We start from the raw sequence: 72,089 nt of genomic DNA, 5'->3' as shown, positions 1-72,089 counted from the left end.
TTCAACAAAAACAAAAATGTTTTATATGATTTTTCGCAAATAATTCAAAAAGTATTTTATCGAAAAAACATTCTTAGCAAAAATATAAACTGTAAACAAGTGAAAAATATGGTGTATGCATAAGGATCTTTGGACCTAGTAAAACCTGAATTATAGCTAATGAAAAATACATAGCTTCATATTCGCCAAATTCCAAATAGAATATTTCAACGTAAAATAACCAAAAAATGAAGCACTTTTTGGAGAAAACTCATTACAACTTCTTTAAAGTGTAAAAAAACTTTATTTCTGTTTAAAAAAAATCTAGCATTGTAAGCAAGTTACACTCAAAATAAAGTTGGTTCCTTTTGTTCAGGCAAAAAAAAAATCAGGAAAATCACTCCCTAATTAGCAACTTAAGTGAAATTAATCGTTACCTCTTTACAAGTTGCTTTACTTAGGTCATTGATTAAAAACTGCCCAAAACTGTGTAGTAGTTATTAATCATGCTTAGGTTGTGTTTATATAATTTGTAAGTTTCATCATTTGTAAGTTTCATCTATTCAAAGTGCTTATTTTTGAAAAAAAATTGGTTTTAAAGTAGAATTTAAAGAAAAATTAATTTTGAAAAAAATGCTTTTTTGCATAGTTGGTATTTAAATTCTACCAACTTTAGGAAGTATTAGGTTCTTCAAGAGGCATTCCTCGATAGTCTACATTACATCCTCTAGTACTAATTAATTTAAAGAGAGCATTTTTATAACTGTAATTTTAATCTAAAAAACCAGTAAAATAAATGAAGGGATTTAACATTTCTTCATTTTTTCATGTCTTCATTTAGGAATACGGTGAGGTGCAACCACCCAGTATAAATATACAAAATGAGGGTGACTACCATCGCTCACCAAGTGAGGATTCTGGTTTAGGAATGGGGATAGCTGATAAAAATCTATCAAGGTAAATGCAGAAAGGCTTTGCACTTACACAAGACTTATTCCTTCTTCCATTATTCTTGAATTTTTCCTCTGTTCAGAAATAAAAAGAATCTGATTTCGATTGTTTTCCTGACTAGAAATAAGTCGTACATTTATTTAAAAATAAATATTTTTAAAACATTAAAAAACACAAGAAAATTTAAAATTATACATTTTATTGAAACTTAATAGAAATATTGTTCTCATAAACATTTAATATATTTGCTGAGACAATAATAAATTGTATTGGTTTATAACGTTCTACGTCGACATCCGATTCCCAGTGTCCACTATTTTCTGTTTTGGCACATGTCTACATTTTGCCTCTTTCTTCCATTTCACCGTCAATAACCTCTTTTTATCTTCTTTGTGGTCTACCTCTTCGAGTCTAGTAGCTGCTTTGGTAATCGTCTGCTTTGAAACCTTCCATTCTTTGAACGTGACTATATCAGTTCTGTTGCTGTATTTTATGTGATCAATCATTGTCTTCACAATGTTCATACATTTCCAGATATCCTCATTAGTAGGGATGACGTGGAAGACTAAGATAATAAGAAAACTTTGAATTTAAAACATTGAAAGTTTTTCTTTTCTGAAAACTATGAATGTAAGACAATAGAGGAGAAGAGCACAAGAGATATTTGAATTGAGGGAATAGCCAGATAAACAAAGATCCATCCAGGGTTATGATTTATGATGCCAAACTTCGCTGTGGTATCCAGTCTGGTATCTACTTTGGTTATCGATCTTCTTCCATTCTCTTGAACGTGACTGTACCAGTTCTGTTGCTGTATTTTATTGTTCGATCACTGTCTTTCCAATGTTCATAAATCTCCAGACATCCCCATTAGTAGGGATGACGTGTAAGATTAGGAAAGTGAGAAAAACTTTGAATTTAAGACACTGAAAGTTTTTCTTTTTTGGAAACTATGAATGTAAGACAATAGTGGGGAAGGGTACAGGAGAGCTCTGATTGGAGGGAATAGCTAGACAGGCAAAGATCCATTTAAGGCTATGATGTCAAAAGAAGAAAAAGATCTTCATTAATAACTCTTTTTCGACGTGATTTTTTAGCTGACTTCTTCTATAAGTCTATTTCCGTGGATAGAAGCGTTTTGTTTTTTTGATATTTAGTGCAAAACGTTAAAAATTTATCTCATTAATAAACTACTTCATATTTTCAAAATTTAAATTTAAAAGCAATGGCACCTTTTCTTAATTTTTTAAAAGAAAATCGAAATCGGACACTTATTTCTGAATAGGACACAGGTTGATAATACATACTTATATTGTTACTTAAATTTTTAAGTTCAGTAATGGATGTGTCAATACGATTATTTCTGGGGAATAACTAACATACATATAACTTTTTAATTCGCACAATTTGTAACTTTGTGATATGAATTATATAATAACGAAAGAGTTGAGAGGAGAAAAATAAAAAGGTGCATTGTGATATTTATCTTTAGTTTGAAATATCGTATCAGCCCCTGACATTTTTGAAAACAACAAGAGGCCTAATCTTACCTACATCTGGCGACTGTTCAAAAACTTACATCGGTCAAACTGGTAGGACCTTTAACAAAAGTGTAGCAGAACACAAAAGGGTTTTCAATAATAGAAAAACATATTCTATGTACACACTTCACCTTCTAGATTCAGTTCATAATCATTCTTTAATAAACGTAGACATATAATAGGGAACTTGCACTAAAAAATTTTTTTGCATAAAATTGTTAATTTATTAAAAATGTTATATTCAAAATATTACGTCCTAACAATGAATAGTGTACGTACAACATCTGATCAAAGTTCTGCGCCTAAAATTTCCGTTTCAAACAACTTCAAAAGCGCGAGCTTGGGTCTGACGTCACAGGCCACTCTTATCGTTTTTGCCCGTTCGGTGGGCTATTGATTTGAATACAGTTTGCCATTGCCAGTTGTGCGTGTCGAATAACTGTGACGTTTGCTCGGTATTTATGTTATTGTATTTAGTGTAGTTTAGTGTATTTATTGTGTAATATACTTTATCAAAATGGAAAACAAATCTGCACAATATAAGTACTGTATAATGCCGGGATGCAAAAGCACAACTGTCAGAACATCCAACAAACATTTTTTTACTCTACCAAAAGAACCAAAACGTCGATTAAAATGGCTAAAGGCATGCAGGCGAGATAAAAAGGATATTTCACAAAAAAGCATAGGCCTTTATGTCTGTGAGGATCATTTTGATGTAAGTATTTATCTAATTAGGTACCTATTTTCTACATAAAAAAATATTAGTTATCTTTTCATGAAAAGTGCCTACTTATACTTGTTTATCTGTTGCAGTTGGAACAAGATATGGATAACTATATAAAATTCAAGATTATTGATGGTCCCAAAATTATTAAGTCAGGTGTTGTCCCGCACATATTTGATTGTCAACCAGACAGAAAACGAGCTTTTTCTCAGCCTGTGAGGGAAGCAGCCCTTAAAAGGGTTAAACGACAGCTTCTTGAAGATGCCGCTTCTACATCTAAGTTTGTTTTAGAGGACAATGATGATAAGAGACAATGTGATCCTAGTTTCACAAACTTAGTACAATCAGGACCTGAATTAAACCAATCAGCTTTACCTCCAAAACTTAATAATGCATCAACACAGACTCACATCAAAATAAGAAGTAAAGGTATTCAGTGCAAATTTCAAAGGAGAGTTACAGTCGGGTTGTCGCCATTGAAAATACATAATAAGGATGCAGGAACTTCACCTATAAAAGACTTGCAAATATTTGAAGATACAAAAAGTGAATCAGGAAGTTCTGTATTTGAAGAGTATAGTGAATATAGTGGTAGTGACGACTGTTGGTACAATGAAAGTGATTCTTTATCTTGTGATGAAGATACGAAAGAAGAGGAAGCAAAACAATTTAAAAGTTTGTCTTTGAAGTGTACAGTGATGAAGTTACAATACAGACCTAGACTGTATATGGGGCTACCAGAATATGCATTTTACACGTTTCAATTAATGGAAAAATATTGTAAGACTCAAACAATGCATCTATTTTTAACTTTTAAAAAGATAAGAACAGGACAAACATTTATGTCTCTTGGAGATGATTTCGGCATAAGCGAAAGCAATGCATCGAGAATATTTGCAAAATCTGTTCCATTACTTAGTAAATATTTAAGATCTTGTATTTTTAATCCCCAAGTGAGTTCAGTTAAATTAAACTTACCCTTAGCATTTCGAGCTCGTCATAGTAAAGTATTTTGTATTATCGATTGCTTAGAAATTGAAATTGAAAAACCATCAGATTCTGTTAAACAGTCCTTAACATGGTCTGAATACAAAAAGTGCAATACTCTAAAATATTTAATTGCTTGCACTCCTGATGGGATTATTAATTTTATTTCTACTGCTTTCGGTGGAAGAATGTCGGATGCAGTTATTCTTGAACATAGTGGTTTTTTAAATGTTCTTTCACCGAAAGTGGCGGTAATGGCTGACAGGGGTTTTAAACACATAGATCATTTGTTAGTTAGCAGAGATTGCAAATTAATTAGACCACCAAGTGTATCTTCAAGTACAAAACTTACAAAAAGTGAAGTATTTGAAACAAAAAGAGTAGCTAGTTTAAGAATTCACATTGAACCAGTTATACGTAGATTAAGAGAATTTGCTTGCTTAGCCCCCCATGCCTGTATTGATAGCAAATTGATATCACATACAGATAATATAACAAAAATTGTTTGTGCACTCATAAATTTACAGTCAGGAGTAATATCGGGAAAGTAATTTTAAATTGATTTTTTTGTATATCTACTCAATGATTTTGTGATCGAAATACAAGGAAAATACGATCGAAATACTAGGAACTTTCACTTAAAGACGATTAAAATGTACTATTGTACTTAATCGCTTTCTTTTGAAAACCCCTCGTGAGTAATAGTACTTATACGTTATAAACACATTAGTAATTTCTAAAGATTTATAAATTTCATTTTAAAGTAAATAAACTGATTGTAGAACTATGCAAGAATACAAATAATAGCTGGTAATTTCCATTTAAATACGATTAAAATGTAATATACCCGTAATACCTAATCGCGTTGTTTCCGACTGCTAGCTAGCCCGGTTGACCGTGGCCTCTGACGTCAGAAGAATAGAAGGACGTTCAAGAGCCTCCTAAGATATTTGAATTTTATAGCATTTTCAAAACGTCGTAATTAGCGTACGGGTTAAAAATATTTGTTTTATTCGCATGCAAGCGTTTTAAGATCATGTTACCTTATGTTTTTTATTATTATTTTAATATTTAAAAATTTATGCAAGTTCCCTATTCTGAATGGCCAAAATTGTGGCTTCCCAACTAAAACAGTAAAATATAGGGTGTTGTTTCAATATCACAATTAATTAATTAATTAATTAATTCGAAGCTGGATTTTTCTTGTGATTACTAAGTGGGTCTTTTGGGTTCTAAATGAGACATGTGTGTACCAAAAATCAAAAAATATACATATATAGGATGGTCCTAAAGTTATACATTCAGAAAGAAATGAGTAAAATCTATTAAACACCCTGTAACTCCGTTATACACACAGTCATAAAACAGTGTTTCTATTTCCCAATAAAATACTCTGTATAAGGCTTTAACATAGCGGAATACATCTATAATTATACATCTATAATACGAATGATCCATAATTATCTAAATAACAAAATTGCTTTGGATCTAAAACGGCATTTGACTCTTTCTTCCTCTCACTTATTCACTCGTTTATTTTTGGAATTATTGTTTTTGAAAATAATAATGTGTACATCTCATGTCTTCATTGAGGTGGTCAGACGTAAAAGGGTTTAAGTGCAGTTTTGATCGTTCTGAGATAATCAGCTTTACAGTTATTTGAGTTTTATAAATTCTAGGAGTCATTAAACTAAAATATGTCTAGTGTACAATGTTCTATAAAATGATAAAGGTATACAGTCGAACCCGCTTATTAGAGTACCGGTTATAGGAATATCCCGGTTTATGGAATATAAATTCGAGGTCCCGAAACGTTTATATTTACCCTTTAATAAATTTATCCGTTTATTGGAATATGGTTTAGTAAACTAATACCGCATAATAGAATAATTTTTTCAGGTCAACGAATAAATTTTTACGTACGATTTCCTAAAAATTTAAAATTTGCCTGGTATAATGGTTTGTCGATAAGAGCTTCGAAAGCCTGCTGTTTTGTATATTATTACCGTTTGTCAGGTACCTAATAAACACTTTATTACAGTGTTATGAGTAAACGCTCCTTTCCCACAGAAAATTCAATCGTTCGCCGACAAGGTAATAAAATAATTTCATTTGTCTACAAATTTCTATAGGTACATATTGTTACCCACTTGGCTGTTTTTAGAAACAGCATTTTTCTATAAGATTATTTATTACCAATAGTTGATCGTTTGTTCGGAAGTCTTTTCTAAAACCCAATTCCAATTTATTTTCTAATCGTTTCGTAATTATCTTTGTAAATAGATTATAAATTTTTATTGACATAAAAGACCTAAAACCATATGCATATACATACTGACATAGTATGTACTATTATAACGTATAGTCGGTACACTTATTTCAGCTTGCCACAATGATCGGTTATTAGAATATCCCGCTTATAAGAATATTTTTGCTTGGCACGAAGGCTATTCCAATAAGCGGGTTCGACTGTATTCCATGTCAAATCACTCAGGCAAAAAATTTTGGATCTCCGACTTGTCTGAAAATTGGTATATAGCTTCTGCGGGACGTAAAAATAAGATATTTAAGGTCAAAACAGCTTCTTCTTCTTTTTTTCTCAAAATGTTATTTTATGCGATTTTACAGTGATTTGATGTTTATTTAAACAAATTTGCATTTTCTGTCGTAAAGTATCAATGAAAAACATAATATTTTAATAGAAAGGACTCAAAAATGTCATTATATGGCATTATAATAAGTTATTTTGAATCAAAACAAGTTTTTGATCAAATTTTATAGTGTAAATTTATTTTAAAATTAAGGTGTAATAGCATTTGACCGTGAATGCCGAGCTGCCCAAAATTTTATTTTTCTGATGTTTACGGGAGTCAATAGTAGCCTAAATTTAAAATCACGAATGAATTCCTCTGTTACGTTAGCAGCCATCTTGATTTTAAAGGAGAACCTGTTTTGCTCAATATCTCCGCCATTTTTAACTTTTCGACAAAAATGGTAGGAACTGAAATTGTTCCAAATAAATCGTGTTTACAATTATTACAATTTCTTTTTAACAATTTTTGTCGTGAGGTCGATATTTTCGAGTTAATTTTACTTACAGTAGACGCCTATATTTTTGACTATATTATTGCATGTAACTTTTTTGGTATTGTAATATAATTCAAATCCTTCTCACCATTTAAAGTCCTATGTTTTGTCTATCTGTGGGCAAATTTTCAGCCAAATCGATTATGATGTATTTTGGGAATGGAGAAAAATGTAAAAAACGGTATTTTAACGTTTTCTACACTATAAAATTTGATCAAAAGCTTGTTTTGAATCAAAGTAACTTGTTATAATGCCATATAATGACATTTTTGAGTCCCTTCTATTAAAATATTATGTTTTCCATTGATACTTTACGATAGAAAATGCAAATTTGTATAAATAAACACCAAATCACTGTAAAATCGCATAAAATAACATTTTGAGAAAAAAGAAGAAGAAGATTTTTTGACCTTAAATATCTTATTTTTACGTCCCGCAGAAGCTATATACCAATTTTCAGACAAATCGGAGGTCCAAAATTTTTTTTGCTACAAAATTGAGTGATTTGAAATGGAATGACCCTAAAAATATAAGGGTATATTATTACTTTTTCTATATCCTCCCTTTTTTCAATTATTAAAAAATCGGTACATGGTGTTGATACATGTTACTGGTAAAACGGTTTAAGTGCAGATATTACCTATTATTAATAAGTTTTATCCCAGCTGTTATCCACAGTGTTACTACAACTGGCAGGTTGCATAATACTTAATTTAGTCTTCAAAATTCGACACAAATCTAATATTTATTTACTTGAAATTAATCTTGTATTAACATGTGTTTTTACAGAATACTAAAAATAGTTTTGTGGTAAAATGGTTCAAGCGCACATAAACCTTTTTACTATTACTCTCTTTTACAGAATACTAAAAATAGTTTTGTGGTAAAACGGCTCAAGCGCACTTAAACTCGTTTACTACTAATGCAAACTGCAACTGTTTTCATTACAGTAAATGTAATGGCGATAGATGGCGACTGTAGTTGTGAGGAAATATGCTTGAATTTTTTACCACCAAGTTAAAAATACCATGAAGGTACACGAACCTGTACTTCGAGCATATTTTTAGAAAAGTGCACTTAAACCCTTTTACTTCTAACCCCCTCAATTATAACAATATTTTATATAAGTATTTAATTTGTAACAGTAAGATATATCTATTGGTGGTTGGTGCATACTGGAACTATTACAAAAGTAGCTCCAATATACATCTACTGATACTTACACTAGTACTAGTTATAGTTTTATAGTAGTTTTCTCTTACCTTAAACATTGCTCTTGAGTCGAAGAAATAACGTTATATTCAACGTTTTCTAGAATACGACCGGCAAGCGCTACAGGAAAATTAAATGATAACGAAGATCACCAAAACCAGGTGACTGCAGTATATTTTTCTCCTTATATTCTTCCTTTTTCTCTATCTTCGTAGGCTTGTAGAAACACAAAATAAGCACTAGACTAACTCTTCTTGAGGCTTATTTTGTTTTTAGAGCACTGGCACCGACATATTTCTATCATGTTTCACTTGCACTCCCTTTATACAGTCACTGAAGGTTTTCATCTCCGATTTCGTTAAACCTTCATCGATTTTAATGAAAATTGGTGAATGGTTAGAGGACACCTCAAAAAAGAAAATTGACATAGTGCCAACTTGCACTTTTACCCTGGGGGTGGATGATACCCCTTCTCAGGGGTAAAAATTATTTTATTAAAAATAACCCCAGAAATCGATATAGGGGCAAATATTGTTTTACCGAGTTATTAAAATAAATGAATATCTTTTGAGTTATTAACGATCAAAGATTGTAGTTTTTTAATATAAAAACAAATTCATGTTTTAAAGCGGTTTCTCGTAAATAACTCAAAAACTATAAATTTTTACAAAAAAGTTATCATTACCAAAATTGAATGTAATAAAAAATTATTGTTCTGAAGCTGTTTCTTTGTAGACCAGGAAAGATCTGTTTTTAGGTGGATATGAAAGGTGGCATACGTTTTTGCCAATAAAGTTAGGTGATAAATTTGTTAATAATAATTGACTTATGCTCCTTCTCAAATATGCCCGGAACATTATTTAAAAAAATAAAATATTTAAAAATTTCAAGAAATTTCGGTTTTTCCTACTTTCTTTGCTTATAACTTTAAAACGATTCATTTTGGAACAAAGTCGTAATGGAATAAAACAAAGATAGTTAAATTTTCTATCAGATACGATTGGTTAAAAATGTCTTTATTTAACACCCTTGCTGCAAAATAGCAATAAATATAAAATAAGTGGGCAAAACTAGCATGTCTTTATTCAATGTTTTTCCATCACTTAGGTTACACTTGGAACCCTCCTAATTCGCTTAGAAAATTTTTGTAATGTGCTGAAACCGTCCACCAAATTTCATTAAAATTGACTTACTAGATTTTGCATAATAATTTTGCAATCTAAACTTTTTTTAAAAACTTAAAATTTTTCTTGCACAATAAAAACTAGCACATACAAAGATTTGTCAATTTTTTCACATATAAAGAAGCACGCCACCTATCTAATGTACTTTACAGAATTATTATTTAAGCAGCCTCAGCAATGTTTTAAAGTTATAAACAATTTTTTGAATATAATTGACAGATGCAATAAATGACGTCAAAGCTAGAATAAATAAAATATGGAAAAAACAATGGAAAAATATTTCAAGCATATCAAAAAATTTATATTTTCTTTACATCAAGAACTTCCTCCGCCACCTGAATACATATTTAAGTATAACCTGCCAAAGCAAGATATTTCTACTATCGTCAGATTAAAAACTCGACACGGAAAATATGAGGCACATCTGCACAAATTAGGAATAGGTAATTCATCAATCTGTTTTTGTGATAATGTTTCGATTAGAGATTTGAACCATATTTCCTTTGAATGCAAAATTAACGAGAGATATATAAATCAATTATATTACAATTTACGACAAACACAAGTTTATTTTCCAATTAGTATAGAATATCTAATAAGTTGTCATAAAATGGAAATATTTAAATTACTCATTAACTACTTGACAGAAACAAATATAGTCATTTAAGTGAAATAGGTAACAAAACTAATAAATTGAGGTAAATATAAAATAAAAATCTGTGGCTAACGGACCCGCATCCAAGCCATTTTTTCTCACACACACACACACACAACAATTTTTTGGCTTATAAACAAATTAGTGCTGTGTCCACGAGGGTGTGCTACGGACTCCTTTATTTAGATGGATTTACCCAAGTTTTTTTATGTATTTTGACCCGTAGAACACGAATTTTTTGGGTAACAGTTGATCCGGATGTCGATAAGATAATTATAAACAAAGAACTTGAGGAATTACATAACATCGATTTTTCGCAAAATAAAACATTTTTTTTGTATTTCTTGGGTAATTCTAAGCAAAAAATGTTCTTATAAGTTTTTTCGTAGGATGCATAGTTTTCGAGATAAACGCGGTGGAACATTCAAAAAATCAAAAAATTGCAATTTTTTAACGAGAATAACTTTTGATTAAAAAATAAAATAGCAATTCTGCTGACAGCATTTGAAAGTTTAAGTCATATTGTACCGGTTTTAATTATTTGCATTGCTAAAAATAATTTTTTTTATTATTAGACAAAGCTAAAAATTGTTTATAATTTTAAAACATTGCTGAGGCCCCTTAAATAATCCGATTTTAATTCTGTAAAGTGTATTAGATAGGTAGAGTACCTTTTTATATGTAAAAAATTAGCCAACTTCTAAATGGTCTACTTTTGGTTCAGAAAGATTTTAAAAAGTTTGAACTTTTTTAAAAACATTTATATTGCAAATTTATTATGCAAAATCTATTAGGCCGATTTTAATGAAATTTGGTAGACCATTTAAGTAAGTAATAAGAATTTTCTAAGCGAATTACTAAGGTTCTGAGTGCCACCAAAGTGGTTAAGAAACATTAAATAGCAACAAGCGTATTTTGCCCCCTTATTTTGTATTTATTGCTATATTTCAGAAAAGGTAATACCTTAAGACATCTTTGACCAGTCGTATATCATACAAAATTCAATTATCTTTATTTTATTTTTCTACGACTTTGTTCCAGAACGAACCGTTTTAAAGTTATGAGCAAAGAAAGCAGAAAAAAATCGATGTTTTTCGAAATTTTTAAATATCTTAATTTTTCTATTATTGTTCCTGGCATATTTGAGAAGGAGCATAAGTCAATTATTATGACTGAAGGTGTCACCTAACCTTATCTGCAAAAATCCGAATGCCACCTCTCACATCCAAAAATACACGTTTTTTAAGATTAGTCCTGGTCTATTGTGGCATCTTATACAATTTATTATTGTATTGGGAAATAAGCCACAATTTAATTTAAAAATGAAATTTATTGACATTTCGACTTCCACTTCGGAGGTCGTTATCGAAATAAATAAAAAAATTATTGTGTTGAGGAATGTAGTAAACACGGCCAAGAATCACTTAGAGTTGGAGAGCCAAGGCTTGAATACTTAGATTTGAGAACTCGCAAAATTAATTCAATTAACTCTAATTCAGTTTGAATTGATATTAAAAGGTTCTTCAAGTAAAAAATTGATTCGACTTTTTATTAACTTAAATTTTGGTAATGATAACTTTTTTCAAAAAACTTTTTTGAGTTAGATATTTATGAATAACCGCTATATGCATTTTTTTCACGAAAGATTAAAATCTTTGATCTGTAATAACTCAAAAAGTATTGATTTATTTTATTATCTTTATATAACAAATTTTGCTCAGAATTTGTCCCTCTATCGATTTACAGGGTTATTTTTAATACAATAATTTTCACCCCCGAGAAGGATTGCCATCCACCCCTAGGGTAAAAGCTCAATATGGCACCATCCCACTTTTGTTTCTTGAGGTATCCTCTAGATCTAAAGGTACCTAGATAGAGGTACTCTAAACTCTAACCATTCACCAATTTTCATGAAAATCGATGGAGGTTCACCGAAATCAGAGATAATAGTTAATTTTAACCTTCGTACACTGTACTATTACTATAACCTCTTGAAATTATTTCTGTTATTTATAAGCTTGTATACTAGGTGTTGTGTAGTGTAGTGTTTTAAATTTTTACAACAACATATAATCTAGTCTTGAAAAATATTATGTAGTGCAATGAAGCTATTTTTCTGCTTTATTTTATCTCTTTTAACACACTGTAATTTTTAGTATGTTGTTGAAAATTGTATTTTACTGAAAACATGATTTATTCATATTCTTTATACATATTTATGCTGACTCTAACAAACACAATTTCCAATACTTATGAAAATATGGTTTCGTTGATTACCAGAAGGCATTCGATTGTGTGAGCTGGACGAATCTTTGGTCCATTTTAAGAGAGGTGGGTACACCGATACACCTAGTAGAGGAAGTGCTAGGAAAAACATGGAAAAGGGCCTCCTAGACACAAAGAAACTTGGTGATGGAACACCGAAGTGCAACAGAAGGTTAGGGAAAAGAACGAGGCTAGAAAGAAAAGAGTTATGATACGTCTAAGAGCATGATACCTCTACATACGTAAGCTATTATAGAGGAGCTACAACTCCTATTTAATATATATCTACACAAGGCAGAAATACCTTACGACTGGAATGAGAGTGTTACAATACTGCTATTCAAAAAAGGAGACAAAAGAGACTTAAAAAACTACAGACCTATCTCACTACTCTCACAAATGTACAAACTATTTATTAGAATTATAACCAATAGACTAACAAATAAAATGGACAGTTATCAGCCAGTTGAACAAGCATGTTTCAGAAAAGGGTTTAGTACCATAGATCATCTCCTCACTATGAAAATATTGATAGAGAAGGCGAATGAATACAACCTAGATTTATGTTTAGCCTTTGTAGACTATGAAAAAGCGTTCGATACAGGCAACTCTTACATAACATCTATAAAACAGCAACTATGACAGTCGAATGGGAAAATAAAACAAACAAAACTAATCCCATGGAAATACGTAGAGGCGTAAGACAAGGAGATGTAATATTCCCAAAACTCTTCACCTTAGATCTGGAAGACTTCTTTAAAGAACTGGAATAGGAAGACATGGGTATCAACATAAACGGGAAGAATCTCAATCACCTCAGATATTGCGATGATGTTGTCCTTATTACAACCAACCAAGAAGAACTAGCCACAATGCTGACTCAACTAGCACACGCATCGGAGAAGATAGGATTAAAAATGAACATGAGTAAAACCAAAATCATGACAATTACAAACGACAGAATAAATGTAAATATAAATAATGTCAATATTGAGGTTGTTGACGAATATATACCTGGGTCAAATAATCGAAGCTAATAAAGAGAACCAAACAATTGAAGTACAGAGAAGAATCCGATTGGCGTGGGCAGCATTTGGAAAGTTAAGATGGATACTAAAAAGCACAAAGATACAACAGTACCCAAAAACCCGTGTATTTGACCTGTATATCTTTCCTGTTCTGACGTATGGCTCAGAAACATGGACATTAACAAAGGCCAACATAAACAAAATTGAAATAACTCAGAGAAAAATGGAAAGATCCATGTTGGGAATAAGACTACAAGACATAAAATCAAACAAATGGATAAGAGAGAAAACAAAAGTAAAAAATGTAACTGAACATATAACAGGGTTAAAATGGAGATTTGCGGGCCACAATGCGAGACAGGTAGATAAAAGATGGAATTCTGAAATACAAAACTGGAGACCGTGGACAGGAAGAAGAGGAAGAAGAAGACCTCAGATGCGATGGAAGGACGATATTGTAAAAGCTGCAGGAACTAACTGGAAAAACGCAGCCAAGGTCAGAAGGAAATGGAAAGATTTGGGGAAAGTCTATGTCCAAAGTTGGATAGAAATGGGGTAAAAGAAGAAGAAGAAGACGTCTAAGAGAGACGAAGATAAAGATACATATAATGTAACAAAGAGCGTGCTGTAGTTACTGCTAAACAAATATCGTCTGTAAAGCTGTATGTAGAGTTAAAAACAGCGGAGGGGATCAAAACGTTACACAGCATTGGTAAGAGATACATCATTAATGGACTTACGATATTGAAATAAAGCAAACGTGGGGTAATAGAATATGAAGGAGGTAAGGTGAAGAAGAGGGGTAAGGTGAAGAATGGTAAGGCCATCCTGGTGGGGTACTTTTGGAGGTATCTTCTTCTTCACGTGTAATCTCCGCGACGGAGGTTGGCAATCATCATGGCTATTCTGATCTTATATGCTGCTGCTCTGAATAGTTCGGTTGATGTGCATCCGTGCCATTCCCTCAAGTTACGCAACCACGAAATTCGTCACCTTCCTATACTTCTCTTGCCTTGGATTTTCCCCTGTATAATTAACTGAAGTATGTTGTATCTCTCATTACGCATAACATGCCTCAGGTACTGCAGCTTTCGTGTCTTGATGGTTTCCAATATTTCCAATCATTTGTTGACTCTTCTCATGACTTCGTTGTTTGTTATATACTCGGTCGATGATATCTTCAGGATTCTTCTATACACCCACAGTTCAAATGCTTCCAACTTTTTAGTAGTCGACGCGTTAAGTGTTTATGCTTCTATCCTGTAAAGCAGAGTCGAGAAAATATAACACCTTGCCAGCCTAACTCTAAAGTCTAATTTCAGTTCTCTTGCACAAAGTACCTTTCTCATTTTATTGAAGTTTGAAGTTTGGAGGTATAGAAGGCTGTAAAGAAAATAGAGAGTGATATGTTGTGGCAAATTATGAGCAGGATATATGAGGAAGAAAATATGTCCAATGCATGGAAGTAGGATGTGATGGTATCACTGTATAAAGATTAAGGAGACATATACAAAACATTTTACACAAAGAACATTTCAGAGAGAACTATAAAGCAAAGGTTAAGGACAGAGACATTGACAGGAAAAACCAGTTTGGATTTAGGCTAGGAAAGAGGATAACGGATGCATTGTTTGCTTTCAGTTATAGGTAATAGAGAAATACGGCGAGAAGAAAGGAGATCTATGCATTGCATAAAAACAAATGTACTGCTCGAGTTTGAAAATAGATAATAAAATATCTAAAAATAGCACGGGCAAAATACGTAAGCGTGAGCCACGTTCGTTATTCACTAGTAATGTCAACCCGCGTTAATAGTTCATTTCCATGGTTTTAATTTTTCATTTGTTTCAGGAGCGTCATTTGAAATTTTGTTTGGGGGGGGCAAGCACTATATATACAATACATTATATATGATGTTATGATGAATATTGATGTATTTTTTGTAAATTTCAGTCATTTTTTAGGGCCAGGGGGGGGGGGGGCAAATGCCCCCCCCTGGACGCCCAAATGACGCCCCTGATTTGTTTCTTTGGTTTATTTCCCAGAGTTCGGCACCGTACAACCCAATAGTTTCTATTATTGTTTGATAAACTCTTCTTTTTATTTTATTTTGTCATTTAATTATTCCACAATAATCCGTGTATCTGTTTGGTCGCCGATCGTGCTTGACCAATACTGGAACGTACCTATTTCTTAGTTACTCCCTGTTTTTGATCACCTTTGGAATTCCAAACATTTAAAAGTTTCCGTTGCTTTTCTTTTTCTTCTTTAGTTTATTGTCCTCCACCTACTTGGGTATTTGGCCAGCTTCTGTTGGTTTTAAGGTTCCGTTCAATTTGTAAGCTTTCAGGGTTTTCTCTTAAAACTAAGTACTCGATTGTTTGTATATAAATTGTGAGGCATCACTTGGTGTAGGTAAGTCCTCACTTGGTCAGTTCCAGTTTGAGTAACCGCAATCTCAGAAAATGTTCAAAGACAAATACGTCAGTGGTTTGGTCACGTCAGACGTAGTAGCAATGAGAACTATGTATGTAGGACAAAGGATAGACATGTTAGGAGTTGAGCCAAAGATAGATAGAAGAATACCGAGGAGATGATAAAAGGGATCTGGCTTGTTCTTCGCCATAATGGTCCAAGTGCTGTTCTGTTGTTTCTTTTATAACTGTGGAAAAGATTCTTACTATTGAAGGCACTACACTGATTTTTTGAAGGATACGATTTTTGCGTTTCCTCTCTCTCTCTCTCTCTTGCCGTTTCCCCATTATTGATGATCGTGATTTCTTCCAATATTGATAAAAATGTTTCTTCATTGGTCTCTAACTTCAGCTGCTCTAAGAGCTTCGCAGAATGAGTTTCCAGCTGAATGCTTTATTTGGTCAGACCATCTAGTTGGTGATCTTCCTCTTGATCTTCTCCCCGAAACGTTTCCAGAAACAATTAATCTCTCCAAACTGTCGTCACCTCTGCGAACCACGTGACCAAAGAATTGCAGAATTCGTTGCAGACATATTGTGGATAGCCTTTTTTTAATATTGAGTTGGTTTAGAATGGAAACGTTTGTCCTATGAGCTGTCCAAGGTATGCGCAGCTTTCTTCTCCAGCACCAAATCTCAAAGGCATCAATTTTTTGGCGCTCGCATGCGCGAAGAGTCCAAGTCTCTGCTCCGTATAGAAATATTGAGAATACAAGGGCATTCACCAGTCTCATCTTGATATTTTGAGAGATAGATCTGTCTTTCCCAACTTTAGTTAGGCCACTCATCGCATTTTTTGCCATACCAATACGTCTCCGAACTTCTGCTTCACAGTTACCATCGTTAGTTATACTAGACCCGAGATATATAAAGGTGTTTACTATCTGGTATTTTTGTAACATGTTAGTCAGTTGAATAGTGTCGAATCTGTCGACCACCATTATTTTTGTCTTAGCTTTATTGATTTTCAGACCAACTTTATTGCTTTCGTACTCAACTCTTCGCAGAAGATCAAACATTTCTTGCTGATTTGCTGCTATAAGTGTAGTGTCATCAGCAAATCTTAAATTGGAGATTTTCCTACCAGCTACTGTTACTCCACTGGCCCATCCTTCTAAAACCATCCTCATGACATGTTCACCATAAATGTTAAATAAGTCAGGTGACAACACGCATCCTTGTCTAACACCTCTCTCGGTCTTGAATTGGTTTGAGAACTTATCATCTAGTCGTACTGTCGCTATATTGGACTGGTACAGATTTTTAATAAGTGTCACCAGGTGCATTGGTGCGCCCATTTCTATTAAAATTGACCACAGATTTATCCAGCTTACACAATCAAATGCCTTTTGGTAGTCAACGAAGCATATAATCATAGGTACTTGAAATTCTCTACACTTTTAAATGAGTTGTCTCAGGTTCAGGATTTGTTCCCTTGTACCTTTACCCTTCAAAAACCCCGCTTGTTCCTGAGGTATTTGGTAATGTAGATAGGTTTTTAATCTGTTTTTGATGATATGCAACAAGATTTTACTAGCATGTGTTATTAGTGACAGTGTGCGGTAGTTTTCACATCTGGTAGTAGTTCCTTTTTTGTGTAGTGGGATATAAATTGAGGTACACCAATCAGATGGCCATTTTCCTGAATTCCAAACAGCGACACAGATAGACTGGATGATATGTAATCCTTTGTCACATTGTCACCTAAATAGTAACTGTAGTATTTCACATGGTAAAGTAGTGCGCTTCCATATTTCTGCAATTTCAATTTTACGTTCCCTATTTCTGCTGCTTTCTTCTTTTTGGCTTTCTTGAGTGCTTTGGAATAAATGTTATATCACTATTCTTTTTCTAGGAGTTTTTTTAGTAATTGTTTGATGTATTTTTATGCAGTTTTTGAATAAATATCTTCTTTTTCAATTTATATGTATGTTTGTTTATTGAGCTTAAAATTCGCTTATTTAGAGGGAACCATTCAAATCTTGCCAACAATTGAAACACGTTCTTCATGAAAACAGTTTTACTGTCTGCCAACACACTTTGACAAAAATATCCTTTTAACTAAATCCTTCTTAATAAAACTAACCACTTAAGAGGCTTCCAAGACTAGGTATTAGTTGTTGTCTGGGTCAACTTTCGAAATCTACTTATCGAAACTCCCTGTTTGTTCTATTTACAGGAATACGTGAGCGGCGACGAAGATAATCCTGTAGGAAACAGAAGCAGGCGGCATTCGAGTCCCGGGGAATCGAGAACTGGGAGTACGACGGCCCTACATCAACAGGATTACCCCGACTCCGTGAGTATTCATAATCAATTAAGAGAACATTTACTGAGAACTTAGTTTTGACTTAATGATAGAGAATAATTAGAGTGACAGAACTGGTAAAATAAAAGTGATTACTTGTATTCAACTAAACAAAGTTGAAAAGGAGTGAAACTTATTTTAAATGGTCTTAGCTTGTGACGTATGACTAGGGGTGAAGTGGGCTTCATGGTCGATTGAGGCCCTTCAAATTATACAACTTTTTTTATGTATTTTGACCCGTTGTATTCGAATTTTTGGACAGGAGTTTGTTATTAGCATTTAATTCATTTAATTTTTTAAATGCTTATCACTAATAAAGATATACCCTTTTTTCAAATCATGTGATGTTTCTTTTAAGAGAACATACCAAACAAACTTTAAAAAATTCAAATCGGTTCATTAGAAGCCGAGATATTGCAAATTTATTATTAAAAACTAAAATTGTCGACTATATGAGGCATTTTTGTTTATAACTTTGCTTTTGCTCAATGTAAAAAGATTTAAGGCACATTATTTTAAAGCTACAAATATGAGCTTTAAAATGAAAGTTAAAAAATTAAATTTTATCAATTTTTGACGAAGTTGTATAGGTTTAAAATATACAATTTAGGTGTAAAAAACTTTGTTTATAACGTTTTTTTGATGGTATGAGATCAAAAAAATTAGTGTCATGTTAATGAGTACGATAGTACAATGGAAAACGAATATTTTAAATTTCACTAAACTCATTTTGATGTAGTAGTAGATAACCAAAGCGGGCATGACTATAGAGATAGGGAAATCAATGTGTTAGAGAGAGAAGTACCTTCCCAATGAGTAAGAGTGAGATAGATGCTGACGTCACAAGGAATCTTCCATAATGGAATCTACCATAGTTATTTTCCGCTAGATGGCGCCACAAGAGATAACCAAAGTTACTACGACTACAGAGATAGGGAAATCAATGTGTTAGAGAGAGAAGTACCTTTCCAATGAGTAAGAGTGAGATAGATGCTGACGTCACAGCGATGGAATAGTGTAGTTATTTTCCACTAGATGGCGCCACCAATCCGCCATTTTTATTCCATTTCAGTATTTTTCCATTTCAGTATTTTTCCATTTCAACGGCACTAAAGCATATCTCCGTTGTTATTGGTCTGATCGTGACGTGTGAGGTATCATCGGAAAGGGGAGGGGGTAACGAATACGTTAACACAAATAACAAAGATGGCGGCATAGCCAAAACGGCACTAAAGCATATCTCCGTTGTTATTGGTCCGATCGTGACATGTGAGGTATCATAGGAAAGGGGAGGGGGTAACGAATACGTTAACACAAAAAACAAAGATGGCGGCATAGCCAAAACGGCACTAAAACATATCTCCGTTGTTATTGGTTCAACGTGTGAGGTATTGGAAAGGAGCGCGTTGGCTCGTGACGTACGAAGGGATCATTGGAAAGCGATATGTTACATATACTATATTTTATCTACGACCATAACACAATATGTTATTTAAACCAATCACGTGCAGAAATCTAAGCTTAACGAGTTGCATACTATATTTTATCTACGACCGCAACATATTCCGCATTTTTATTCCAATTCGCCATTTTTATTCAAATTCACCATTTTTATTCCAATTTTCCTTGACATTACGTCGAAGAAATCTACCATAGTTTACTTATTAGCCGCTAGATGACGCCATTTTTAGACCATTTTTATTAAAATTCACCATTTTTATTCCAATTCGCTATTTTTATTCCAATTTTCCTTGACATTACGTCGAAGAAATCTACCATAGTTTACCTATTAGCCGCTAGATGACGCCATTTTTAGTCCATTTTTATTTAAATTCACCATTTTTATTCCAATTCGCTATTTTTATTCCAATTTGTCTTGATACAGATATTACGCTGAAGGAAACTACCATAATTCGTTCTAAATATGATCTCAAATAAAATCCCATAGATAAAACAAATTGAATTCATCGATATGAAAAAGAACTTCGACTGAGTTGACAAAGACAAAAAAAATCTAGAAGGAAGATATTTAATAGAAAAAGATTGCAAATTTTCAAAGCAAAAGTCTTTTAGAGTAATTCCATTGAGAAAATTATATATACACAAGTAAAAAGAGAGGCATAGACAATAAAAGTTGTAGGTATGTAGTACCTAATGACAAAGACAAAAAAAATCTAGAAGGAAGATATTTAATAGAAAAAGATTGCAAATTTTCAAAGCAAAATCTTTTAGAGTAATTCGATTGAGAAAATTATATATACACAAGTAAAAAGAGAGGCATAGACAATAAAAGTTGTAGGTATGTAGTACCTAAACGGCTTAACGTAGAGAAGCATATATTTTATCTACGACCGTAACATAATTTATGTGTAAGCGATGGTGACATCTCATTAGCATTGGTCTGATTGGAGATTGTGGTACGTTAAAGGTGTGGGGAGTATCGAATATGTTATTTAATCCATAAACTAACCGTTACGAGCTGCATACTATATTTTATCTACGGTCATAACATTTGGTGCCACCAATTCGCCATTTTTATTCAAATTCACCATTTTTATTCCATTTCAGTATTTTTAGTTAAATTCGCTATTTTTATTTGAATTTGTCCTGATACAGATATTACGTTGAAGGAATCTACCATAATTCGTTCTAAATATGATCTCAAATAAAATCCCATACATAAAACAAATTGAATTCATCGATATGAAAAAGAACTTCGACTGAGTGCATTATAAATGACAAAGACAAAAAAAATCTAGAAGGAAGATATTTAATAGAAAGAGATTGCAAATTTTCAAAGCAAAAGTCTTTTAGAGTAATTCGATTGAGAAAATTATATATACACAAGTAAAAAGAGAGGCATAGACAATAAAAGTTGTAGGTATGTAGTACCTAAACGGCTTAACGTAGAGAGACATAGACGTAAGGAGAGACATGGACAATAAAGGTTGTAGGCATGCCTAAATGGCATAACGTAGAGAGGCATAGACAATAAAAGTTGTAGGTATGTAGTGCCCACCGGTATGGGTACACAAAAAAATTTCCCTAGATCTACTGACAAACTGGGCATTTCGCAATATCTAGCAACAGCGCCTCCCATAAGAGCCTGTGTATTAGAGTTAGATAGAAAATCAATTTTTCCCCAGATGCTGGGGAAATTAAAAAAAAAATTTAAGGTCCATTCTGCTCATTTTTGTCTCGTTTTGTGGTGGAGGTCCGACTTTTACGTCACGATTGGACCAATAAAACAGAAGATATAACTAATGCCCTTTTGGCTGTATCCTGAAAATACGTAACTAATGCCCCTGATAACGTATAAGATATAATAGAAGCAGTATTTTGATATGTCCAATCCATCCCTCTCTGAGAGATATGCGAGGTATCATGTGATTTAACAAATTGAATAATATAGAAAAATTAAACATAACATCATGCCATAAAGACATTAGATACAAATGATTTAACCACCAGACACAGAAAAATCAAATAGAGCAGAATGTTAAAAAGGAGTTCTGTATCTTCGGTCCTCTTGGTGCAATAGGGACATACGAATTCTCAAATGATACGATTTAACCAATAGAGTTCAGTGACAGAAAAATAAAATACATCATGTCAAAAGGGTCTTAGATACGTATTTTCCGTCCAATCGTAACTTACAGTACCTCAACCAATAAAATACAATGGCATAAAAATCAAATACATCAGCATGTCAAAAAGGCTTTAGTATTTTCTTTTCTACTGAGAAACATCCAAATCTTTCGTAAAATATTATACACGGGCGTTCTTTCTATATGTCCAAACTAGTAAACCTCTTATTTTTAACACGCAACTCTCAATATTTACATTATTTCTTCCTAGAAAATATCAGTGTATCAAAATGGAATACAAATATATGCAAACCACCAATTGCTAAATCTATCATTATATCGCTAATACCTAAAATACATATCAGATAAATTCTTTCGCTAAGTCCAAACCACCGATATTTCTCACATTATTTTCAAACCAGATTTAGAGTTCTAGTCAAGCATAAAAATCAAATACATCAGCATGTCAAAAGGGTTTTAGTATTTTCGTTTCTACTAAGAAACATCCAAACTTTTCGTATACTATCGTGTTGTATACTTTTGTACACTATTGGTTTTTATAATTTGTTTAAATTTTTTTTAATAAATGTAGCAATAACTTCGAAATTATGGCATTTAGTTGTAGGGAAAATAACATGAAAAATAATCAGTATTTCTTTAGGACTTCAAAACTCAAATAACGACTTCTTGTCCTATTAGAAATACGGAATTGGATTTCCAGAAAAACGTAAAATCTGACAACAATGTAATTGTCACTATAATATAGACCGCCTCAGAAAATTCATACCCATCAAAATCTATAAAAATCTTGCAAGCCGTTTCCGAGATAAGTGAGTGTTTCCATACATAAAACTCACTCTGTATGCAAACCAGATTTAGAGTTCTAGTCAGACATAAAAATCAAATACATCAGCATGTCAAAAGGGCTTTAGTATTTTCGTTTTTACTGAGAAACATCCAAATCTTTCGTACTCTATTATACACAGGCGTTCTTTCATTATGTCCAAACTAGTAAACCTCTTATTTTTACCATGCAACTCTCAATATTTACATTATCTCTCCCTAGGTGCAAAATGTCAAACGCCGTCACTTGTCCAAGGTAAACTTTCCGTTTTCCATGCTTTTTATATGGGTATCCTATGCCAAAACTCACAGCTAATATTGGGAAATCGGGAAAGTTCGGGCATACTCGAACTACGCTCTAAGAACAAACGCTGAAACTTTTCGTTTTCCATGCTTTTTATATGGGTATCCTATGCCAAAACTCACAGCTAATATTGGGAAATCGGGAAAGTTCGGGCATACTCGAACTACGCTCTAAGAACAAACGCTGAAAATTTTTTTTTAGTTGATATTTATTTTTATTTCCACACTAATTTTTGGTATTAACTACACAATCTACAAAAATTAAAATTTTTCAAATACTTTTAATATTTAAAGGTACCGTAATTTTTTGGTAATTATTAATGTTTCACATGCTCTAAGAACAAACGTCAAAGATTTTTTTATTTATAATCATAAAGCTCACACTCTAAATAACAGTATTTTGAATAAAATATTATTTGAAAAACATTTTATTTCTTTTTATTGTCAATAGGAATGTCATAACATGTGAATATCATCGTTGTTTTTTAGAGCAAAGTTCCAAAGCCACGTTGGTCGAGCGATTTAAGACTTTGTTACATTGCATTGAAAATAAGTAAGTGTTGGATCATAGGTTCAAATCCCCTGCACTGCAATACTTTAAACCAGTCAACCAACTTGGCTTTTTTATTTTATTCCAAAGAAATAAAACATTTTTTTCTTATTTTTGTATATATCTTACTCAGATCACGTAACTAATTAGATTATTTTATTAAGAATTAAAAAAGAAAAAGAGCTGGTACCCACAATAAAACAGTTAAAATCGAATACATCCGACACATTGTAAGAAAGAGCGAAGATATGAACTGCTGCAACTAATTTTACAGAGAAAAGTAGAAGAAAACCAGGAAGGTGAAGGATTTTCTGGCTAAAAAATCTATATATGTGGTGCAGCACAACAACTACAAATCTTTTCAGTACATTAGTATGCAAAGTATATATTTCTAGGATAATCGTCGACATCCAAAATGGATGAGCACTACAAGAAGAAGTAGATATATTGGGGATCGGGAAAGTTCGGGCATACTCGAACTACGCTCTAAGAACAAACGCTGAAGATTTTTTTTAATTGATATTTATTTTTATTTCCATACTAATTTTTTAGTATTAACTACACAATCTACAAAAATTAAAATTTTTCAAATACTTTTAATATTTAAAGGTACCTACTGAAATTTTTTGGTAATTATTAATGTTTCACATGCTCTAAGAACAAACGTCGAAGATTTTTTTAATTTATAATCATTTTTATTTCCTTACTAATTTTTAGTATTAACTACACAATCTACAAAAAAAATTAAAATTTTTCAAATATTTTTTAATATTCAAAGGTATGTACCATCTTCTTTTTTGTAGTAACTCCATTTTTAAATTCACACTCGAGACATTTTCTTTTTTGTACCATGAGATTTTAACACTTTTTTAAGTCTCCTGTATTACTTTAATCTATTATGTTTTATAATGTTTTAGTATTAGAAGACCAATTTACACTAAGCTACAACGAATGTCTCTTTGGAATTATTGTGTTATCAGATACACATACCTATCATAATCCTATAAAACCAATCCAAATTCTACAAAAAAATCGTAATTACACGAGGTTAGACAACTTCATAAAAATCAAAATAAATTAAAGATGTTACTCAACAGATTAAAAAGACAGTGAATAAAATGGTGAAATAGTAAATTTTTCCAATAAAACTGTGTGAATTAGATTTTTTTTCGGTAAATAGACAAATTCGTTGAAGTTTTTCAGAAATATTGTAAAATAGGCTAAATATACTCAGTTTTTTGGACATTCAGCCAACATTGCTTTAAACTTTTTAAGTAAATAATGTTGTAATTGTATAAATACATCGTCAGAATGAAAGAGATTGGTTGGTATAGTTTTTGAAAACATAGTTATTGCTGCATAATATATCATAGTGATACCTATTTCATAATTTATAAATTAACTGGATGATGGATAATTAGAAACGATCTTAAAAATCTTGAAATAATAAGTATGAACAATATAAATTTTAATTCATGTTTAGACTAAATAAACAAGATTTCATGAGATTTTAAACCTTTTTTAAGTCTCCTGTATTGCTTTACTCTATTATTTTTTTATAATATTTTAGTATTAGAAGACCAATTTATACTAAGCTACAAAGAATGTCTCTTTGAAATTATTGCGTAATCAGATACACATACCTATCATAATTCAATACAACCAGTCCAAATTCTACAAAAAATCGTAATTAGAGGAGGTTAGAAAACTTCTTAAAAATCAAAATAAATTAAAGATGTTACTCAACAGATTAAAAAGACAGTGAATAAAAATGGTAAATAGCAAAGTTTTCCGATAAAACTGCGTGAATTAGATTTTTTTTCGCTAAATAGACAAATTCGTTGAAGTTTTTCAGAAATATTGTAAAAGAGGCTAAATATACTCAGTTTCTTGGACATTCAGCCAACATTACTTTAAAATTTTCAAGTGAATAATGTATATAATATGTATTTGTTGTATCGATAGTTTTGCTTGTAAGATGTTTATTTCGTATCTCATGCACTCTGATATTCGTAATTTACTTCTTAGTTCTATTATGTATTGTTTATTTAATTCGATATTTCTTTTTTTGTAAGATTTTAATGATACGGTGAAACAGTAAATTTTTCCAATAAATCTGGGTGAATTAGTTTTCTTTTTTGGTTATATAGTGTAACAACCTAGACACCTTTTTTTCCAGCAGTAATGATATTTTATTTCAATATTTCCATCGTCACTACGATGAGAGTCGTAGGTAATCATTTAATTTTAGAAAATATTTATCCTGAATAAGATTCAAATTTACATGTCTATCAAGTTTGTTTTGTTTAGGCAAGCAGGCACTAATTCGTAAAATTATTTTTCCTTAACTTGATTTAATTCCAAAGCATAAACATTCACTGATATACTATTTACTATTTCAAACTTCGAGTTATGACTTATTGGAGCTTCCAAGTCCTCGGTTTTCAAAACAGTATATGGATATGACGATGTAAGTTCTTTATTTATTTTAGCTGGATAAAGAGAGCTAATAATCATCTAATAAAAGCAATTTTGATCATCATTTTTGATATTTATGTACCAAATTATGTACAGTTTTTTAGACGTTGTCAACACTGCTTTAAAATATTTCGGCAAATAATGGTGTAATTGTAGAAATACATTTGAAACTAGCCAATATGAAGGAGATTGGTTGGTAGCGTTTTTTGAAAGCATAATATCTTAAGGAGTTACTTATTGCATTTATAAATTAACTCGATGATGGGTAAGTAAAAATTGGGTAATATGTATTGAAAATGTGACAGTATACCTACAACAAAAGACACGATATCTTAAAATTTTTGAAATAATAAATATGAATACTAATATCCTATTTCAAGCTGGACGAGAAGCTAGAAGATAGAACTAGAAATTTTAATTCATGTTTAGACTAAATAGTCAAGATTTTTGAATTTGGTGTGCCTCTTGTATGGCTTTTCCAATGCTTGAATTTTGTATCTTATACATACCGTATTATTTTCTTCCATAGACAAATGTATCACAATATGAAAGTTCTAATCTGATTCTGATTCTAATTCTAATTTTTCCATAAGTGAATTAGAAACCTGTTTAAAATGCAATTAAAATACTGTACTTATAGAATGATTAAGAAAATTTCCGATTGTAGTAATGGCGTTAGTGCAAATAAAGAATTATATCGACACACACCTTAAGTTTCCAGATGGTTGGTAAGAATATATTTAGTTCGAATTATTTTAAAACCGTCCAAAGATCCTTCGAAACCTAGTTCGAATTATTTTAAAACCGTTCAAAGATCCTTCGAAACCAGAATCATACCAGGGTAAATTCTTAGAGTCATGCGTACTAAAAACATTCGAAAGAATGATTAAGTCATAATTAATAATGACATTATTTTCTACCTACGTATCGTGTATTTTTCGTGTTTTTTTTTGTATCTTTCGTAAAACAATAAGGAGCGCAAGAAAATTTATTATTTATTATTTTTATTGTGAATAAGCCACATTTTTACTTTAAAATTAGTTTATTTTGACCTATCGATTTCCCTTTCGGAGATCATTCTCATAGTACAAATGTATTTGATTTTTTTTTGATTGGATCAATAGAAGTTCGATTTTTTGCTTATTATTAACTTGTGTATACCCATAATAAGTAATTTTCTCAATCGGATTACTCTAATTATACTAAAAGACTTTTGCTTTAAAAATTTGCGACCTATTTCTATTAGATATCTTCCTTTTAGATATATTTTTTGTCTTTGTCATTTATATTGCACTAAGTCGAAGTTCTTTTTCATATCGATGAATTCAATTTGTTTTATGCATGGGATTGTATTTGAGATCACATATAAAACGTACTTTATAACAAAAATTTGTATTCTCCAACTGATTAGAACTCTAAATCTGGTTTGAAAATAATATGAGAAATATCGGTGGTTTGGACTTAGCGAAAGAATTTATCTGATATGTATTGTAGGTATTATCGATATAATGATAGATTTAGCAATTAGTGGCTTGCATATATTTATGCTTCATATACTGACATTTTGCACCTAGGGAGAGATAATGTAAATATTGAGAGTTGCATGGTAAAAATAAGAGGTTTACTAGTTTGGACATAATGAAAGAACGCCTGTGTATAATAGAGTACGAAAGATTTGGATGTTTCTCAGTAAAAACGAAAATACTAAAGCCCTTTTGACATGCTGATGTATTTGATTTTTATGTCTGACTAGAACTCTAAATCTGGTTTGCATACAGAGTGAGTTTTATGTATGGAAACACTCAATTATCTCGGAAACGGCTTGCAAGATTTTTATAGATTTTGATGGGTATGAATTTTCTGAGGCGGTCTATATTATAGTGACAATTACATTGTTGTCAGATTTTACGTTTTTCTGGAAATCCAATTCCGTATTTCTAATAGGACAAGAAGTCGTTATTTGAGTTTTGAAGTCCTAAAGAAATACTGATTATTTTTCATGTTATTTTCCCTACAACTAAATGCCATAATTTCGAAGTTATTGCTACATTTATTAAAAAAAATTTAAACAAATTATAAAAACCAATAGTGTACAAAAGTATACAACACGATAGTATACGAAAAGTTTGGATGTTTCTTAGTAGAAACGAAAATACTAAAACCCTTTTGACATGCTGATGTATTTGATTTTTATGCTTGACTAGAACTCTAAATCTGGTTTGAAAATAATGTGAGAAATATCGGTGGTTTGGACTTAGCGAAAGAATTTATCTGATATGTATTTTAGGTATTAGCGATATAATGATAGATTTAGCAATTGGTGGTTTGCATATATTTGTATTCCATTTTGATACACTGATATTTTCTAGGAAGAAATAATGTAAATATTGAGAGTTGCGTGTTAAAAATAAGAGGTTTACTAGTTTGGACATATAGAAAGAACGCCCGTGTATAATATTTTACGAAAGATTTGGATGTTTCTCAGTAGAAAAGAAAATACTAAAGCCTTTTTGACATGCTGATGTATTTGATTTTTATGCCATTGTATTTTATTGGTTGAGGTACTGTAAGTTACGATTGGACGGAAAATACGTATCTAAGACCCTTTTGACATGATGTATTTTATTTTTCTGTCACTGAACTCTATTGGTTAAATCGTATCATTTGAGAATTCGTATGTCCCTATTGCACCAAGAGGACCGAAGATACAGAACTCCTTTTTAACATTCTGCTCTATTTGATTTTTCTGTGTCTGGTGGTTAAATCATTTGTATCTAATGTCTTTATGGCATGATGTTATGTTTAATTTTTCTATATTATTCAATTTGTTAAATCACATGATACCTCGCATATCTCTCAGAGAGGGATGGATTGGACATATCAAAATACTGCTTCTATTATATCTTATACGTTATCAGGGGCATTAGTTACGTATTTTCAGGATACAGCCAAAAGGGCATTAGTTATATCTTCTGTTTTATTGGTCCAATCGTGACGTAAAAGTCGGACCTCCACCACAAAACGAGACAAAAATGAGCAGAATGGACCTTAAATTTTTTTTTTAATTTCCCCAGCATCTGGGGAAAAATTGATTTTCTATCTAACTCTAATACACAGGCTCTTATGGGAGGCGCTGTTGCTAGATATTGCGAAATGCCCAGTTTGTCAGTAGATCTAGGGAAATTTTTTTGTGTACCCATACCGGTGGGCACTACATACCTACAACTTTTATTGTCTATGCCTCTCTACGTTATGCCATTTAGGCATGCCTACAACCTTTATTGTCCATGTCTCTCCTTACGTCTATGTCTCTCTACGTTAAGCCGTTTAGGTACTACATACCTACAACTTTTATTGTCTATGCCTCTCTTTTTACTTGTGTATATATAATTTTCTCAATCGAATTACTCTAAAAGACTTTTGCTTTGAAAATTTGCAATCTCTTTCTATTAAATATCTTCCTTCTAGATTTTTTTTGTCTTTGTCATTTATAATGCACTCAGTCGAAGTTCTTTTTCATATCGATGAATTCAATTTGTTTTATGTATGGGATTTTATTTGAGATCATATTTAGAACGAATTATGGTAGATTCCTTCAACGTAATATCTGTATCAGGACAAATTCAAATAAAAATAGCGAATTTAACTAAAAATACTGAAATGGAATAAAAATGGTGAATTTGAATAAAAATGGCGAATTGGTGGCACCAAATGTTATGACCGTAGATAAAATATAGTATGCAGCTCGTAACGGTTAGTTTATGGATTAAATAACATATTCGATACTCCCCACACCTTTAACGTACCACAATCTCCAATCAGACCAATGCTAATGAGATGTCACCATCGCTTACACATAAATTATGTTACGGTCGTAGATAAAATATATGCTTCTCTACGTTAAGCCGTTTAGGTACTACATACCTACAACTTTTATTGTCTATGCCTCTCTTTTTACTTGTGTATATATAATTTTCTCAATCGAATTACTCTAAAAGATTTTGCTTTGAAAATTTGCAATCTTTTTCTATTAAATATCTTCCTTCTAGATTTTTTTTGTCTTTGTCATTAGGTACTACATACCTACAACTTTTATTGTCTATGCCTCTCTTTTTACTTGTGTATATATAATTTTCTCAATGGAATTACTCTAAAAGACTTTTGCTTTGAAAATTTGCAATCTTTTTCTATTAAATATCTTCCTTCTAGATTTTTTTTGTCTTTGTCAACTCAGTCGAAGTTCTTTTTCATATCGATGAATTCAATTTGTTTTATCTATGGGATTTTATTTGAGATCATATTTAGAACGAATTATGGTAGTTTCCTTCAGCGTAATATCTGTATCAAGACAAATTGGAATAAAAATAGCGAATTGGAATAAAAATGGTGAATTTAAATAAAAATGGACTAAAAATGGTGTCATCTAGCGGCTAATAGGTAAACTATGGTAGATTTCTTCGACGTAATGTCAAGGAAAATTGGAATAAAAATAGCGAATTGGAATAAAAATGGTGAATTTTAATAAAAATGGTCTAAAAATGGCGTCATCTAGCGGCTAATAAGTAAACTATGGTAGATTTCTTCGACGTAATGTCAAGGAAAATTGGAATAAAAATGGTGAATTTGAATAAAAATGGCGAATTGGAATACAAATGCGGAATATGTTGCGGTCGTAGATAAAATATAGTATGCAACTCGTTAAGCTTAGATTTCTGCACGTGATTGGTTTAAATAACATATTGTGTTATGGTCGTAGATAAAATATAGTATATGTAACATATCGCTTTCCAATGATCCCTTCGTACGTCACGAGCCAACGCGCTCCTTTCCAATACCTCACACGTTGAACCAATAACAACGGAGATATGTTTTAGTGCCGTTTTGGCTATGCCGCCATCTTTGTTTTTTGTGTTAACGTATTCGTTACCCCCTCCCCTTTCCTATGATACCTCACATGTCACGATCGGACCAATAACAACGGAGATATGCTTTAGTGCCGTTTTGGCTATGCCGCCATCTTTGTTATTTGTGTTAACGTATTCGTTACCCCCTCCCCTTTCCGATGATACCTCACACGTCACGATCAGACCAATAACAACGGAGATATGCTTTAGTGCCGTTGAAATGGAAAAATACTGAAATGGAAAAATACTGAAATGGAATAAAAATGGCGGATTGGTGGCGCCATCTAGTGGAAAATAACTACACTATTCCATCGCTGTGACGTCAGCATCTATCTCACTCTTACTCATTGGAAAGGTACTTCTCTCTCTAACACATTGATTTCCCTATCTCTGTAGTCGTAGTAACTTTGGTTATCTCTTGTGGCGCCATCTAGCGGAAAATAACTATGGTAGATTCCATTATGGAAGATTCCTTGTGACGTCAGCATCTATCTCACTCTTACTCATTGGGAAGGTACTTCTCTCTCTAACACATTGATTTCCCTATCTCTATAGTCATGCCCGCTTTGGTTATCTACTTGTAGTTGTTCACTAAAATACAGTAATTTGAAATTTATCTACGACGGCCCTACATCAACAGGATTACCCCGACTCCGTGAGTATTCATAATCAATTAAGTGAACATTTACTGAGAACTTAGTTTTGACTTAATGATAGAGAATAATTTAGAGTGACAGAACTTGGTAAAATAAAAGTGATGACTTATAGACTATTGATTATGTTTAAAATAAGAGAGCTAAAAGGAACTACAACGTTAATGGGATTTTATTATCTCATATGGTCAATGAACTAACTTAATAGGATTTCATCTAAATCATTGCCAGTACCTAAGCTTTGATAGCTCTGAAGCTAAATGATGTCTTCTTCTTCATGTGCCATGCTTGATTATCGAGCATTGGCTATAGTAATTTTGTTCTGTTAAACCATTCTCTCAGGTTTTTAAGCCATGACGTTCTTCTTCGACCTGCCCCTCTTCTTCCGTCTACCTTGCCTTGTATTATTAAATGAAGTGTATTATATCTCTCTGGGTGTCGCATAACATGGCCAAAATATTGTACATATATCCATGACCAAAATATATCTTAATGATGTAAAAATCCAAAATTGGAATAAATGCATTTATATGCAGAAAGCCTCTGACTTAAAGAACCTAATGAGGTGATCTATAATAGCGATAAAATTTTGTGTCCTAAATTTCTCTGATGTTGTCATTTCAATCTCTTGAGATGTTCCATAATCCAGTGGAGTCAGTTGAATATTCCGTAGTCATTTTCTATGTGTCGAATAGTCTTGACTTCCGCTTACCATCGCGCCTCGAGTCTCATATGTTTTGAAATTGTCACGTCTTGACTGTATAAATTCTTTAAGTGATCTACGTGCTGCCGCTCCTAAGTTAAGGGCAATATTTGGATCTTGGAGAATACGACTTGGACTGTTTGTTTTCTCTAAGATTTCATTCCAAAATATTGCAAATATTCCTGTTTACAGTAAGCACATCGATTATACAAACAATTTGTATCGCTACGAGTTTTAAATTGTTGCTTCTGAAATATTGGATAAGTCTACTTTAGTCTGATTATAATCTTTAACTAATGCTTTTGCGATATAACTACTGGATAACCATCTAGTAGTATTTACTCTTTTAGGAATAATAATATTTCTGCCACGGTCTGCGTTGCTGTCGCTTAAAGGTGCAGCTTTTAAACATTTGATTAACAAGTTGTATCTATATGTAGAGGCAGTGAAAATATATTTAGTTTTTCTGAGAAATCGGATAATGCTGTAGCAGCAGAACAACACCTGCAGCTTTTGCAACTAAATTTAGAGAGTGGACGGCACAAGTACAAGTGTTTGTATAAAACAAAAATAATTCTATGTGAATAATTTGCTGATATTTTTTGCGTTTGAGGCTTTGTGGGGGCCTCCGGAATGTGGAGGCCCCGGGCAGCTACCCAGCCTGCCACCCCTTAAATACGGCCCTGGATGGCGCTACAAATTATGTAGCGTCATTCAGCCAAATATAGCGGTAGGTTATGTAGACCCTTGTCAATCCGAAGAGTTTATGTTGCTGCTTTTTGTTTCACCCAACTTTGAAAAATGTGAAAACTTTGAATTATCCACGTCCGTCTGTCCGTCTGTCTGTCCGTCTGTAATCACAACTCCTCCGTCAATATACCAGCTAGAATGACAAATGAGGTGTCAAATGAAAGCTTATAATCCAAGGATGTTACTAAAGGTGAGAAATTTTACCTGACTGTCTGTCTGTCGGTCAGTCCGACCGCGAATATAACTCCTACGTCATTGTATCAGGTAGAATGACAAACGAGGTGTCAAATGAAAGCTTATAATCCAAAGATGGTAATAAAGGTGAGAAATTTGACCTACGCTGTCTGTCCGTCTGTCTGTCCGACCGCGAATATTACTCCTACGTCATTGTACCAGGTAGAATGACAAATGAGGTGTCAAATGAAAGCTTATAATTCAAGGATGGTACTAAAGGTGAGGAATATTACCTAGGCTGTCTGTCCGTCGGTCTGTCTGACCGCGAATATAACCTATCCGTCCTTATACCAGGTAGAATGACAAATGAGATATCAAATGAAAGCTTATAATCCAAGGATGGTACTAAAGGTGAGAAATATTACCTAGGCTGTCTGTCGGTGTGTTCGACCGCGAATATAACTCATACGTCATTGTATCAGGTGGAATGACAAATGAGCTGTTAAATAAAAGCTTATAATCCAAAAAAGGTAATAACGGTGAGAAATTTGACCTAGGATGTCTGTTCGTCTGCCCGTCCGACCGAGAATATAACTCCTCCGTCATTTTACCAGGTAGAATGACAAATGAGATGTCAAATGAAAGCTTATAATCCAAGGATGATACTAAAGGTGAGAAATTTGACCTAGGCTGTCTGTCAGTCTGTCCGTCTGACCGCGAAGTCCTCCACTATACCAGGCAGAATGACAAATTGAGTTGTCGAAAGAAAGCTTAGAATCTAAGGGTGGTATAAATGTGAGAAACTTGACCTAGGACTTCCGGTTTTAGAAATGCGACCAGAAGTACTGTTTTAAAGTCACCGGAATAGTACAAGTGATATATTATTTGGCGCGACTTCGCAACAAGAGAACAAATATATACTTCCGGTTTCATGACTGTCTGCCCGTCTGTCTTTCTCCTCCGTTATTAATACAGATATAATGACAAATGAGGTGTCGAATGAAAGCTTCTTCTTCTTTAAGTACCGTGCCCAAATTTTTAGGCGTGGGTAGCTTCCATAACAATTTGCGGATATCTTTCTCGATCTTGTGCGGCATGTAACAATTGATCTGCCGATAAGATAGTCCATTGACGAAGGTTTCGGAGCCATGAATATTTCTTTCGACCAATTCCTCTTTTTCCGTCGATCTTTCCATTGAGTATTAACTGCAGCATCCTGTATCTGCTACCTCTCATTATATGCCCCAGATATTCAAGTTTTCTCTTTTTTATCATCTTCATTAAGTCACCTTCGCCTTGACCTACTCTGTTTAAGACTTCTCTGTTAGAAATGCGTTGAACCCAAGATATTCTGAGCATTCTACGATATGACCACATCTCAAACGCTTCTAATTTGTTCATCATGTTAACCTTTATGATCCAGGTTTCACATCCATATAGTAATACAGCATACACATAACATTTTAGGAACTTGATTCTTGGTTGTAAGTTCAGCCGAGAGTTGCTCAGAATAGATCTAAGTTTCATAAATGCTCCTCTTGCAATTTCTATACGAGTTTTAATTTCTTCATCCGGATTTAGTGTCTCGTTTATCCAACATCCTAGGTATTTAAAATGGTTAACTTTTGTTATTGATTCATCACTGACAATTATATGTAGTTGCATAGGGCCGACGTCTTGTTTACTAACCACAAGTAACTTTGTCTTTGTTGCATTTATGTTAAGTCCGTTATTGGAGCATTCTCTAGTGACTCTAATGAAAGCTTATAACCCAAGAATGGTATTAAAGATAAGAAATTTGACATCGGACTTCCGGTTTTAGAGTTGCAACTGTAAGTACTGTTTTAAAGTCACCGACATAGTATAAGCGATATTACATTCGAGGTGCCTTAGCAAGATGAGAACAAAAAATGTAAAATTTTGGTTTTTATATCATTTCCGGAAAAGTAGTTCTAACCAGAAGTGCCGTTATAGTCGCAGAAATATTACATGTACCTAACACTTCAATCGAAGCGTATTGAAAAGTTGAGTTTGAATCTTTAGTTTCGGTTTTGAAGTTATTTCTGTTTAAACAATGATGACCCAAAGTTTAGTAAAAATGACTCAAAATTAGTAAAATCGTTTACCAATCGGCGCAAAGTTATATACACGAAGCGTTCAAATATCGACTTCCAGTTCTACTTTCGATCAGTGGCGGCTCGTACCACTTTAAGAAGGTAGTGCCACAACTCGGGCAGCCGCCAAAATTTTTAGTGACGGATTCACGATATTGTCAAAAAAAGGTATACTGACAACAAAAACTAAAAAAAATATGCGCGGATACTTTTATCTTATGTACATATCTTAAGTTTATTGATCTGAGGTGCCAAGCAATTGTCCAACATTGATCAAAACAGTTCCGTAAATTAATTAATAATAAAAACCTCTTAACCTACCACCAGCATTTACTGCTGATAGTGCTTGAAAATTGTTATTACGATTTAGTCTCTATTTACCAATTTATAAAAATAATACTATTTCATTATTCACACACATGCACAAATTTTTGTAATGTCACTTTTAAAGTTTACGATATATGAAGTTCATTCTTCTATTTTTTGGTTGCAAAGTTTTCAATGACTTTATAATTAAAATTATCAATACAATTTACAAAATGCTTTTCTGCAGATAGCATACCTAAAGCAATAGGTTTCGATGTAAACATCGAAAAACAGCGTTCTGCTTCAGATGTTGATATAGGAATGGTAACTAAAATACTTAAAAATTTAATAGTTTCTTCAAATGTGCTTTTTGAACCTTCCCTCTACAATAAAACCGATAGCGAAACAGCCCCAGAGGTAGTACTTAATTCGTCTCGCTAATACAGTACCTACTTCTAATTCAGTTTTAAACCGAGTTTTGCTTAAAAATTAAAATTGTCTCCATGGTTCATTAAGAAATGATTCGGAGAACTGATGCTTATAAGCAGAAAACTTCTCCGACATAAATAAATTAGAAGCAACTAAATGTCCGGAGAAGGTAGACCTTTGAAAGATCTAGTACTTTGAATAATATGAACCTTTAAGTCGTTGTCTAATTCGGCGCTAAAATTGACCAGCTCCTTATAATATGCCTCTATTTTCTGGATTTTCTTTTTCGTCGTGACCTCTTAAAGCTAACTCGAAAGCTCCACAACACCTTATAACATTTGTAGTTTTTTTTTTCTAGCGAAAAACCACCAAAAAAATTTTTAAAATACTAATCTTTATTGTCAATTAATAAATTAAACTTAAGAAATAATCAAAATATTATCAAAATACCCACGATCATGATGCACCAAAAGTTTAATTATAAATACAAAAACTTTTTAACAGAAAATATACATAATAAAAGCGACAAACCAGCACGTAAAGAAACTCAAAATAAATAGACCTGGCTTCATACCCTCGTGCCTGGCACAGAGATTCTAATGTTAAGGTATATACTAATAGTCCAATATAGCTCTTTCTCTGTCACTTACATATAATGCTCGTAAAATCTTTCTCTCTTTACTCGTGCCAGTACTGACTTCGGCGCGAAGGAGATTCTCCTGTCGAATACTCTCCGCTGTCGGCAGGGATTGTATTGCGCCCATAGTTGCCATATTTTATATAATTTATGAAGATCAAAAGAAATACACACAAAAAAATTAATAGGAATTAAAAAGTTTTGAAGATAAAAAATATGTTTATGGATAGTTAGCAAGGTAGTGCCATGGCTCTATGGTACTACCTCACGGGCCGCCACTGCTTTCGATTACTTTGAGTGAAAACCTAGGACTTGCGAAGTCCAATTACTTGTATTGATATATTAATCTAAAAATACTCAATTTGTAGCTTAGGCCACTATTGCTTTGAGCGCCTTATTTTATTCTGTTTTTGTCACTGCATTTATCCATCTAAATATACTAATTTCTGCCACATACATTCGTTGTTCCTCTTTCTTTTTAACCGTCAACATTCAATTTTGTAGCCTTGGTGCAATCCCACTTTCACAAGAAATTTATCAGTCTCTCCCACACATGTTCTAAGTCACAGTCGGTAAGTTTTAATTCATTCAGTCTTCTTACAAAGCCTCTTTGATAGCGGGTATGTCTAGAAACTCGAGTCAGAGGGTAAGAGACTCGAATTGAATCAAAACGAAACCGTCTATTTTTATTTTTCCCTATCTCATAATCTTTACATATTCACCGATGACTCCTTTCTTATTGAGTGCCCACCATATAATCTCTTGAGGAACTTTATCATATGCTTTTTTAAAATCAATGAATACCATAGGAGCGTTTTAATTTTTTTTATTAGGGTATTTTTCTATCAAATGCCTCATAATCCAAATTGCATCTTTTGTTAATCTGTCTTGCATACAGTCTAACTCATTATCGGATATTTCAGTTTCTTCACGTATCCGTCTATCAATTACTCTCTCCAACTACTCCTCTTACTTTACAAGGGATACAATCAATTATTAGACTCTTGTATTGTATGTATTAAAAACGTTTTCTAAACCCTTTGGGATATTTGGGATAAAAAAACACTTTACTGAAATATATCACAGGTATATGTACATAATATCTCTACAATCTTATTTAAAAATAAGATCAATCTACATTAATAAAACTGTTACAATAAGTAATAAGATATAATAAAAAGTATCTACTAATAATTCATTACAGCTCTTGATTACAAATTAAAAGATGAACCACATAAAAAATACATGTTGTCATGGATGTTTTGGCAAGAATCTAAAAAACGTAGAAATTAGTAAATTAGGGAAATGTCTTTCATAGATTATAGATTTGTTCCAACACGGCCGAGAACCGTCACGAAACGGTAACGCTTCTGCGCAGTAAACAAAATCCGTTCCAACAAAAATATGATCGTCATCGGATCGTTCTTCCCACTGTTCCAACAAGAATTGTGATCTTTCGGTGACTGTTTCGTGATGATCATTTCAGTAATCGGGCAAATGCATAATGTGCTGGTTGGACTGACTTGCGCACTAGGATTTAATTCTTTAAAGTTTTTGAGCCTTTGATCGACTAAAAGCACACAAGCTGTCACCAACAAAAATGACAAATATATGATTACCGTCATGGGACGATAACTGGGCGATACAATTACGAACATGCGCACAACAAACGGTACAAGTAGTTTCGTGACGGTTTCTGGACCGTCCAAAAGTTCATGTTGGAACAAACCTTGCACACGTATTCGTAATATAATAAAGAATGGCGGTACAGGGCCCAATTTGAAAAATATATTAATATGCGGAAATTACTCTGTAATTAAATACAATATTAAAAAAACGAGCCTCTATCGCCATTAAGAAGAACAAAAAAATACACTTTCTTCAAATAAACTTTTTTAGCCGATGACTAGATTTTGTGCCATTTTGGAACTACTAAAATTTTTTATTTTATTAGTAGTTCCAAAATGACACAAAATCTAGGCATCGGATAAAAAAGTTTATTTGAAGAAAGTGTATTTTTTTGTTCTTCTTAATGGCGGTACAGGCTCGATTTTTTTAAATTGTATTTAATTACAGAGTAATTTCCACATATTAATATATTTTTCAAATTGGGCTCTGTACCGCCATTCTTTATTATATTACGAATACGTGTGCCAAATATCTCGAAAAAAATATTCAAAATTACAGCCGCAATCTTGGAACGCGTTTTCGCTACCTGTTGATCGCTACTGTTTCCTCTTAAGAGCCAACAGTTAGTAGCGCGTCATCAATATAACTTCGGGAGATAACTTTTTCGAAAGTTCTGCGAAACTTTGGCAACAGTGCGTTGGGATTATTTGACATAACTTGAATATTGTGACATTGTACTCATAGTTGCGCTAAATGGAAGTAATAGATAACAATTTTATTATAAGTAAATAAATATTTATAAAAATAAACCAAAATACAACGGCTATTACACTTAGAAATCTAATGCAGGTTTGTCAAAACGACAGTGATTATTTCTGTATGTTGCCTAATCAGTTATTAGTTATAATATGTTCGATTTCTTGTTAGAGATAAAACATTTTAGTAATTTCAAAGTGACACAAAATCTAGGCATGAGATGAAAAAGTTTATTTGAAGAAAGTGTATTTTTTTGTTCTTCTTAATGGCGGTACAGGCTCGTTTTTTTAATATTGTCTTTAGTTATAGAGTAATTTCCACATACTAACATATTTCTGAAATTGGGCTCTGTACAGCCATTCTTTACTATATTACGGATATGTGTGCCAAATATCTCGACAAAATATTCAAAATTAAAGCCGCAATCTTGGACCGCGCTTTCCGTTTTTTTTTGACGCGTTACTGTAGCCTCAACTTGACGATGATCTTTAGTAGTTTCCGCAAAAGTAAAACAAATGACAAAAAGAAAATATTCTTTTAGATTTTTTAGATTAGATTAATCACTAATGATATTAAAATAATTTTTTAAGATGCTTCAAATGCAGCTGTAATTCTGCACCAAAATTTTAAAGCAAATATAACATTTTACATCCTATTTATTTGATCACGTCAAATTTTATAATATAGTTCGTGATCGGAGCAGTAGCCACTTTCTGTCACCTGCCGTTGCGTGTAGTAAATTCCCGACTTATTTCGTATGCTTTAAATGATGAGGCACCAGTAAAGAACCATGTACTCAACTGTATTTAACCACAGAGCAATAAATTGTCCAAGAAATCGTCCGATGCTGACCAACGGAGAGATATACTCCCTACTTACTATTATAATTTGCGGGTAACTACGTAACTTGAGACTGTATGCGAAGTATTCCAATAATTCCATCGATTCTGATCAGAGAGGACGAGCTTTACTGATACTAACTAAGCATTTGCAAGTTATTGATGCATGCATGTCTCTAAACATAATAGGCTTTGGTTGATGTGTATACATAGGTGTATGTACGGAGAGGCCTATCGATTTATATAAACGTAGATGAATCTTCTGATATAATAGTTTATGGACGTGGAGGCTTTACTGTAGGATTAAATTAATTGTTTCAATAAATATAATTAACATTTCGAAGTACACAAATTTAGTTTATCTTAAAGAATACGTGGAATGTTTTTCTTTGTATTTTATCAAGGGAAAAACGCAATCTTTGATTGAAAATCTTTGATTGAAAATTATGCAGTGTGCGCTTAAAGTATTAAAATATAAAGATGTGACACAGTGAAAGCTCAGTAACTGAATGAAGACGATCCAGATTTTAGAATCAACAAGAATCGAACAAGCGAGGAAAACACTCATGAACTTGTAAACATGTTTTACAAGATCAGGTTTAGTCTGGAGCTGGAGCTCAGAATCCGAATGATCAGATGTTATGTGTTTTCTGTCTTGCTGTAAGGCTGTGAAAGTTGGACAATAGACTCTGAAAGAGAAAAGATAATAGATGCCTTAGTGATGTATATATACAAACTTATGCTGAGAATTCCATGAGTACAAAATTTCTAACAATGAAGTACCTACTAAGGCGCATGAACAAATACAAAGAATTACTAAGAATAATCAAAGAACGAAAAGTACAGTACTTGGATCATGTGTTGAGAGGGGAAAGATATGAACTACTTCAAATCATATTGGAAGGTACAGTACAGGGCGATAGATCAGTAGGAAGATGCCAGAACTCGTGGCTGAAAGACCTGAGAAGATGGTTTGACCGCTCATCAGCAGAAATTTTTCGTGCAGCAGTTTCCAAAGCTACAATTGCCATTTGGATCGCTAACCTTCGAAAGGAAATGGCGAAATACGAAGTAGAAAATCTCAGAATGGAGTTCTCTGACACAATGTTAAATAGATTTATAACTAATTCTAATTTTTTAACCAAATCCTTTTTACTAATGAGGCTACTTTTCATTTAAATGGCACGATCAATAAACAAAACTGCAGAAACTGGTTAGATGAAAATCTGCATTGGATGGTGAAGGCACATACGCAGTATCGACAAATTCAATATGTGGGCAGTAATTATGAATAATACCATTATTGGACCTTATTTATGGGATAGAGCCATAACATGTGAAGAATTCTGGGCATTTTTAGAATTGGACTTTATTCCAGAATTAGCCAGACTGCGTTTCCTGATGATATAAATCATTATTTCGTGTATAGATCAATTTGGTTTCAAAAAGATGGAGCACCTTTACATTATCTTCAAGGAGTTCGTGAGTTTCTCGCCTATATTTCCAAATTGTTGCATTTTAAGAAGAGGGGCTATCGGATGGCCAGAAAGATCCCTGGATTTGAAAGCTCTAGATTATTTTTTTAAGGGATTATTTAAAAAGCAAAGTTAAATAAACCACAGACTATCCATGAACTAAAAGACAAAATTACAGACGAGGTAGCACAGCACTAATTTGTCCGGAAACAATTAGAAAAGTCTCAGATGAATTTCCATTCAGAGTGGATTTTTGTTTTCAAAGACAAGGTGGTCATATTAAGCAACATCTTTAATTTATTTCTTTAGGTGGTCTTTCCTAATTCTTTTCTTTTGCGGTGGAAATAAGCCACAATTTTATTTTAAAATTCGTGCCCAAAATACAAAACATTCATTTACAAATGTTTTATATTTCGAGACGTCATATAACTTAATTTTAAAGTAAAACTCTGGCTTATCCTCACTAAAATTACTAGATTAACATAAGTCTATTGGAAAAATATAAATAAACGAAAATACCTATATAAATAATTTTTAATTCGAAATTCATATTTTTTTAACTCAAAATCTGGTAAGTTTTACAATATTGGTTCGTTTATATACATATTTTAAAATATTCATTACAATATTTCTACTGATTTTTTTCATACATATAAAGGATGGTTCATCTGTGTTACGTTAAAATGTTCTTTACGTATTTTATTAAAAACTGTAATAAATTAAATAAGTAAATATACTTATTCATATATTGAATAGATTAAAAAATATATAAAATAATCCAGTGGCGTATTTTCAAAAGGAAAATATTCGAATAATAAAAAGTTTTAAAACAAAACTGGAAATACTGTAAAATCCTTTTTAGCTACACCACCAAGTTAAGTCTTAGTATCTATTTAGCAGAAAAAAACTAAATCTATAAACGGTATCTGTTTTTAAGATGAACTAAACGGTATCTGGTCTTTTGGGCCACTGTTTTTTATCATTTTTATATGTTTATACGCTTTTGTAGTCATTATTATAGGGGTTAAATAGACGGTTGCTGTTAAAATAGCTCAAAAAGTGTTTTTTTTTAATTTTTCACATGTGAAAAATAATATTATATTTTTCCCTGTATCATTTCGATAAGTTTCACACTCAGTTTTAAATAATTACTTAGACCAACTCTGAATAATAATTCCTAGTACTCCCCATCCTGCCCCACTTCGTTAGAAATACAGACGTTTTCTTAGACACTGTAAACGAAAAACTCCCTCTCTTTGGTCTCCGAAGGGAACATAAGTGTTGTTCTCCTGAGTTTAGAGCGAGAAACCTATTTATCTGAGTATTTCGAGTGAAATAACTGCTATATGGTTAAGCCTTTTTTATGAACATGATATGCTATTTTCTGTATAACATTTAATTACCTCTCCCAATTTTTTTGGACCACGCCCTCGAATACAGTCCACAAACTCTGAAATTACTATAATAATTTCACATATGTACATGTAATTGTACAGAACGTTTTTGATAACGTTTATTCTATCTTAAAAACAAATAATCTCTATTACTAGTTACTAGGAATAGAAGGCAGATATGTACAATTCGGGGTTGATGGCAATACGGAAAATATTAACCATCGTGTATTCATTACAATTTCTGCAGCGCCCTTCTGATGTCTTCGGTGGCTTTGTTCATATTCGCCGGTGAACCTTTGTATTTGAAGTCGTCTCTGGCGTCTTCGTTGATGTAGTCTTTTGGAGGTTCTGTGGGGTAACTGTAGCCACAGCGGGAGCCGCTGCCGAATTTTGGTCGGGGGATGTGGACTCTCTTAACATCGACTAACCAGGATTCCATTTTGTCTTCTTTCTGTAACAAGGGAAGAGAAATGTTAGGAGGTATTGAAGATTAAACATATAAATAAAATGTGGAAAAATAACAAAATATCTTCACGATTTCCAGCCACACGGAGGCCAGCCCTGACCAATCTATCAACTACCGAAGCGCATAGAATGATCGAGTGACGCCGCGTGGTCTGAAGGAATTACTGGATCTTTCTATTAGAAAGACAGAGTCGGAATATATAAATACAATAATTTTAAATCATCCATTAAGTCTGAGTTTATAAATAGTATCGAAAAGTTTCGAATGATAACTCGGAATTGATTGTACGTGGTTTAGGTAATTAAGAAATTTAATAAATGTGTTATATCAATTATGTTTTAGTGTAATTAGTTTAGTATAAATAAGTTAAAAATAAGGCAAATAAATTAAAATAAAAGCTAAATAAATTAAGTGTTTAAATTCATTAATAAATTAAGTAAAAACGTTACAATATTTCGTCCTGAAGAGATATTCTGGCCTTTGATGCCTCAATCTCTTGTCCATTGGCGTATCAAGCAATATATCTTATTGACTTTATCTAATCCAAACAACGCATATTATTTGCTTTATGTACAGGGTTATTCACTATATTTTGAGCTTTATTTACAGAAACTGAGAGAGAAGAGTAAACTGCTTTATTTACAGAATTAAAAAAAATGTAAAATACCAGTGACGTCATCCATCTGGGCGTGATGACGTAATCGACTATTTTTTTTAAATGAGAATAGGAGTCGTGTGCTAGCTCATTTGAAAGGTTATTCAATTCTCTATTCATTAATGTAAACATTAAGATAATTATTTATACAGGGTGTCCAAAAAAAATTTTTTAATCAAATTTATTGACACAAAAAGAAGAATTTGCGTAAAATATTTAATTCAAAAAACAATCTACTGCTGTCAGAAAACAGAAATAAATATTTATTGAACAAATAAACATGACTTTTCACTTAAATTCAATGTTCAAGCTGCCACCCATCTGCCTCTTGACAGTTTGAACATTGAATTTAAGCAAGAAGCAATGTTTATTTGTGCAATAAATGTGCAACAGCAGTAGAAGATAATTTGAATTAAATAAATTACATACATTCTTCTTTTTGTGTCAGTTAATTTAATTCAAAAAAATGTTTTTTGGACACCCTGTATAAATAATTATCTTAATGTTTATATTACTAAATAGAGAATTCAATAACCATTCGAATGAGGTATCACACGACCCCTATTCTCATTTAAAAAAATAGTCAATTACGTCATCACGCCCAGATGGATGACGTCACTAGTATGATATATATGTCAAAAAATCATAATTTAAAAATCGAATAACTTTTGTATCTTACATTTTTTTCTAATTCTGTAAATAAAGCAGTTTAGAGGGGGGGTCAAAATATAGTGAATACAGTTGAGTCCGCGAGTCTTTACCCGTGCGTCATCATTTAAAGCATACGAAATAAGTCGGAAAGCTATTTGACGCAACAACCAACTGACAGTAAATGTGGCTACTGTTCCGATTACGGGTTTTATTATAAAATTTGACGTTATCAAATATATATAATGTCAAATGTAAGTTTTGCTTCAAAATTTTTGTGCAGAATTACAGCTACATTTGAAGTAGCTTAATAAATTCTTTTATTATTATTGATTTATAAATAAATAAACAATTTATAAAAAAATTCAATAACATATTTTATTTTTGTTATCTTATTCACTTTGACGGAAATCTAAACACAATCATTTCTTTACTGTGTGAATGACGTTAGCTTTGTATGTTTTAAATATTAATTGCCAAAATATAATTATTTACCTTAAAATTTCAAAGCCCAATATAAAATTAGTTGTGAAAACAACTGTTTGTGTAATATAAAGAAACTTCAAAACGCAAAAATTCGACAAAAACCGCAAAAAATTCAACTGACTGACAGCCACAAAAGTAAATAGGGCTTTTCATCGATTGTCATTTGTTTCGAGCTTCTGTCATGTGTCACATAATATTAATATATCTACGACATACGTCTGTGATTTGTATCATTGGTATTACCAATAACGTATGACGTAGATATATTAATATTATGTGACACATGACAGAAGCTCGAAACAAATGACTGTGAATGAAAAGCCCTATAAAGCAGAAACGTCAAACAAATTGTGCTTAAAATATGAAAACATACCGAATCGTCTTTTTTTGTACCTATCTCTTTTCAATGCACTGAGTCTAGATGGTTCATAAAAATAACATGTGTTGTTAATTAATAACAACCGGCAGCTGGTTTGTCATGAGTTTCATGCGTGGAAGAGAATGATGCTAGATAAAAAGTATGGGTTTTATCTCTTCAGGTATTAATGACGCACGGGTAAAGACTCGCGGACTCAACTGTAATCCTGTACATAATGTATGTATACATGACAGTTCAAAATATCGATAATGCCTAAGGGAATATCCTGATAAAGAGACAATCATTTTTAAAAGCTTAAACATTCGAGAATACATATACCGAAAGTATATTAAATAATATATTTTTAAACGCTTTTTTTTTGTTGCATTGCATAAAGATTTATTAACTATTGTAGTATTATAAAATTGATTAGTTTTATCAAAGCAGATTATACTTTATTACTATCAAGTATTTTGTTTTGCTGAGACGTAGTTAACTTTAATAAAAAGCCAGATAAGCTCTATATATCATAACAAAATAATCAACACTATAATACTGTCAAAAAGTATTACATAATAATAAAAGATGTAAACTAATAGACCCTCCTACTAAGTCCAAATTTAATCGTAATGCTTTTATGATCTTATCTTCACATAATAATCGTAGAAAGAGGGTTATGCCTTGGAACAGGACATATTCAGCGGTGATGACCAATGCGAGCAAAAGGAAAATGAAGAATATTCTTCGAATCGACAATCGGAACGTAAAATCAATAACCATAAGAGAACAAGAAATAACCAAAGAACTTAAAAAGAGAAGAATGTTTGATATCTGCTCACTTCCAGGGACATAGAAAAAGTGAAACGACCAAGTTATGTTAGATAACTATGTACTTAATTTTCTACTGTGGTGTTGCCAAAGAAACCAGAGCCAAAGAAGGGGTTGAGAGTTGAGGGCCCTACTAGTACAGCAGAAACTTGCAAATCACGTAGAATACTGTACATATATCTCATAAATAATCCTCATTATAAGTGGCTCGACAATCTGATCAAATAATGTGATTAATGAGCAACCTATTTCTAACCTAAATTACTACTAAAAAACTTAAGACTAAGGGCAAACTCAATAGTACCCCTTAGGTTCTGTTAATATATTGCAAAAATGTTAACTTGTACCATCACTTGCACCGTGCACTATTTTTCACTTAACTAACTCGAAGGGTTTCTTCCTCTTGAGTCTTTTAGCTAGATCCGTGTTGTCGAGGAACTGGATGGCCTCAACATTGACGTGTTGAAGAAATCGTTGTTCGTGATTCTTGGCAAATTTTTCTATGGTCTTGTTAACAGTATCCATGTCTAGGTCCCTATGGAGGTCACTGTTCCTATAGTACCATGGAACGTTGACAATGCTCCTTGGCACTTTGTTTTGGAATCGTTGAATGATAATTATAGTTGTATTACTAGCGCAGCCCCATAGCTGGATGCCATATGTAGATCGAGAGAGTGGATTGTCTTCCCAATAGCCAATACATTTTCTTATACTTCATGTTAAGCTGTTATCGTTTCTTTTTAACATGGGCCTCCAGCGTAGCCTAGCGTCTAGTGTAATACCAAAATACTTGGCGGTATCGGCATATGGTATCTGAATATTATTTACGTTGGTCAAAACGGCAAGTCTTTTCCAATTATTTACGTTAACAGGAATGTATTGATTTTTCTTGTTTGTAAAATTTGTATGCACTGACTTCACTTCGTTTAATTTAATTCGCCAGCGTGTAGTCCACTTGTTAAGTCTGTTAACAGATATTTGTAGTTTTTTTGCTGCTTCTTCATGGTCTTCACCTACGGCTAAGACGACAGTGTCACAAGCAAAGGTAGCTATTGTGTTATGATCTACTTCATGGATATCACTAGTGTAGAATATGTATAGGACCGGTCCTATCACACTACCTTGTGGTACTCCTGCATTTATTTCCATTAGTTCGGAGTAGGCTTCTTCTTGCTTAACCCTAAAAACTCTCTCTGATATATAAGATTCCAATAATTCTGTGTATTGTCTTGGCAAAGTCCTGCTTAATTTGTACTTAAGTCCTTCGTGCCATACCTTATCAAAAGCTTGCGCCACGTCGAGGAAGACAGCAAAGCAAACTTTCTTTCCTTCCAGCGACCTCTCTATTATATCCGTTATTCTATGGACTTGGTCGATAGTTGAATGACTTTCTCGAAACCCAAACTGGTGTGATGGAATTAGAGCCTTAGCATCTATGAGAGGTTTCAACCTTTTCAGCAAAAGCTTCTCGTACAGCTTTGAAATTACGGGTAGCAATAAAATCGGTCAGACATGTTGAATAAAGAAATGACATGTTGTATCGATGCTGGAAATAACAAAGAGATATCAAAAAATTACCAAAGAAGATGGAATACCAAAATATGATGAAAGTACTTTGCAGCAGTTTGCATTGTATCTTAATGCAGAGAGAATGAATTGCAAAGTGTGCTAAAAATAGACTTAAATAAAACTTTAACAGAAAAATCTTTCAATTTAACTAAAGCCAGATTCTAAAAGATTTTTCCAAATTTTTAATAACACAGAACAGCACTATAGTAAAATTAATCACAATAAACATGTTCAACTTACGTAATCTTCCATTTTCAAGTGTTCGGTAAGAAACAAATAATGCTACTATTTAGGTAGAACACAATACAATAATTTCTAAGTAATAAATGAGTATTTCATTTAAATAATTAATAGTTCAAAATTTTTATTTTTGGAAAAACCGCTCAAACATGATAGTCCTGTCGCCAGGGGGGGTACAACGGCCTCGTTAATTCAGATGGACTTACTCAAGTTTTTTTTATGTATTTTGACCCGTAGAACACGAATTTTTTGGGTAACAGTTGATCCGGATGTCGATAAGATTGTTATAGACCAAGAACTTGAGGAATCAAATAACAGCGATTTTTGGCAAAACAAAACAATATTTTGTATTTTTTGGGCCATTTTAAGTAAAAAATATTTCTACAAGTTTTTTCGTAGGATGCACAGTTTTCGAGATAAACGCGGTTGAACTTTAAAAAAATCGAAAAATTGCAATTTTTGAACCCGAATAACTTTTGATTAAAAAATAAAATAGCAAGTCTGCTTACCGTATTTGAAAGTTTAAGTCAAATTATATCGGTTTTGATTATTTGCATTGGTAAAAATTTATTTTTTTATTGTTTAACAAAGCTATAAACACGTAGGGTTTCCCGTGCTTTTACATTCGTTTTAACGCATGTAACGTAGAAATAGTCTTGATTGCACTAGTACCTATTCTACCTACTCGTTCGATTTTAAATGATAAATCATAGAAACATCACTCACGCACTAGTTGTTTGTAGCTTTGTTTAACAATAACACAATAAATTTTTAGCAATGCAAATAATCAAAACCGACATAATTTGACTTGAACTTTCAAAGGCGCTAAGCAGAATTGCTATTTTATTTTTTAATCAAAAGTTATTCGGGTTTAAAAATTGCAGTTTTTCGATTTTTTGAAAGTTCAACCGCGTTTATCTCGAAAACTGTGCATCCTACTAAAAAACTTGTAGAAATATTTTTTGCTTAAAATGACCCAAAAAATACAAAATATTGTTTTGTTTTGCCAAAAATCGCTGTTATTTGATTCCTCAAGTTCTTGGTCTATAACAATCTTATCGACATCCGGATCAACTGTTACCCAAAAAATTCGTGTTCTACGGGTCAAAATACATAAAAAAAACTTGGGTAAGTCCATCTGAATTAACGAGGCCGTTGTACCCCCCCTGGCGACAGGACTATGACATATGTTTTGAAGCAGGAAGTTGACGTATGGTTATCCGTTAGGAGATATTTTTCTTTGTTTACAAATTACAATACATAGTAAAGATAAAATATAGTAAAAAACATTGCCATTGGAACCAAATCAGTAATCTACAAGGCAGCTACAAGAACCATGATGACACAAAATTCAAAAACTAAACCATCATCATTCTCGTGCTAAAACCCGTAGTGGGTTTTAGCCTCTTCCAAAATTCACCTTCAGTCTCCTCTTTTCTTCCACATTTCTCTACTGACTGATCTAAGTCGATCTCAAATAGTCCTCCGAATCCTGCAGTAATCTACCTGTCCACATTGTGCCTTTCACTCAATTTTCTTTTGAATTTTTTCCAGGAGCATTTTTTCCCTGTGTTGAAGTCATTCCGGTCTTCCCGACTTTACATACCCAACTCCCTTCTTATCGACTCTGTAAAATCAAGGAAAAGCTCGAACGTCACATATTTTATACAAAAATGTGACTTTATACCATTTAAAGGATTTTCACCCAGATATTTTGGTGGCTTATGCTGCACCTATCGGGATATCGGGTGATTGATAGGAGAAGCTACAGCAGAGAAGCAGTTCGACGTCGGTCGATATCGGAGAAATCGAAGAAATGTGGATCCAATGTAGGCGCATCCATTGAATACCATGGGTTTATTTTTTAATCCGACGTCGGCCGACGTCGGATCGGATCGGATGGGATCGGAGAAATACGGATCCAATGTAGGTGCAGCCTTAATCATGTATACCTACCTGTAAGCAGCACTGATGGTAGAACTGATATTCCCAAAACGTTCTGTTACGTAACCCGAAAGAGTTTTCTTTAACCTTTAACTATACGCGCTGGCGTATTTTGTACGCCAGATATAAGAATTCTATTGCAAATATATTTAAAAATTTAATTTTTGACCTTGTTTATCTATCTAACCTATCACTGGAATGTGCTTTACAATCGATTTTAGTTTCGTTATAATCGGCGTTCTGGGAAGATCGTAATTTACAGTTTATTATTTGTTGTTTCCGGTGGTGGACAATATACGCCACGATTATAGTAATATAAGTAGTAATATAAGTACATCTTTCAATTGTTTTTTAATCATAATGGCACAAAATATATTTTTTCTACGGCCGTGCTAAAAGAGCCACTTTCACGCATGCATTTCGTTTCCGAAAGTGGCACTTATCCGCACGACGTGCGTGAAACTAAATTTTCCCGTACGGCGTGCGGGAAAGTAAAATACCTTCTAATATATTATAATAGATGCAATAAACTAATATTTAGATATTATTTACTAATTTATTTCAAATTTGTCTTATTGTCTTCATGTTTTAATGAAATTAGCCCGATAATTCGATGAAATAAAATTATTTTAACATATTAAAAGTCAGATCAGTAGACAATTACAATGGTTTTGAATCGTCGTCAAGGAAACCAATATCGTCGTCGTGGTAGCCATTAATTGAGAGTTTGGTTTTGACAACTTGTCACAGAATTAATTTGTGTATTTTCACTTTTAAATAAAAATTGATATAACTCTATTTTTTGAGGCTTTTTTTCCAAACGTACGGCCCTAAAAAAAATAAACAAATCCGCTGTTTTTAAGTGTATTTTCTTGTGGCGTATACTAAAGTACGCCTCGCGTGTAGTTATGTTATAACTTGATGCTCGGGTAGTTAAAGGTTAATATAAATATATACCTTTTATGAAGAATTTTAATTAATTTTTCTAATAAAATTCATTATTTCTTGTTTGGGCCGCCCGCGTCCGGTCCGTGCTGTATAGTTTAGATTTAGATAATGTAGTTTCAAAATTTTCATTTCTATCTCGAATGCGAAAAGATTATAAAATAAAATTCTTAGAAAAGAGACATAATAAATACCTACTTCTAACAAAGACATTTGTAAAATTGGGTGATTATAGTATTCAGTATTCATTCTGTTTTATCTGATTAGGCAAATAAACATATTTTGGCCACGAAATCGTATGATAAGTTCTTTCCGGTAGAATAATCAAGATTATGTGGAATTTAGCGATGTAAATATTAGATCCAAACGTTAGATTATGGGATTTTTAAATGTGCAGGAAAATAAAGTAATCAATGAATCTTTGATACGGAGATTATGGTAGGGGTGCCCAAGCAGGGATTTTGCTCGTTATTCGATCACGTCGGATCACATGGGGAGAAACCTTGTACCCTGTAAATGTACCCCTACCATATAATGGACTCTTAATACAAAGGCGTGCGTTGGGGCAGTCCAAAAAAAATATATCCTTAGAAAAACTCAGTACCTACATTTCAAAAATCTGAGGATCTGAGTTGCGCGTAAGGAAACGGGCGAGTCACAAAGTTTCACAAAAATGCGAATATTTATTCGCAATATATTATCGAATGACACCCAACACGACCTCCACGAAGGGATGGGGGGGGGGGGGAGTAAAATTAAAATTTTAAATATTAACCCCGCGATATTTGGCGAAATGAACATCAGATGGAAAAACTTAAAAATACGTGTTTAATATTTTTCAAAAATTTATCAACTGACACCAAACACGTCCCACCACGGAAGGGAGTGTGGGGTTACTTTAAAATCTTAAATAGGAACCCTCACTTTTTATTACACATTTGGATTCGTTACATAAAAATAAGTAACTGTTATTCGAGACATTCTTTCGAATTATGGATAGATTGCGTTATAATAGGAAAACGATTTTTGGAAATGTTAAAATTAAATTAAAAAATAAAAAATCCCCATTAAAATGAAAAACCTAACTTTTTTGGATTTAAGACCTAATCTTCACAACCCAATAAGTCCCCATGACGCTTTATTAGTAATAACTGCAAATTTAGCATCCAAGCCTTCCCTACTACTAGTTGTAGTGAGATAATTTTAAGAGACATAATTAGTTTTTTTCCAATAATTTCCTTATAGCTATCTACACTTTATTTTACTTATTTCTTCTATAGCCATTTTTTTATTTCTTTTGTCTCATTTTTACTTTATTTTTTCTGCCTTCATGTAAGAGGTGTATTCGTTATTATAGGTATTATGGTGCTATTTATGAGTCATAATTTTGTTTTTATTGCTAATTTGCTTCTTTTTCTTACAAATCCTCTGACTGTGGATCCGACTATGTCTTACTTATGGACAGTCGCATTCACGTATAGTGTAAACGCTAAACGTTGGTCCATTATATTATTATGACTCCTAAGTATTTAGCTTGGGGTCTCTCGGCTATCTGTCTGACTGTTGGAAGTAAGCTAATTGGCCCTTAGTTCTGCGTATCATGATTACGTAGGCTTCCTTGATTCGGTTTAGGAAGAGCCTGATTATTATTACTTTCGCTGAAATATATCTCAGTCCTGTTTGTTACTTCATCTTAATAAGGTATTTTCTCGTTGAGCATTTCCTGATAAGCTCACTTATTTTTCTAGGTGATGATGGGATGACTATTTCATCTTGATCGTCGACAGGTTCTTTTTGCGATAGCTATAGTATTAATATATTGATAGCTAACGTAAAAATCAAAAGTACGACATATTCCAACTAATATCGGAAGAAGAAATAAAACCCAAACGGGAAGTACAGCATAGAAAAAATAGCAGCTTAAGAAAAAGCTCGAGAATGGAATAGCTAACATATTAAACATTTTGTAAAATAGCAATTCTTAAATATAATCAGAAGGAACAACAGAAAGTAGACGTATTGGAACGAATTTTACATAAAACAAAGTGACACTGCACGAAATGATACTTATATGATAAATGGAAAATCTATCAATTGTTTTATCTTAAAATTCTTCTACAAAAGTTGTATAATAATATATCTCATTAATGGTACTCACTTAAGATATTATCAATGATTACGTGTAGAATGTCGCTGTTTTCTGTAAGATCATTAAAAACTTCCTTTTACCTTACCGATAATTCTTCAATAATTTTAATTGATTAATTATCGATTTCTTAGAAACGATTACTATATGGCGTGATATTATTAATTTTAATTATTACTAGTTTTAAACACCACAGCAATACGTTAATTTTTTATTAAATGGGGACACATTTTACCGGTACATTCGATTATTGTTGCTTTTTTGTTTTTTGTCACATTTGTCACACTAAGTAAATGAAATTGTAAATACCAGTTGTAATGATTAATGTGTAGCCTTTGAAAAATTACCATGGTTTATTCCAGTCCGGAATGGGTATATATTATTTCGTTGTATTTTATGAACAATAAATGTGCCAATTTGACAGATCAGCAATTTAATGAGGGACATCAAGATACATATGTCAATAGGAAATATGATTTGGAGTAAAAAATTTCAAAAAAGTGTAGGTACTAATAAGCGGAAAACTGAAAGGCCTGTAGTTAATGAATGTAGTGAAGTTGCAGTGTTAGGACATGTTCACCTAGATTCCATATTAAGTACGAGACAACTAGTAGCTGTATCTGAAATCAACCGGACTAGAGCCCAAGCCATTTTCAGACGAGAAAAAGTCCAAGCCATTTTGAGAAGAACAAATGTCATCCATATAAAATACACTAAATGAGTGGAGGAACTTAATTAGGATAATAATCATCTGATTCACAGTTTCTATTTAATATACATCCCGATCGCCGTTTACAGTTTCGTGAATGAGCGAGCAGTGACCGATTCACAGTTTCTATTTAATATTTGTTTCTCCAATGAATACACTTTTTTTTAATAAACGGAACTGTAAAGTTTATTTTCACACTGATGTGTGCATCTGTAAAGGTACATTTCAAATACTTTATTTTTGCCCTACTACAGCTTGTCTACTGTTCCAGTTTTTGTTATAAATGCCTTTCATCACTATACTATATTATCAGCATACAGTAAGTAACGGGGAATGCCCAGGAAATTGTCTTTTTAAAACCAGATAAGGACCTATTCAATATCATTAGCTACAGACCTATTTCCATGGTATGTCACTTTTTCAAGCTATACGAGAGACTCATCCACATCAGAATCGAAAAAAAAAATGTCGACACGCATCTCATCCCACAACAAGGAAGATTCAGACCTCGCAAATATTGTACCGGTCAAGTCCTCGCACTAACAGAATACAGTGAAGAGATCTTCAAATAAAAACTTAATACATCAAATAACATGGGCTATTTTCGTGTATCTGACAGCAGCCTATGGCACAGTATGCACAAGACACTGCTCCCCAAATAGTTATTAAAATAAATCAAAACTTTTTGAGTTATTAAAGATCAAAAATTTTAATTTTTCGTAAGAAAAATGCATGTTTTTAACCGATTTTTCATAGATAACTCAAAAAAAATAAGATTTTACAAAAAAGTTATTATTACCAAAATTGAAGCTAATAAAAAATTAAATAAACTCCTTACTAAAAAACCTTTTAATATTAACTAAAGGTGAGTTATAGGTAATTGAATGCATATTTTTTTCGACGAGTACCTAAATCTAAGTATTTAAGCTTAAATTACGAGAAAATGATTCATTTTATAACATAAACTTATTAAACATTTGTGAAAGTACTTAGAAACATCTATCAAATGAGATACCGAACAAGTTAATAGCATTAAAATTTATGCTCCAAAAATTTTTTTAAACTTTATCTTTTAAAATTTTTTCCAAAAAAATGTTATCGTTTTTTTAACAACTCTGTTAATTTTTAAGATATCAGGTTCACAACGGTTTGAAAGGTAATTCCAAAGGCTATTAAAGCGCGTTGAACTTAATCTTTTAAACCCCTTACTTTTTTAAAAATCAAAGATTAAATGGCCACGGTTACATGGTTCTCGCAGCAAAATTTAAGCTTTAAACGTTTCTATCTCGGTTATTTTTTACCTTACAGAAATGGTAAAAAAGGTATATTATTTGATATCGAAAAAACTAAAATTTGGTTATTCACCATTTTTTACGTATATTGAGTATTTTTATAGCTATTTTCAAAAGAAAATGAAAATGGCGATAATTTAAAAAATTCTGATATTTTTAAATTATATCTTTTTTTCAAAAATATGCATTCTAAACCGGTGAAAATTGTTACAATCATTACTTATGCCAATACAAAGAAATTTTTGTAAGGATTACTATAAATTTTAATTTTTGTGGAAATGGCGTATGTTTTATTTTTCACTTTTTCCTAAAAAATTAGAAAGGGTTCTTTTAGTTTCATCATAACTTGCTTAATTTTGATGGTATTAACTTCATCGGGAGCTCATTTGTTAGGTATTCTGAAGTACTTTGATAAGTGTTTAGCAGGTATATTTTATCAAATCGAAAGTACTCATCGAAAAAATATACATTCAATTACCCATAACTCACTTTGAATTAACATTAGTTTAGTACTTTGAGTGAATATTGTATTCAATTTTTTATTGTCTTCAATTTTGGTAAGAATAATTTTTCTGTAAAAGCTAATAGTTTTTGAGTTATACGTGAAAAACAGCTTTAAAACATGCATTTTTTTACGAAAAAGTAAAATTTTTGATCTTTAATAACTCAAAAAGTATTGATTTATGTTAATAACTTAATAAAACAAATTTTGCTCAGAATTTGTTCCTCTATCGATTTATGATATTATTTTTAATAAAATAATTTTCACCTCAGAAAAGGGCTGGCATCCACCCCCAGGGTAAAAGCGCAAGTTGACATCATGTCACCTTTGTTCCTTGAGGTATCCTCTAACTGCTCACCAATTTTCATGAAAATCTATAGAGGTTCAACGAAATCGGAGGTGAAAACCTTCAGTGACTGCACTATATGTATATTTTGCTTCACCCCCGCTATCAAGTTGATCATATAGATTCGTATACGATTCTGCTTTAGCTTTTGCTACTGCTACTCTCGCTTTCTGTGGCCGTATAGGTTTGAAAATATGTCTCGGACCTATTTTTGCCACTGCTTATATAATTTTTTCTTCTTTTTTATTGAACTTCCACCACCACCACCATCTCTCTATTCTCGCACTTCTTTCCTGTGGGTTTTCCAAGTATTTAATCAAAACTTCAAAATAAAGGATGATTTAAGATTTCTAAAGATGTTTATTTTAACATACTTTTAGAAGACATGTTACTTTTTATAGTTTTCTAGGACATATTAGAAATGGAACAGAAACTTTCACGGCTTTAACAAATACTCAACACAGACGTTTTATTATAATAGCATAAAATTGGCTTTTTTATCTCTTTTGTAGTCAGTGTGTAGTAATAAAATGTCACAATGAATTACAGTCTTTAGAATTTCTTCAAGTTTAAGAAATCCTTTTAGAATCATTGTTCTGAGATAATTGCAACGTTTACTAATACCGGATGTTATTTTTGTAAAGAAAAAATATTGAATACACACAGTTTGTATTTTGCACTGTTATTAACGTATTGGCAATTTGAAAAGCATATTTTAATGAGTCTATTAGAAATTTATTACTCATAAAAGAAGACGGGAATATCCATAATATATAACGTAAACAGAAAATAGTACATACAATTTACTCTGTGTAATATACATATATTCCCAGTGCCTTTTTATGACTTCCTTTACTACTTCCTCCAAATTACTTGTTAAAGTATGTACTTTGTTTTTGTTCTGTCGTTGCCTTTCTGCTGTATTTAGTATGTATTCTAAAATACTGTTCGCTAGTCATGAAATATTTCAATAAATTTCTTTTGGATTACCAAATTTATGCTTTTATTATCTAAGCTTAATAGGGCAGTCAATGAGGGTATTTGGCTCCGAATTCCATCCTACTACATCGATTTTCTTGATATTTTCACAGTAAGTAGCGAATAGCTCAAGAAACAAAGTCTACCCTATGCCGATGTGCGCTTGGGGGTGGTTCCCACCCCTTCTCGGGGGTGAAAAATGTTTTTGTTAAAAAGCCACGGAAAAGGCTAGAGAACCTAATTTTAAGCAAAAACTGTTCTATGATTACTTTTAGAAAACTAAATATTTTTGAATTATTCGTGGTTGAAAATTGGCCATTTTCATTGAAAAATGACACCTTTTCGGACGGATTTTTGCGAATATGTACCTTATAGGTTATAAAACAACCAAAGAGATTCGTTCCTTAATAAATCTTCTAGTTAAAATACAAAGAGGGATATGGTAGGTAAGAAGAGTTTGTTTTTTTGCTTCATGCTCAAATCGGTGTATTCAACTTGAAATAACAGAGAAACTGTCGATTTTAGGTGTAAAATGATACTAATAACTTTTGTAGTGCTTGAAATGACCTTTGAGCTTGAAAATGAGCAATACTAATTGTCGATTACATGCAAACTAAGCGAGATATTCTGCAAAAAAGTTAATGACTAATTTATTTTAGGAAGAAATGAGAAGTATATTTAACCCCTCATCCATCAGAATATAAATACATCATTTTCCTTCTACAGCACTTTTTATTATAGTGTTATTTCTAGAGCAATAAATACCTCGAAAGACGGGAAAGCAGTTGGACCTGATAAAATTCCTGTTGAGTTACTCAGATTGTTAGATGAAGAGGGAATTACGATACTCCAAAGATTTTTCAACCAAATCTATAAAAAAGGAAAATTCCCTGTCCAATGGCTTGTATCTACCTTTATCCCTTTGCCAAAAAAGAACAACGCAACAAAGTGTCAAGAGCACCGACTAATAAGTCTGATGAGCTATTCTTTAAAAATATTCCTCAAAGTTCTTCACTACAGAATCTCCACAAAATGCGATAAGGTTATTGGTTGCTCACAATTTGGATTTCGAAAAGGCCTGGGTACCAGGGAAGCACTAGTTGCAACCCAAGTGCTAGCTCAGAACTGCTACGATCAAAGGAAAGATGTAATGATGTGCTTTATAGATTATGAAAAAGCCTTCGATCGAGTACAACATCATAAACTCGTACATATACTGAAACAACTCGACATAGATCAAAAAGACATTCGTTGCATAGAGGCTCTTTACTGGAATCAAACAGCTGTCGTCAAGGTGGACAATGAAACAACGCAAGCTCAAAAAATTCTCAGAGGTGTAAGACAGGGATGCATTCTCTCCCCACTACTGTTCAATCTATATTCAGAAAGTATCTTCCAGGAAGCTCTTGAGGAATGCGAAAGCGGCATCAAAGTGAATGGTACCTGGGTCAATAATATACGATATGCGGATGATTCGGTCTTAATAAAAGACCTCCAAAACCTTCTTAATAAAATTGGAGAGCATAGCGAGAACATGGGACTTAGCATCAACATAAAAAAGACAAAGTTCCTTATAATCAGCCGTCAATTATGTCAACATCAAAATGCAAGACTAGCATATAACAACCAAGATGTAGAGCGCGTAAGAAAGTTTAAGTACCTGGGAACCTGGCTATGTGAAGACTGGATGTCGGATATGGAAATTAAATGTCGGATAGAAAGAGCCAGAAGTGCATTCATGAAATTCAGAAACGTCTTTACGAACTCTGACTTTGGCCTAAACCTAAGATTAAGATTCACAAAATGCTATATATGGTCGGTGCTCCTATATGGCATGGAAGGATGGACTTTAAAAATAAACACAATGAATAAGCTAGAGGCATTTGAGATGTGGATCTATCGACGAATCCTTAAAGTTCCCTGGACCGCAAGAATAACAAATGAAGAAATCCTGAGAAGAATTTGTACAGAACGACAACTGATGTGCACAATTAAACAGAGAAAAACGGCATACCTGGGACACATAATTAGAAATGAAAGATATCAGTTTCTGCAAACCTTAATTGAAGGAAAGATCGAAGGAAGAAGGGGAGTGGGCAGGAAGAAAATGTCATGGCTCCGTAATGTCAAACAATGGACAGGACTAAAAAACATAGGAGACCTAATACATACTGCAAGGGATAGAGAAAAATGGTCAAACGGGATCGCGAACATCCATTAGTGGATTGCATAAGAAGAAGAAGAAGTTATTTCTATGTTCAAAAAGTTGGGCTGAATTAAAATGAATGGTTTTAAAAAAAAATAAGATCAAATTATAGAGCGCATTTTTAAATTTTCTTAAAAATCTTCCTTTTCCTCCATGTAATTCGAAAAAGATAAGAGATACGAAAAAAAGATACCACACAAAATTATAGGGCTTTTTCAGATAAAAATTTCCTTTTTATTTTTCATTACTGTATCTCTTATAATTTTCAAGTTACAAGGAGAAAAAGGAAGATTTTTAAAAAAATTTAAAAATGCGCTTTATAATTTGCCCTTTTTTTTCAAAAACCGTTTATTTTAAACTCGTCCAACTTTTTGAACACAGAAATAACACTATAATAAAAGGTATTGTAGAAGAAAACCATCCATTTATATTTTGGTGGATGGGGGTTAAAAGTAATTCTCATTTTTTCTTAAAATACAGTAGATATCAATTTTGTTTACAGCATATCTCGCTTAGTTTTAATGTAATGAACCAATAATAAAGCTCATTTTAAAGGACTTTTCAAGTACTACAAACGGTATTAGTGGCATTATACACCTAAAATCGACCGTTTCTCTATTATTTTAAGTTGAATACACCAATTTGAGATTGTACCAAAAAACAAACTATTTTCACCTACCATATCTCTTTTTGTATTATAACTAGAAGATTAATAAAGGCAAGTGTCTCTTTGTTTTTTATAACCTACAAAAATGTTTAATATAGTTTTTTTAGTTAGATGCATAGTTTTTAAGGTATTCGCAAAAAACCGTTCGAAAAGGTATTATGTTTCAATGAAAATGCCAATTTTCAACCACGAATATCTCAAAAAGTATTGAGTTTTAAAAAAAAATTATAGAACAGTTCTCTAGCGAATTCCGTGGTAATTTTTACCAAAAAATTGTTCACCCCTAAGAAGGGGTGGGACTTAGGGGTGGGAACCACCCCCAAGATAAAAGCACACATCGGCATAGGGTAGACTTTGAATTAGGAGATAAGTAGAGGCTACAACCAAAATTTCCTTAAAATCCAATTCGGAGGTAATATCCTATTCTTGCTCCCATTGACTGGCGTTTAATTAAATTTTAGACGAAAAACTGAGATTTCATTGATCAATTTCCCAAATGGTACCCCCTGAGAATTCAATTTTTTTCATTTTTTACGTTCTATGTTATTAAAACATAAGACGCAGCGTAATTGTAACCCTCCACCTCCTTCCCCTTCCTCAATCCCACCAAAGACGTAATTTTTTTTTATTTTTTTTTAAGTAGGATGCAATTACTAACGAAAAATTCACAGGCAGAGCTGAGGCTTTTACAAGACATGTCTATTTTTTATAGACCCGTCAGTTGAGGGTACATAACCTCAAAATGCTTATTTATTTTATTTTAGTTTTTTTTGAAAAATGATGCGAAAAAACTAATATAATAGTAAAGGAAAAAGTAATAGAACATGTATCTACTTTTGAATATTTGGGAAATATAATAACAGATGATGGGAAAACGGACTTGGCAATAAGTAATAAACTGAAGAAGGCAACTAGCGTGTACTACTCTTTAAATAATACAATTTTTGGAAAGTCAGAAATAAGCAACAAAACTAAACTCAGAGTATATAACAGCATAGTAAATCCGATAATGGCATATGGGGCGGAAACATGGATTGTCCAAAAGAAACATGAATCAATGATAAACGCGACCGAGATGAAATACATGAGAAGAATAGCCGGAGTTACGAAGTTTGACAGATTCAGAAATGAAGATATAAGAAGAGAGCTGGAACAAGAACCGATAATTAGGAAGATCGAAATCAAACAATTAAGCTGGTTTGGACACATACAACGAATGGAGCAAAATATACTTACAAAGAAGGTACATGAAGCCAAAATGGGAAACAAAAGAAAAAAGGGAAGGCCGAGGAAGACATGGATGGACCAGATCCAAGATATAGGTGAAAGGAGACACATCAGTATGAGGGATATGAAGAACCTGGCCACCAATAGAAGCAATTGAAAGAAGTGGATAAAAGGCGGAACCCGACATCCGACGCCCTGAAGGGCACTAAGGATTATGAGAAAGAAGAAGAAGAAAAATGCGTCTTCATCTCCAAAAACTTGTTTTTGGAGATGGCTGTAAATCTAAATTTTTTTGTACTTTATTTTTTATTTTTTTTTTATCAAAAATTATATTTTTAATTTTTTTCAGATATTTCCGTAAGGTGCGCAATCTTGAAAAATCCAAAAAAACTGTTTTTTAGGGGGTTTTTGGGATTTTTCCATTTTATAGACTTCAAAATAGACCATATTAAGGATTGTTTTTTAGGTTATATACCTATAATTTAACTCAGTCCTTTTTAACATTAAAAAATGGGAGTTCAAAAATGGGAAAAACTCGTAAACCCACTTTTTTGGGGGTTTGAACGTGGTTACATGATGCAGAAGCTAATAGAATAATATTACAAAGGGGGCCTCGAGGTCAACATTAAGAAAACTGAAGCCATGTGTATTGGAGGGCCAGAGCAGTCCATTATATTAGACGATGGGTTAGAAATTAAACACTGTGACGAATACAAGTACCTGGGCATGAAGATAACTCAAGATGGAACACTCGATGCTGCTATAAAAAACGCTGGACGGAAGGGCCGCCCGAGAACTTTATCGTACCGATCTATTATCGTTATCGTACTAGATACTGGCATTCTATAAAAATAACAAAGTTACTCGTTATTTTGATATTTTATAAACACCTTGCATACTTGAAAATATTTTATGGTTCTACGCATCATTAATTCCTGCATTTGAGAGAATGTTCGGGGACACACTATAGATTATTGCATACCTAAATCAATAGAATATTAGTCATACTTTCATTTCAAATTAGTTCATTTTTCTGAGAAATTATTAGCTTACAATATTTGCATTTTACTGCATGGATTTTAATGAAATTTTGGGAGTAGCCCAAAGCCCAATCTCCTAATTCAAAGTCTATCCTATATACTATATACTATGGCGCTTTTATCATGGGGGCGGTTCCCACCACTTCTCGGGGATAGAACATTTTTATTTTCGAACTGCATGGAGCAAAAGGAAGAATTTTAAGAAAAGTTAAAAATGCGCTCTATAATTTGATCTTATTTTTTTCATCCGTCCAACTGTTTGAAAGTAGAAATAACACTATATTAAGAGGTATTGCAAAAGAAAAACAATGCATTTAAATTCTGGTGGATGATGGGTTAAATGTATGTACTTCTCATTTTTCCTTAAAGTACATTAGTCATATATTCTTTTGCACCATATCTCGCTTAGTTTGAATGTAACCGACATTTTAACGGTGCTCGTTTTAAATGCCTTTTCAAACACTACAAAAGCATGAGTACTTTGGGCATGCAACAAAAAAACAAACTCTTTTTAGCTACCATATCTCTTTTTGTATTATAAATAGAAAATTTACGAAGGAACGAATCTCTTTATTATTTATAATCTAAAAAAATTTATATACTGTTTTTAGTTTGATGCATAATTTTTAAGGTATTCACAAAAAACCGTCCGAAAACGTGTCATTTTTAAATGAAAATGGCCAATTTTCAACTTCGCATAACTCAAAAAGTATTGAGTTCTCAAAAAAAGTATAGATCAGTTTTTGCTTAAAAATAGGTTCTCTAGCCACCTCCATGCTTATTTTGACCAACAAATTTTCCACCCCCTTGAAGGGGTGGGAATTGCCCCAAGATAAAAGCGCCATATTATATAGGGTAGATTTTGTTTCTTGAGCTATTCCCTACTTTCTGTGAAAATATCAAGTACATCGATGTAGTAGGATGGAATTCGGAGCCAAATACCCTCATTGACTGCCCTATAATAATGCTCTGCTATGATCGCGTGAGAGGGGACACACACAAGATTCTACCAAAATTTCTATTTTCTGTAACTTTTCGAGTTTTTGAGCTACAGCAACGAGTTTTATGTCATTGGAAAGGTAATTTTGCATTCTTTCAAAATATGTAAAAATATACAGGGCGTATCTAAAAAGTTCAGATTTTTTTTTCATTTACGGTTCAACCGGAAGCCATATTGTGGGTAAAATTTATTAAACCAATAGATAATAAAGTACTCTATAAGTCTGCCAAATTTCAAATTTTAGTTTTTATTACAGAGGAAGTTACGGGCACTCGAATATTTTTTTATAAAAAATTTATAACTCCCCTCCTATGAGGAGATAAGAAATCTGACTAATGTTAATCAATTTACCGATAAGATATCAAAAATATATCAAAAAATAAACAAATTCCTTTGAGCCATTTTTAAGAAAATCTAGTTCAAAGTTATGTCAAATTTTGACCCCTTAAATATAGGCAACCCATAACTTTTTCTGAAAAACGATAATATTCTTGTTATAGGCCCATCTTTAGGCTATATAAATGTTTTTTCAAATTAAATTTATCTTAAACAAGTTTTTAGATTGGTAGGGAAATGTATCGGGTGGGCGGTCGGCCATGCTGGCCGCCATTTTGGATTTGGAAATGTCAAATTCCGTATTTCTATTCAACTATCGATAAGCTAACTTTATGTTAAATTTCATTCGTTTCGGTCAAAATTTGCAAAAATGGGCTCCAAATAACCCCCTTATTTCGGACCCCCTTTGAGAGGTTTTTTTCAAAAGCTTAGTTTCTCGACAAAATTCTCTTAAACTTACTCATACCAAATTTCATCGAAATCGGTTCGGTAGTTTTTGCTGGGCGGTGGCGACATACGTACGTACATACGTACGTACGTACATACATACGTACATACTTCCGACATGTTTTTTTATTTGCTTTTTACACTCAGGGGGACTCAAAACGTCAAAAAAAAAGTGAAATCTGAAAAAATTTTTTTGCACGATCCTATAACTTTATCTATTATACTCATACTACGTATGTAGTACGATAAAGTAAAACAGAAACATACAGGGTAGAAAAGCCATATCCATGGTGAACGGCATTTTGTGGGACCAAACAATATCTAAATCGAACAGCTCACATACAATATCATACTTAAAAGTGTAATCATATAATTATATGGCAGTGAAGTTTGGCCAAATGAAACAAAGAACAGAGAAAACAGAGTAATTGATGACATAAAAACAAAACAGCCAGGTAATATGGTACGTCCATTACAGAGATTGCCAGATGACAGGATCCCTAATCAGATTTTGACGTGGACACCACGTGGAGAACGAAAAGAGGAAGGCCGTGAGGAAGGATCAGGGTGGAAGGATGTGGAAATAATCAATAATGTAGAAAATAAAACGGATAATGTAGAACTATGTCTAAATTGCTGTAGAAGTGAAATAATAAGAATGTGGAACGATAAAATGTGAATAAAATGTATATAGAGTTTAGGTAGGGAATTGAAAAAGAACTAGAAGAAAAAGAAATCCGTGAAGGTCTATGATTAAACAGAGAAGAATGGCGGTTAGGGGTTGGAAGGCGTCGGAGAATGCTGTAAACCGATAGTAGTAGTAGTACTAGAAACTATCAAACTTCATTGTTATCTGATTCAACACTATTTAAAACAGATATGGACTTACTTCATAAGCGAGTGAATCCAGAACAATCTTCCTCTCACTCTGACATGCCATTTATCAATCTCTCCTACATCTAACTTAATTCTAATTGTTGCTCCAACAACTTGAATTTCTACAGACCCACTTAACTATATTTCAATTCACTTTCCTCTAAATAACCAGCGATCTAAACAAATAACAATATTTACCAAAACATTGCAGCATGGTATAATGATCTAGTGACTTAGTTTTATATAATAGTTTCTTTCAATACAAGTACAATGTTCCAAATTTCTCTCCTGCATGCACTCAGATTGTACAAGGCGAAATTCACTGTAAATAATGTCTATTATACTCGCTTTATGGTTCGTAACACTTCCAAAACTTTCTCCGATAATTGTCAGAAATATCAACACATTTATTATTTAATTTAAACGTGGGTGTTGAGAAAGGATATTGAATTTAGTGTAACAGGTAACATCGATTTTGTTAAAGGAATAGGACCGACGGCTTAAAAATAAAGTAGAAACATTTAAATCACCTTCTGGGTCAAACACTGTTATAGGTACCTACTCCTTTGTTATAGTGTCTACTTTCCTGAAACCCTTCTATCTAAAAACCTGAAGTTAAATCGTACACCAAATTTAGGAACACTTTTTGACCTTAATCAGTTTAAAGAATTCTATGAAATCCCTTTGGTGGAAATTAAAGAACCGTTTTCAGGGTAATCCAGATTCAGTGAATGACAGAATGGTATTGTATAAACCACCGATATACGAAAGCCCTTGCCATTTTTGAGAGTCCTATTACTCCAAATTCCTTGCTCCAATGTCTTCCTGATACTTCTATTTCAGGACAATTTTGGTCTTCTCTTTTATATCTTCCTAGTGGTTTCCATCTAAATACTCTACTGGTCTATCTACTTACTTCTATTTGTGGAAGATATCCAAAACCCTTAAGACTTTTCCTTTCTATTATATGAGCTAATGTGCCTGTGAGGTCATTCCCATGTATATTGGTCAATTATTTTATGTTGGAAGAATCTATTTTGTATTTTTAGGTTAAGAAATTAAATCTCCATCATTTATTACATAACTATGTATTGTTATTCTTATAATTATATAAATACTGTGAGACGGACTATATGATTTCCTTTACCAATTCTTTTGTTTTTGTCAATATCCGCTGAATAATCAAAGTTTCTAACTTCATAACCCTTGTTTTTTGCTGAGTTCTTCGTTCGTTATATCCGTCCTGTATTAGTCTAAGAGCTAGTGAACCCTCCGACTAACGGTCGTCCTGTAAGGCTAGAAATTTGTCTAGTGATAATTCATAGCACACCAAGGCTAAAAACCATGACCTGGCAGGCATCAGCCGTGCACGTGTATCTACCAGGTGAATCGAAAAGTGCATAGTTTAGGGGTAAAATAAACTTTCTCCTGTAAGGTTTAAATTTAAGTATGTGTTTGAGTAAGTCATTTAGAAGAAATGTGTACAATGACAGGCGATTCTGAAGAGCATAAGATCTTGCCAGGCGAGGGGAAAAATTAGGGGTTTTTCCTAAAATTATTTTTTTTTTGCATCGAACAATTTTTTTAGTTGATGGATTCGACCGTTACTTGATGGAAGTTCATTTTATCTAACAATAAAACACTGAAAACGTTTGTTTTCTATACTTCCACAAAATTTATTATAACTAAGTGACTACAGCTGTTTATATCACTTGAGAAAGGCACTCCGCCGAAACAGCTGTAGTCACTTAGTTATAATAAATTTTGTGGAAGTATAGAAAACAATTTTTTTTTTAGGTTTCTTGAATCATTTCAAACAGAAAAGGTATTTAGTGATTTTTCTCTTAAGTTAATAGTTTTTGTTATATAAGCGATTGAAAATTTAGAAAATTGCGAAATCGGCCATTTTTAACCCTAAATCGGACATTTATCTAAAAATTTCAATGTTGCCAAGGTACGTAGATATTCTTTAAACATTGATTGATGAAATCCCGAAGAGTTTTTTGCAATAAAATATCGAAAACCCCTTTGTTTTTTTAATTGCTAATTAGACAGGTCGATTTTTATTTTTGAATTAGAACCTTTTGGCATATAAAAGTAAGTTAAATTAAGCGCCATAATACTAGTGACGTCATCCATCTGGGCGTGATGACGTAATCGATGATTTTTTTAAATAATAGTAGGGGTTGTGTAATAGCTCATTTGAAAGGTTATTTAATTCTCTATTCAGTAATATAAACATTAACATAATTATTTGTACAGGGTGTACAAAAAAAAAATTTTCTTCTATTTGTCAAATTTAATCAAAGTTAATTTAATAAAAAATTTTTTTGTACACCCTGTATAAATAATTATGTTAATGTTTATATTAGTGAATAGAGAATTAAATAACCTTTCAAATGAGCTGTCACACAACCCCTACTCTCATTTAAAAAATTCATCGATTACGTCATCACGCTCAGATGGATGACGTGACTAGTATTATACATATGCCAAAAAGTCCTAATTTAAAAATAAAAATCGACCTGTCTGAGGATTTCTCTTGAAATTTGCCCATTCTCGAGATAATGAATTTATGCCAATTCAAACGCCCTCACTTATACTACAGTGTCGCGCCCGCTTGATTAGCAATTAAAAAACAAAGGGGTTTCCGATATTGTATTGCAAAAAACTTTTTGGAATTTCATCAATCAATGTTTAAAGAATATCTACCTACCTTGGCAACTTTGAAATTTTTAGATAAATGTCCGATTTAGGGTTAAAAATTGCCAATTTCGTAATTTTCAAAATTTTCAATCGCTTATATAACAAAAACTAATAACTTAAGAGAATAATCACTAAAGACCTTTTCTGTTTGGATTGATTTAAAAAACCTAAAAAAAATTTGTTCGATGCAAAAAAATAATTTTAGGATAAACCTCTAATCTTTTCCCTCGCCTGGCAAGGTCTTATGCTCTTCAGAATCGCCTGTCATTGTACACATTTCTTCTAAATGACTTACTCAAACACATACTTAAATTTAAACCTTACAGGGGAAAGTTTATTTTACCCCCTAAATTTGCACTTTTCGATTCACCTGGTAGATACACGTGCACCGCTGAGGCCTGCCAGGTTATGGTTTTTAGCCTTGGTGTGCTATGAATTATCACTAGAAAGATTTCTAGCCATACAGGACGACCGTTAGTCGGAGGGTTCACTAGCTCTTAGACTATATCCGAGGCTTACGGCTAGGCTTCCTTGCAAGGTTAATTTTTTATAATTGATGAAGATCAAGCCCATCATGTGAACCCCCAACCTGAAGCACCAAACTTTACTGCTGCAGGCCTTTCAGACGAGGATACTGTAAGCGAGAAGATACTGTATGCGAGATACATAATTTGCGATGGTGCTATCTCGAATTCACATGATGCTCGTCAGTATGAAAACAGTAGCAGTGCGGTTTAATTTTTATTTCTAATGCAGTGATCTGGCAATGCTGTATGCTGTAGAGAGGAATTTGTCTATACCAATCAAATGAATTTGTTATTATCAAATACAGCACACTTCATGATTCAACAGTTTAATTCAGAGAACACCATTTTTCTTCCGTTGCTCAACGACAGAAAATCATATGTCTATGGTAAATCCTTACCACGGCACATACCAAAATGAAATATAATGTAAAAGTGAATAAAAATGAATATAAATGGCACGTTGAAACAAACGCAAAAGAACTCCAAGTGCGGTGGAACTACGTGCGCTGCACTGTGCGCTATGAAAAAGAGGGTCGAGGACTGTAATAAGGCATGTCTTAGCGCATTCAGTTCGTTGACAAGGTATGCGCTGCTGCATGCGCTAAGGAATGCGTTTAGCGCACGCAAAAAGGCACGCAGTGTGAACATAGCAATACAGAATTCGGTATCTCGCATACTGTATGCGTCGCGCGTCCCGTGTGAAAAGTTCCATTTGAGTATATGTAAAAGCTGCGTCTCGGGTTCTCGGATGCAGTATCCTCGATTGAAAAAGGGTCTTAAGGTTTATTACCTCAGTAAATCAGTCCCAGTTTTGTGGCGCCAATCGCCAGTCATCTCTTATTCTCGTCTGCTACATGACGTAGCAGATGAGAGATACCTGTATGAAGCATTATTCCGTTTATTGTTAAATCAACCATGTAATTCCTTGACGCACGTTTTTGCCATCTTGCGTATAGAAATCGTGCAAATATTAATCGATTGCTGTCTGAAATATATGTAAAGTAAACAAATTATATGACTTTCTACTATAAACATAAAATTTTAGTACTTTAGACGTATTTATATTATATACTTAATTCTCTCAGCCGAGATTCATGTTGACTCATTCGGAATAGGAAACATACAGCACAAAAATTCCTACCTCACACTATGAACTGCTCAAATCAACTTAATCTTTCATTAAAAAAGAAGAATTAGGGAATCCAACGATCTGTCAAACTATTCCAATATGTCTGGCGGCTGGCATGAATAAATTGAAGGCATATGATAAGTATAGTGTTATTTTAGTATTTTAAAGTAATTTTCGTATTTTATGTCCGTGTAAATATTGCTAAATACTTCTGTGACATAGTAAAAAATATTGCTTACGTCAATAAACTTTAATAAGTAGTTAAAAAGTTTTAATTAAGTAATTTGGAAAATTGAAGAAAACTAGGTTAACAAATTTTATGTTTTATAAGTGTAATAAAAAATAATATTGAGCATCCCTAAAATTAGATTTTAGGTAAAATCATCGGGGTAATATATATTTTATTATTTTAGGTACCTAGTAATACCACATTGTATCTTAAATTTGAAATTTTAATTTAACCCGGCACCTGCCACGTGACTTTGCAAGGCGCCAACTGCCACGTGGGGTGCTCACAGCACCCCTTAAAAATTTTCTGTGATCTACTTGTTTAAAAAACAAAATAATGTGTTAAGTAACACAAGAATATAAAAAAACATGTTTTATTAACTTATTAGCCACTAATATGTTATAAAAGTTAAAAAATAAAATGAAAAAGGTGTTATAAGCAAATTAGCAAGTATAGTATAGGGTCTATATTAATAATTTAAATCAGTTATTTCAATAAAAAATGTAAATTTGACTTGTTTATCAAAAATACAAAAACAATTTAAAACTTAAAGTACCAGATGATGACACCCCAATTCGATTTTAGTGGTATAAGTTCAGAATAATACTAAATAACCACTTCAAACACTAACACATCTATGCTATATAATATTATAGAAAGCTACTATGACGCACAGCTCCGTTACCAAACTTGAAATACCAAATATTTGATAAAAATGTATTATGGGGTGCTGGTAGCACCCCACGTGGCAGGTGCCGGGTTAAATAAAGTATCCAATAAAATCGCTTATGTGCAGTGTTGCCAGAGAAATTTTTGTAAATGCACCGGAATGACTGGAATAGTGACACAAAGTACTAAACCAACACATTTTGTACAAAAACTTAAAAAAACGTCGTTTAAAATTACTTGAAGCAAATTTCTTATGTCACAAAATTTTAGGTTTTTACTTTAGGACACTTTAGTATCGAAAGTTTGGTTGTTAATTGTATCAAATTGGTACAAATGTAACAACTCTGGCAACGCTGAATTGACTGCCAGTCGTCCTGTCATTAAAAATCACGTGGTTTGGATTGCCTAATTATTAGAAATAGTGGGAGTGTATACTAAACCCATAACATCTTGTGGAATTTATTTCTACAAAATATTTTTATTTTGAACAATAAATGATTTTCTCATTTGTTATCAATGCATTATAATGGCTTTATAAATAATTATTGATTGGCGTAAGGTTTATGTTATTTATGTCTGTTTACTACTATTAATAATATTGGTTATGCAGGTATATTTGGTTGTGTAGTAATTTCCAGTTACGTCTAGCAACCTATCTTCCCAAAAAAGGAATTACTAACGTCACTAGACAGTTGTGTCTCGGCTGAGCGAATTCAGTTTAACTATCATTTTAGATCTCGTTCATCAATTTTGTTGTATTTATGGTGCAACAAATTTTCCTAAAATTTCATCAAATCATGATAAAAATTCATTAATCTCCAAATTCATTAGCAGGTACCATCGTTAACCAAAAAGTACCATTAAAGAGTCCTCCTAATGACTTCCTTCTCAGACAACAATATCGATGTCACACCGAGAGAAACACAGCCAGTCTAATTGGTTATTGTTTGAACTTTCCACATCGTAACGGTACTCGATCGGTTAAGGCCTCGCCGGTCGGTAGTACCGTGGTACTTACCTTGACTGACTGGTTCATTAAGTCACTCGGTTAAACTAGGTCCTCTAAATATGGACGTAAAAAATCGTGTTTACTTCTTCCATTGATAATTGATTTGAAGACACGGTCACCAGAAGATGTTGCCATGTTTTATTCTTTCGGGCTAGATATACGGATTTCTTAATATTTACAGAAAATCTAAAATCTTCAATAATATTTTAGTGCAGGGGCGTCATTTGAAATTTTGATTGGGGGTTGGGGCAAGCATTATATATACAATACATTATACAATACTATAGTAATAAAATTAATGTATTTTTTGTAAATTTTAGTAATTTTCAGGGTCAGGGGGGCATGCCCCCCCTTTAACTATCTTCTGTATTTGTATAGCCAAGGAAGTTCTTGGTGAAAGAAACATTAATAAAAATAAATCGCCTCCAAGACGAAAAATTCCATGGTTTTGTACAGAAGTGAAGGAAAAATGTAAAGAGAAGAAAAAACCTTACCTAAAATACATGTCAACTAAAAGAAAAGAGGCATACGATAATTATAAGACCATACGAAACGAAACACATTCAGTAGAAACAAGAATAAATAATGATCACTGGGGACGTTTTTCAAAGAAATGTAACATGATTTTTATGGGTGTCGTTGCAGATGCGGTCGTAGCATTTGCGATCACGGCTATTATCGTTGCATTTGCGGTCATACAAAAATATGTTGATTTTATCGTTGCATGTGCGGTCATTGCCTAATAAACAAATAATATTTTTACCTTTTTCTACCACTATCACATGAATAATTCTATAACCAAATTTTTGTAAGATTTAAATAATATTTACCATAGACGTTGATAAGAGGAGAAAATGCTTACTAATAATTTTATTACGGCAAAAAGTATTTTGATATGAAAAAAACTTGCTTCTTTTGAGAATTTAGTGAGATTATGTGCACTAATTAAAAAAAATGAAGATAGTTGATTTAATAAACCTTAGTGTC

The 72,089-nt window shown here is 32.6% G+C and overlaps 2 protein-coding genes across 2 annotated transcripts in view; one reads left to right on the top strand and one right to left on the bottom strand.

Annotated features, from left to right (window-relative positions):
• Positions 1 to 18,434, top strand: part of LOC114328107 (disks large homolog 5) — a 272,549-nt gene extending 254,115 nt beyond the window's left edge. The window contains exons 10-12 of the mRNA XM_050657116.1: positions 821 to 936; positions 8,588 to 8,645; positions 18,270 to 18,434. Coding sequence (XP_050513073.1) covers positions 821 to 936; positions 8,588 to 8,645; positions 18,270 to 18,434 — 339 coding nt within the window. The remainder of the gene's footprint in view (positions 1 to 820; positions 937 to 8,587; positions 8,646 to 18,269) is intronic.
• Positions 18,435 to 42,044: 23,610 nt separating this feature from the next.
• LOC114328193 (uncharacterized) lies at positions 42,045 to 48,252 on the bottom strand. Its single transcript, XM_028276982.2, has 2 exons — positions 48,173 to 48,252; positions 42,045 to 43,373 (listed from the first exon to the last, which is right to left on the bottom strand). Exons 1-2 carry the CDS (start codon positions 48,182 to 48,184, stop codon positions 43,155 to 43,157), a joined length of 231 nt encoding a protein of 76 aa, XP_028132783.1. The 5' UTR covers positions 48,185 to 48,252; the 3' UTR covers positions 42,045 to 43,154.
• Between the last annotated feature and the right edge of the window lie 23,837 nt (positions 48,253 to 72,089).

This window comes from Diabrotica virgifera, chromosome 7 (genome assembly GCF_917563875.1).
Source record: "Diabrotica virgifera virgifera chromosome 7, PGI_DIABVI_V3a".
Lineage (NCBI taxonomy): Eukaryota > Metazoa > Arthropoda > Insecta > Coleoptera > Chrysomelidae > Diabrotica > Diabrotica virgifera.
Note: the sequence above shows the minus strand (reverse complement) of the source record. Positions and strands in the feature narration are given on the sequence as shown.